At 38.7% G+C, this 72089-nt stretch overlaps 1 pseudogene; it reads left to right on the top strand.

The window, feature by feature from the left end:
- Nucleotides 1–36683: 36683 nt before the first annotated feature.
- Nucleotides 36684–65278, top strand: LOC118590790 (annotated as a pseudogene).
- Nucleotides 65279–72089: the final 6811 nt, after the last annotated feature.

The raw sequence follows: 72089 nt of genomic DNA, 5'->3' as shown, positions 1-72089 counted from the left end.
CCTCAGAAATCCTCACCATTTTCATTCTTTGTGAAAAGAAGAACATTCTTATAAGCTGTTATACTGACTATTATAACAATATATATATTATGTCATGCATATTATACATTATATATATTACATTTAATATATTATAAAAGCTATGGCAGCACTGGCCATTAGCTAATGTATAACGCTTTCTAAAGTTAGAAAAGTATAGGTGTCTAGTTCTTGTTTTCAAATGGGCATTTTCCTTGGAGCCCTCCAGTAGATTGTCCCTCATATCTAACAGGTTAGAGACCTACCATATGCAAGCTTGCTTCCAGGGGGAATGAAATTACTTCAGTGGTTTTTGAGTCATTTGTACCTACTTCTACTTACAGTTATGGGAAATATCACATAAAGCAAGTGGGTATCGAAGTTCTGAGAAATGACACAGTTTCATTTTGATTTTAAACAACAGGTGTGAGTGGTGGCCGTGGTAAAGCTAATTCTGGACAAACGCTTTATGCCACGGCCTGTTTTCTTAGTGAGATCATAAACAGTAATCAGATCTTTGATCTATAAGTTGCTTAGAATGGATATGAGGACCATGCTCATATATGTTCTTATAGGACGATGAGCTGAATTTATTTGGGTAAGAAAATGGCTAGCTTTTAGGTCCAATGAATGGTTCAAATTGATGTTTCAGCTATGATTGATAAATTGTTTAGCAGAAAGGTAGGGTTGCTTAGGATAATAAGAACCGTGACCTAGTGGTCAAACAGAAAATCAGATTTCCTCCAAGTCATGTTTATTTCAGTGTAGTATGGATTGGTTAGAAAACTTAGCATGTCTCGGTCTATGCACAGGGCATTGGTGATACTTTTGGGAAGGCATATGTAGGGACTTCCTTCAAAAATCCAGGCCAGTAAGGACTGCTTTCTTTCCTGAACTTAAGAATTCACAAGTAAACTCTGAAAGATGTATATAACTCAGGAATATATGAAATATTTTTCTTAATTTTCTTAGCATACTGATTTCATTTGATGGCATGGAGTTACTGAAAATTGGATTCGTTTAGAAAAACAGCTTTGATATTTAGAAAATAATCTGGAATCTAGATTAATGTGTTGATGCTGAGATAAAAAGAAAACTGATTAATTGGGTGAGTTATTCAATAAATATTTACAAATGCCTGAATAATCAGAAATTACAACATGCCAGGCTTTATACTAGGTACTGATGATGTGAGCTGCTGTTCCTGAGAGAGCATCCTTCAACTGAAATTTTACTAATTAGATGTAAGTCTCAAATCTAACCTGAGGATGCAAAGATGACTAACATACATTTTCTAGCCTCAAGTTGCTCAATTTCTAAGGCAAAGAGGACAGATTCTCTACTCTCTGTATCTTGTTTATAATTGAATTCTGAAGAATCGTCAGAGTACCCAGAACATAGCTGATACACAAAACTTTTTTGCATAAATGAATATATAAGCAAATAACTGTAGTATTGTGCCATAATGCTACAGTGAAATTATAAAGGAAGTTTTAGCGTAGTGAGCAGATATGAAAGGTTAATCATCTGGGGGAGTGTAGGGAATGTCTCAGAGGACATATTTTAACTGAATCTTGAAGGATGATCAGAATTTTGCCAAGCAGAGGAATAGACTGAAAAAACTTGTGACCTTACATTGAAGTTCTGGTGAATGGAAAATGTTTAAGCAACAGGACCCAGCCATGTTTAATGAGTGGCTGGAGATGACCTCTGAAATATGATGGAATCGTTTGGGGATTATATTCTTCTAAGGAGTTTATCTATTATCTTGCATATAGTGGGAAAATAGCAATGGAATTTAAATGTCTAAACTGTATTATTAGATGTGATTTTCAGAAGGGACAAATGGAAGCCATATGGAAGTTGGGCCAGGGAATGCTAGAGCCCAGGATTTAATTTTTCAGGCACTGTGAGGAACCTAAGGACATAATCTGAGAGGAGACTAAGAACAATGACTTTGGGAATGAAAAGGCACTTTTGGGTAATAAGAAATATTTTATATATAGAATTAATGAGATGATGATTGATTAACTTGTTATGACAATTAAAGGGGGTTGGAAGATCAGGTTTTAACCTCAGGTTTCTAACTAGGGCAACTGAGTGGGTGGTATTGCATGTGGCTAGTGAAGAGGAAACTGTTCTCAGGGGAGATTGTATATACTCATTTGAAAGACTGTAGTACGAGAAAGACAAACATTACTATTCCATTGAAGACTGGGATAAACATTTTGTATAGATGTGTACATAGAGTTGCAAATGTGTATGTTCACATGTGTGTAGGTGATTGTGAAGAACAGTTCAACATCGACATTGTTTCTTAGGAACCCTTCACCTTGGTTTTTAATTAAAAATCATTTTTTTAGATTATAACATGATTATATCATTCCCCTTCCCTTTCTTCCCTCCAAACCCTCCCATATATCTTCCCTGCTGTTTTTCAAATTAATGGCTTCTTTTTTCATGAATTATTGATTGTTGTTACGTGTGTGTATGTGTGTATTCCTAAATACATAAATATAACCAACATAACCTGTTCAGTCTGTATGTATGTCTTCAGGACTGATCATTTGGTATGTGATAACCAATTGGTGTGCTCTTTCCTGGGGAAGATTTATTTCTCTTGCTCTCAGCATTTCTTAATTGCCTGTGGTTATTTTTTTTTTTAAATTTTTACAGTCAATATATTTTGACATATGCTTCTCGACTCCTACCAGATCCTTGTGTGGTGTTGAGGCCTCTTGAGCTTTTCCTCCCACGTATTTGCATATTTATTGGTGTTGTCCTTGTTCTGCTTACATGTAAGCAGTCATATTGGTGAGACTTTATGGTGTAGCTCCTGACTTTGTTTTTTGAAGCAGGGCTATCACTGGTCTGGGGCTCAGTAAATAGGCTAGACTGGCTGGTCAGCAAGGCCCAGGGTTCTGTCTTCCTCTCCTTCCCCACTGCTGAGATCACAAGGCCAAACTACCATGCCTGGCTTCTTTTACATGGGTTCTGTGGGGCAAACTCAAATTCTCATGGTTGTGTGGTAAACTTTACTCATTGACTTATCTCTCAAGCCCTTATGAGGGCAAATGCTTTCCATAAGTGTCTATTGAAGTATAGCATTCCTGACTCCTAAAATCTTGGTGCAATGGACATAAACAAAATTATACTGTTGTGTTATCTGTTGCCACTGTCAGTTAGCAGAATATGACAATATTCACAATCTGCATACCTATCCATCCTCAAAGGAATACAATTTTAAAGTCGAGTGTGGTGGCACAGAGTTTTAATACCAGTACTTGAAAAGCAGAGTTGGTTATAACTCAGTGAGTTCAAGACCAATTTGAATTCCAGACTAGCTATATAGTCATACTCTGTCTCAAAAAAAAAAAAAGGAATAAAATATTTTTTAAATTTTTTATTTATTTTCTTTTTCTTCTACTTCTTCTTCTTCTTCTTCTTCTTCTTCTTCTTTTTATTTTTATTTTTATTTTTATTTTTATATTTGTGTTTCAATTTTACACATCAGGCATGGGTTCCCTTGTCCTCCCACCTCCCGCCCCCACCCCCACCTCCCCCCCCATCCCCTCCCCTCCATTCCCATCTCCTCCAGGGCCAAGACATCCCTGGGGATTCATTTAAACCTGGGAGATTCAGTACAGGCAGGTCCTGTCACCTCCTTCCAGGCTGAGCATGTGTCCCTGTGTAAGCCCAAGGTTCCAAAGAGCCAGCTCATGCACCAAGGACAGGTCCTGGTCCCACAGCCTGGATGCCTCCCAAACAGTTCAAGCTATTCAATTGTCTCACTTATCCAGAGGGCCTGATCCAGCTGGGGGCTCCACAGCCATTGGTTCATAATTCATGTGCTTCCATTTGTTTGGCTATTTGTCCCTGTGCTTTTTGCAATTTTGGTCTCAACAATTCATACTCTTACAGTCTCTCCTCTTTCTCGACAATTGGATACCTGGAGCTCCACCTGGGGCCAGGCTGAGGATCTCTGCATCCATTTCCATCAGTTATTGGATGAGAGTTCCAGCATGACAGTTAGGTTGTTCGGCCATCTGATCACCAGACTAGGTCAGATCAGGCTTTCTCTCGACTATTGCCAGCAGTCTACAGAGGATGTATCATTGTGGATTTCTAGGAACCTCTCAAACACTCTGCCTATTCCTGTTCTCATGTGGTCATCATTTATCATGGTCTGTTATTCCTCATTCTCTCTTTCTGTTCTTGATCCAGCTGGGATCTCCTGCTCCCTTAAGCTTTCTTTCCCTCAAACCTTGCACTTCATTACTCCCACTGTCATCCAGGTTGTTCATGTAGCTCTCATCTATTTTTTTGTCATTGGGTGATCCCTGTGTCTTTCCTAGGGTCCCGTTTTCTAGGTAGCCTCCCTGGAGTTGTGTAGCAGTCTAGTCATCTTTGTTTTACATCTAGTATCATCCTATGAGTGAGTACATACCATGTTTGTCCTTCTGAGTCTGGGTTACCTCACTCAGGATGATTTTTTCTAGATCCATCCATTTGCTTGCAAACCTCATGATGTCATTGTTTTTCTCTGCTGAGTAGTTCTCCATTGTGGATATGTACCATATTTTCTTTATCCATTTTTCAGTTGAAGGGCATCTAGGTTGTTTCTAGGTTATGGGTATTACAAACAATGCTGATATGAACATAGCTGAGCAAATACCCTTGTGGTATTATTGAGCATTTCTTGGGTATATGCCCAAGAGTGCTACAGCTGGGTCTTGGGGGAGATGGATTCCCAATTTTCTAAGGAAGCACCATATTGATTTCCAAAGTGGCTGTACAAGTTTGCATTCCCACCAGCAGTGGAGGAGAGTTCCCCTTGCTCCACATCCTCTCCAGCATAAGCTGTCTTCTGTGTTTTTGATCTTAGCCATTCTGACAGGTGTAAGGTGGTATCTCAGAGTCATTTTGATTTGCATTTCCCGGATAATTAGGGATGTTGAGCAATTCCTCAAATGTCTTTCAGCCATTTGAACTTCCTCTGTTGAGAATTCTCTGTTTAGTTCTATAGCCCATTTCTTAATTGTTCTGTTGAGCATTTTGATGCCTAATTTCTTGAGTTCTTTATATATTCTGGATATCAACCCTCTGTCAGATGTGGGGTTGGTGAAGACCTTTTCCCATTCTGTAGGCTGTCACTTTGTCTTGTTAACCGTGTCCTTTGCTCTACAAAAGCTTCTCAGTTTCAACAGGTCCCATTGATTGATTGTTTCTCTCAGTGTCTATGCTACTGGTGTTATATTTAGAAAGTGATCTCCGGTGCCAATGTGTTCAAGACTACTTCCTACTTTCTCTATTATCAGGTTCAGAGTAACTGGATTTATGTTGAGGTCTTTCATCAACTTGGACTTAAGTTTTGTGCACGGTGACAGATATGGATCTATTTGCGGCATTCTACACATTGACATCTAGTTATGCCAGCACCATTTGTTAAAGATGCTTTCTTTTTTCCATTGTTCAGTTTTGGGTTTTTTGTCAAAAATTGTATGTTCATAGGTGTGCGGGTTAATGTCAGGGTCTTCAATTTGATTGCATTGGTCCACATGTTGGTTTTTATGCCAGTACCAAGCTGTCTTGTATGTCTGCCTGCAGTCTTGGAAAAGGGGAGCCTTCAAATGGCCGGAAACTGGGGCCAAGTTGGGCAGGTCCTCCCAGGATGGCTAGAGCCCAGGGGTGGGACCAAGGGGCAGTTGCCTCTCTGACTATCACCCCAGGCACTCACCTCTGGTCCAGATGGGAGTTCTGGGGCAGCAGGAGTAAAATTTTAATAAAAACATTTTTAAAGTTTTATTGATTCTTTGTAAATTTCACATCATGTATTCTAATCCCATTCATCTATCTGTCTCATCGCATCTGTCCTCGGCCTTTGCAACTTCCCCCACTTAATAAAACATTTGACTGTTTTACTTTATTGCTTGACCAATGAATGGGTTGAGTTTCCCTTCTAACAACCTCAAGCTGCCTTTGACCAGGTTAGATTTGAAACATCAACTTATAGTTCATGTCTGTTAATACCCAGACTTGCTAAATTTGAGACTCAAGAGGCCCCCTGGCTACAGGCAGGAAAAGACTCCATGTCTACTAAAGAATTGAAAACAAGATAGAGCTAATAGGGTTCTCAGATACATTAAATAATGCTTTTAAAATAAGTTGTTGTTGGGTGAAATCTGTTACTTATAAGCATTGATTTTATGTTTCTTACTTGGATAATAACGATAACTAGTATTTATTAGCCACTTACCATGTGCCAGGCAAGAGAGTTTTCTGAGCTTTATAGGTAGTAAATAATTGAAACCTGACTCTTCTTATTATCGCATGAAGCGTCTCCAGCAAGAACGGTGGCATTGTTCCTCAAGCTCAGCTAGGATGTCTCTGAGCTAAGCTTTGAACTTACCTCGGAGTTTTGTTTCTTATATGGATTCTAAAACCTACGGAGTAAGCCACAGGGTGTAGAGCAGTGGTGATCTGTATAACTAGTGATGAATAATAATGTTCCCTGGAAATTGCTCTTGTTCATGGCATAAGCGGCAGAGATTCTGAAGGAATAATTTAATCAAGAGGCAGCATAATGGTACACAAACATATATGTAGGACATTTAACCTCTGCTTATTTATATGTCTTATCTTAAATTCTTAAGCACTTACTACAAATTAGATAATGGCTTTGCTCAGAATCCTGCCTTTTGGAATCTTAGCAAATCAAGCAGAGCAACATAGTGATGGAGGAGATTATAACAATGTGCTGACCATGAAGAGAGGAAGTGCTGTTGCCTGCCCAGGAACCAGGCAGCTCTCTGTAGAACAGATACAGAAATTTTCTTTTGTGGAATTAGCAGACATTTGCATCCACGTTAGGAGATAATTCTCTTAGACTATCAAATCCACAGGGATGGAGAAGCTGGGCTGGCAAAACATGATACATGGGTTTTTGTAAACTATGCTGAAACTCTATTTTAGTTTGTCTACTGGCAGTTTTCTGACTCTTCTGATCCTTAACTGAAGACATTCCAAATAAACTGTGTTTAAGTCATTGCTTGACTATAATTAGATTCAAAGTTTCCTAAAGCAAGACTTCCTCATTAATAAAGTCTTGTCGTTCATTCTCCTCCTTATACTTTCCATCTCCTAGTCTGTGTTTTACTTCAGAAAAATACCTGTTTCAAGATCCAGAAATGTAGTTGTATTTGTGTGTATGTGGTGGTGGCAAGGGTGGTGGTATGCTGTGGGACGTCATTCTGTATGCCGTGAATATGTTGCTCTGATTAGTTGATAAATAAAATGCTGATTGGCCAGTAGCCAGGCAGGAAGTATAGGTGGGTCGAGCAGATGAGGAGAATTCTGGGAACAGGAAGACTGAGTCAGGAGAGACCAGCCAGACACAGAGAAAGCAAGATGTGAAGGTAGAACTGAGAAAAGGTACCAAGCCACATGGCTAAACATAAATAAGAATTATGGGTTAATTTAAGTGTAAGAGCTAGTCAGTAATAAGTCTGAGCTAATGGCTGTGCAGTTATAAATAATATTAAGCCTCTGTGTGATTATTTTATGAAAGGCTGTGGGACTGTGGGTGAGAGATTTGTCCTGACCACTAGCAAGCCGGGACACAAGAAAACTTCAAGCTACAGTGGTGGCAGTGGTGGTGGTATGTGTATAGATTGGCAGGATGCAACCTTAGCTGTGGTTCCTAGGCATTGTTCACTCTGTTTTTTGAGCCAGGGTCTCTCATGGATCTGGAGTTCACCAAGTACAATGGGCCAATTGATGAAGGGATCCACCATCTTTGGATCCTCAGTGTTGAGATGTCAATGGCATGTGTCTATACTCAACCTATCTCTCTCTCTCTTTTTTTTTCCGTGACAGGGTTTCTCTGTGTAGCTTTGTGCCTTTCCTAGAACTCACTCGGTAGCCCAGGCTGGCCTTGAACTCATAGAGATCTGCCTGGCTCTGCCTCCGTGTGCTGGGATTAAAGGCGTGTGCATCATCACAGCCTGGCAATACTCAGCCTCTTTTACATGACTTCTGGGGCTTGAAGTCAAGTCTTCATCCTTGTGAAGCAACCACTTTACTGGCTTACCTATTTCCTTAGCCCCACAAAATTGTTTTAATGATCCAAGAGTTCTGGGTAGTGGTGGCGCATGCCTTTAATCCCAGCACTCGGGAGGCAGAGGCAGGTGGATCTCTGTGAGTTTGAGGCCAGCCTGGTCTCCAAAGCGAGTCCCAGGAAAGTTGCAAAGCTACACAGAGAAACCCTGTCTCGAAAAACAAAAAACAAACAAACAAACAACAAAACAAAACAAAACAAAACAAAACAAAAAGATCCAAGAGTTCACTTTCTACAGTGAAGGAGAGAATTTGAAGTGAACTAGCATGTTTGCATGTAGAAAATTGTAGAATATGGATGAAGGCAAGTGGATCCTGGTAGATAAACCTCAGCTACAGGACCGGTAATGGATGATTTTAAGAATCTGGAAAGGGAACTGGGAGGGCTTCAGTTGAGAGGGGGCCAAAGCAAGAAATCGCCACTGTGATTTTGACAGCAAAACTGGCTTCACACTGAGGGAGTATATATACCTGTGTGGGGTTTAGGAGAGGGTGGAGAAGTAAATGTGAAAACAATTTCTGTCTACATGATTCAGTATTAGCATTTGTGAAAGTATAATCAATTTCCCTTGCACTCCAGAGAACTGCTTCCCCACAAGCATCAGAGTGACCCTTCCATGTCACAGTTCCTTCTTCCTGGGCTCTTGATTAAATCATCCTGATCAAAAGAATGTCCCTTTTGTCTTCCATATCCTAAAGACAGACTTCTAATTTTTCTTGAAGCATACAACACTCTATGAGATGATGTAAAATCCCACTAGGGAATTATTTAAAAAGGATAAAATCTCTGACCTTCTATATAATTTTATGTGGAGACGAAAGAATTTATATAAAAAAAGACTTTGGCTTTAATGTAGTTTTAAATTGAAAAGCTGTTCAGATGGTTTAGAGAAAACACTGTTTTCTCTTTCTCAGGACTGATTACTGCTTGGGATGTTGTGTAGTAGAGTGTGGAATGATGGGTAATTCCCCCAGAAACCAGGCTGCTCCCAGCTGAAACAGACTGCTTCAAGAAGATAGTCACAGCTATAAATCAAAAGTTCTTCCCGTCAGCTTTGTTTCATTTCTTTATTCCCATGTCATTCCATCTTCTCTAACTTGTCTTTAGAAAATAAATTAAATTTTCTTTAACAAAACCTCCTCAAAGTTCTAACCTTCTGAGCATATAAAATCTCATAGTCTTTTTAGTATATACGTAGTGTTATATAACCACTAATCCCACAAATATTTTCATCACTCACAAATGAAACCCCAACCCATAAATCAATCATGTCTCGATATCCTGCTCCTATAGTCCTACCAATCATTAGTCTACTATTCTCTTTAAAAATTGTCCTACTTCAGACACTTTAAATTCAATGAACCCTGTGGCTGTATCTGTTTGTATCAGCATCTTTCACTTAGCATGTAGTCTTCACAGTTATTTCACATTGCGGTGTGATTACTACTTCATTCCTCTCAACAGCTGAGCAGCATTACATTAGCGTGAGATGGCCCATGCTTACATTATCCATTCGTTGTCAGCTTCTGGAGTTATTTCTGCTTTTTTTCCCCAGTATTATACATGATGCTGCTATGAGCATGCCTGTACCAGTATTTCTGTGGAGCTGTATTTTAACTCCCTTGGGTATACACTTAGGGGTGGCATTGCTGGGATCTGAGGGGAATTCTTTAGAAATCCCCCAAATTCTAAATGGCTGGACCATTTCACATCCCCCCAGCCATGTATGAGGATTAGTTTCTTTTCTCTTTCCCCTACCTTGTTCAAAACTTGAAAAAAAAAATAGAGGCAGAGAATAACCGACTGTGGAATGTTTGGCTCTAAGTGGGATATCACGTCTAAGCATCTTACCACATCTGCTCCCCAGGCTCAGGGATCCTCACTAAAGAAGAGGTAGAAAGATTGGGAGACTCAGAGGTAATGGACATCTGCAGCAAAGTAGCACTTACCAGACCTCACAAGGCATTGCCAGAATGAGCTCACTGTAGCTATGCCTGTGTGCACAAGACCCTCACAGGATGGAGTAAGTCCCAGAATGGGCACGAGAGGGAGTCATGACATCCTATAATAGCCAAGGGCCTATTGACCATTGATAGATACTGGAGATGGAGAGTACATTCTTTGCAGGGAAGTATCCTAAAGATGGTCTTCTCATTCACATATAGATGGCTCTAAGTAGACTTAGTAGGTTTAAGAAAAAAAAGGAGAGCAAATGAAGTTGGGAAGGAAAAGTGGGTGTAGAGAGTGAGGCAGAGCTGGAGGGGAGGAATGAGAAGTGGGTTTGATGAAAATACATTACAGTCATGTATGGAATATCTAATAAAATATCAAAATATCATATTGCCTTTGGTTTTTTTTTCATTTTAACTCTATCTCCCATCTCAACATCCTTATATTTTACTGTTATTTTATTCCATTTTCCTTCTTCCAATCACATGAAATTACCTGTTTTAAAAGTTAATTTATCTATTTTTATAATGAGAAAAAAATCATCTTTTCCCAGAATTTCTCATCTGCCAATGGCTAATAATTGGTGTAGAATTGATCTATTGCTGCATGACAAATTATGCCGAAACTTAGCAGCTTAACTGGACAACCATTCATCTAGTTGTCTGTGGGTTCAAGGATGCATACCTCTCTCCCACTCTCTTAAGTCACATCAAAGTATGGACAGTAGCATTGTCTCCACTCAGGCTCCATTGGGACACGTGCTGCTGGGAATCCTGACATGACTGTTAGCAGGTTCAGTTTCTCACTGCTGATGCATGGTGGGCCCCATGTATCACTGGTTGTTGCTAGAGGCTCCTTTATTCCTTACCACGTGGAATTCTCTGTAGGACAGTTAATGATACAGAGAAAATCGTGAGCATGGCATAAGTGATGATATCCTTGTAGTGTCACCATAGAATCAACACTTCATCACTTTCATCATATTCTAAGATGAGCAATACCCAGTCTGAGCCGCACACAAAGGGAAAAGAATATTTGATAGTACAAAGACTGGGAGATGGAGATCTTTGGGTTTGAGATTCAATGTTGCCTCTGACAAAAGTTTTATGAAGCAGGGGAAAGACTTGTGGGCAAATGGAGTCATACTTTTATACATGTAAGTGTTTTGACATAAACTTTTTGGGTTTTGTTTAAATATAATCAGAATATTTCTTACATAAAGTGCATTTTCCAAGGTTTGTGTCACTTGCCAATATAGAAAAAAAAAAAAAAAAAAAAAAAAAAAAAAAAAACCAACCACAACAACAAAAGGAGAAGCAGAAAACTATATTTGGAGAGAATCATGATTTCTGGTCTGTCTGGGAAAAGCCCATATCCTCTTCATGCTTCAATTGCACTGAATGTATAACCCAAGGGTGCTTCCTACCAGGAGCTCACAAACTTCTTTGACATCAATCCATAATAATAATTCATTTTCCATGGACATAGTTTTACTACACAAACACATGGAATTTCTTCGTAGAAAACACAAGTTCCCCAAACTAAAAGGTACTCTTCCAAAATACAAACCTCTCTAAATGGTCCTTGTCATTCTACCCTATTTTGCTAAAAAACAAAACAAAACAAAACAAAACAAAAACTTATCTTACTTAACAATGATAAATTGGCCCAGGCAAGCTTCTTAATTTCTTTCTAATGGATTCCATCCCTAAGTTTGAAAGCATGGAAGGTGCTATGTCTCGTTCCCAAACTGCTCAGTCAATGAGAATTGTTTGCTAAGTCTGTGAAGGTTGATGAAAGGAGAAATGCCATATTTCTCCTTTTCCTTAAACACCATGTGGTCTCATTAAGAGTTTATGTTAGCAAGTATTCCATCTCTCTGATCTTTCCTACATGGATGTACATTGCTTTTTTAGGGAGGGACCAGGGCAGCTATTTCATAAAGCTAATGATTTCATTGGCCAAATAGCCTTTGGCTTTCCCTCAGGCCATGAACTATCTCCAAAGTTCTTAATCCTCAAAAAATGAACTTTCTTTCTTAGTCTACTGGGCTCAAGGGGCCATTGATTCTGTCACATGCATACTGTGCCTGGTCTAGTTGCACTATCATTTACTTGTTCTTCTCTGTGGATGTTGGTGTGATAGACAGTACTCTGAACTCATGGGGAATAGCCACTGAAAAGGAATTTTACCTAGAGTTGGAGGTTTTCTTTTTACTGCCATGGAGAACATGTTAAGGGTTTGACAATGGACAAGGCATGCATTGCTTCTGAAATGGTTTTCCAAGATATAGTGAATTCAAGAGCAATGTGGGATCTGAGACAGCTGCAGGAAAAGCAGATCTCCCTGAAGTATTTTATTTTAGCTAGATATTCATGCAAATTTTGAACTCTGTGATATGTGCTTGTTTTAATAGCTAATCAATGCTTTACATTATTTATGAGTAAAATTACTTTACCTTCCCTCCAGAAGCATAGACTAAAATTCATGTTGGAGAGGATACGCCATGATTTCTGCTGGCTGAAGGAAAAATTATCCTAGGAATTCTGAGGAGCATAAATTTATTTTTGATGCCATATGATAGGTATTAATATATACTTTGGCAGCTGAGGAATAAAGAGCTCCATAAACTCATATAAATTGATCAGTTGCTGCATTGGAACTGAAGATCAGCTCTTTATACATAACAAATGCATACTTTCCATGTCATACTGCCTATAACTTCATGAAATGAGGAAGAGTCCAGACAATTGTGGAATCTTCATTGCAGAAGCACTTCTGGTGTCAATACTCAGCCTCCTGGTGGGAAGATATGGTAAGTGAGGGAATGCAAACACTTGCTCACTGGAGAAGAAATCAAGATACACAAAGATGACTCATTTCTGAAGTAAGCCTTGGGAGAATCTGAAGACACCATTCATAGATTTAGCTTCAGGGATCATGGGGTTTAGGTCATGCTGTAGGAGCTAGGTTTCTGCAAACAAAAGGTGTGGAACAGATGGTGTTATAGCCAAGAACCCTGGGGTTTCTGACTTCTTTGTCATTTGTTTTTTAAACATAAACTGAATGTTTTGTTTGACTTTGGATCTAATTTTATTTTTTCTAAAACCATAATGCATAGAACTGGAGAAAGAGAAACAGACAGGTGGAGAGAGGGATGGACCAAGAGACAGAGAAGGGGAGAGAGAGGGGAACAGAGAAAGACACACATCACATGTTTTTATGCCATCTAGAATTTTTCAGTGCTGTTTGGGATTTTTGAATGTACTGGGATAATTTCCCATTCTATATACAGTTTATAGCCATAATGATATCTAAACCCCATTTATTTTGTTTACAAAATAATTAGTGATCCCAATTTCCTGATATCCAAAGAATGATTTCCATGCATTGTTCTGGCATTCATACAAAAAACAAGCTTTATTTTCTGATAGAGGTTGCCTTTTTTCCAAACACGTTTTCCTAAAGAGATGATGCAAATACCTTTTGTTTCTTCTGTTCTTCTCTGTGTGATTTTTGCCTACATGGCAACAAAAGGCTAGCATGCTGCTAGGCATCAGTTGATATTGTCTTAATGCTGTGTTTTCTTGCATCTCTTGGCTGTTTAGATTGAAGATGTAATGCTGTCAGTGTAATAGCCCTTTATTACCATGAGGACAGAGACAACAAAGAGAGAAGACTGAGCAAGAATAAACAAGGAATATGATCCTTAGTGATATGAAATTGTCATACTCTTGATTGCTAACTTAGGAAATTTTTGTTGTTTATGATATACAAGTCTATTAGTATCTCATTTTGAGTTAAAATGACATTGGGTACCTTTTGTCATTCATATTTCTTTCTTTTAAATCTAGTATATGTCATTATTCTGACATAGAATAACTACCTTTTACTATTAAATTCAAATACATGTCTTTAAAACTTTATAATTTACTAGTCTCTGGTACTGAATATCATAAATTGGACCATTTTTCTGACTTAGACTTTCCCCTCAATATTATCTTAGATCTATCTACTTAAATAAGTAAAACAAACTCCAGACTTGCATGTAAATGTAGGGTTTAGCTGGAGTTTTCCATAACGTGTCTGAGTTTCTTCAGTATCACGTAGCTATATTTACTTCATTTATATAAAATAACTACTGCAGTTCATGTATTTCTATTGATATACTTGTATATCATGATGATAAATATACATTGATATCCATGGAGCATGTATCTGTCCTTCATGTGTTTGCAACACAGGATTCTATATGTGAATCTTCAACAATTCTTTCAATGGACACTTGGTTTGTTGCTAGTTTAGCACTGCTATAAACAATGTTGTTATAAAGAATTGTATATTTTTCCTAGTGTTCCCTGTGCAGAAGATTCTGTAGCCCTCACACTTAGAAATAGAATCATTGGTTAGTAGGAGGCTGTAGGTCTGATTTTCATGGAGAATGCCTAACAGTCTTCCTATGCAGATACTGACTACACGTGCTCCCATTTTGTGTGAGAACTTCATTGTTTCACATTACTTTCCTTTAGTCTTCTATATTGAAATTTTTACAAACAATACATATCATATTTATCCCAGAGAAGGTATTTATTAATTTTCAAAACATCAATCCTTATAGTATTGCATTGTCTTTTAAACAGATAACACAGGATTTTTTTTTTTAACTCATTGAGAACATGATTGGTTTTGTTGATGATTGCTTGTGACTTTAAGAGTACTTAGGACTATCAGAAAAACAAACCCAAAACAAGTAATGTCCCTATTCCTAGGTTAAATGATTACTTTGTGTATTTGATATGATACTCACATTATAAACTATTTACCAGGAAGTTCCAAATAAATAACTAAGATGTGAAGAAAGATGTGAGTTCCATTATCTGATTTGGGGATAGTAAAGAAATTTAATTCTCCCTTTTCTCTGTAATAAAACTATATGGTGACTGCAGAGGACTTTTGAAATGTAAGATGAACGGCTGTGATTTTTATGGAGTGTTGGTATTTAAACAGAAGCAAGGCTCAAGAAAAATAAAGGTCTTTTGCTCTCTGGAGATTGTCTGTTCCTCCTGGAAAATTATCTACTTCTGAAATGTGTGATGCTTCCTCATGTCCTGGTGAACTGTGAGCCTCAGTGGTCTTTAGAGCCCACACAACAGCAAAAAACAATTTGCTTCAAAGAGGCACAGTTCAATTAGGGAGCACAATATTTTGATTGGGAAAATATTTCTCACATGGTGATCTAGTGTACAGATATACAGGCATTTTTTGCTTTTCTAGAGTATTAAATGGGACTTCCAGTGTCTTGTTTTCAAGGGTTTTAAAGCTTCTTTTACTCACATCTACCCTTGTAGACCAGTTTTAATGACTACATTAAAAGTAATGAATTTAAATGAACACAGAAACATACATGTATGTATGCATTTTGTGAACAGAGAGGTTCCCTCAAAAAGCCACACCTGTGTTGCAAAGTCTACAGACTGATTATAATTCAGGATTGTAAGAGTAGGAATTTTGCAAATTGAGAGATGAAATTATTTTGTGCTACATTTGGTTTCTCAATAGCCATTTCTCACCCATTCCTGTACCTGACCGAACTCCTCTTGAATTTTAGATAACACTCTTGTAACTGTATAGCTAAGTTTGACATGCCTAGCTTCCACTATCCCAAAGGCAAAGAATGTTGACAGACAGCATCTTAAAGCTTTAACACAGTTCAGGCTTTGCTATGACCTACCTACCAGATACTACCAAATGTATGTGGTAAATGCACTGGTTATGACAATTTTTATTTTGTTATTACATACATTGTGTATAAATATTAAATATATTAAATATATATGATAAATAATTATACACACATGAATATATATAGTGGTATTATGACACATGGGATGCTGAGAGCCATGGACTATAAAAACTCCAGAACCAGGCATGGGAAACTTCCCTTTGAATTGCTGGTCAGGGACATCCAAGAGACTTCTCAAATAATATAGGCTATTGCTCTTGGCTTTGGTTGCCTCTCAGAACTTGAAGGTAAGATCCTATTGAGGAAGATATGACACACACAGTACTTGGAGAAATCAAGCTGAAGCCAACCTGAAAGCCTCCTCCATGAGGACCATCTCTCATGGTGTCAGAAGATGTTACTCAAGATGACAGGGGAGGCATCAATCAATAGTCCTACCCAGCTGTAAAGCCTAGGAACCACAATAGTAACTGGTCTGGCAAGATAGCCCCAGTGGCACAATAGCAGTGCTTTTATCTTAGGGGTAACTCTCAGCTGTCTAACTGGACTTAAGGTCTGCTTAATAGGAGGGTATTTATGGTATTATAAATCTAGTTAACTATTACTGGTTGGAAGGGATGTAGCTATCAGAGGACACCCTAATACTTTCATTTTTATGAAATAAACACTGTTTCTGTGTTCTAACTACTGATCCTTTTATGCATATGCAAGTGTTACTCTCATCCTTTATCAAAGAAGACCCCTTATGCAATATATGGAGATGAATACAGAGATCTAGAAATGGCCAAAATGCAGAAAATGAGTGACTGTGGGGGACCTCAACTGATGTATCCATAACACAAGCCCTACACTTACAGTGCAGGGACAATCATGGAAGATGGGGTGGAAAGACTGTAAGAGCCAGAGGATCAGGACTGTGAGACATTTTGTGAGACAGTGTCTTCTATACGTGAAAGGGATGCTACACACATGAGATTTCAAAGATAGGTTTACTGAAACAAGACCGGTTGACGTGCCAGTGTGGATGATAAACATTTCACAAGGTTTTACCCCAAGATCTATAGGCAATTAATGGAGAATCAGGTTTCCTCAGAGACAAGTTCCCTGATAGGTTATCCAGTCCCAAGTGATCATTCCTAAATACATACATGTATGAGCAACACTAAATGAACACAGTAGGCTTTGTAAATGCACATATACATGTGTGTGCACATACATAAACACTAGAATCATTAAAGAAGAGTGATTAAGGAACATGGGAAGATTTGGAGGAGGTGAGGAAGGTGTGGAATGTTATAAAAACAGTACTTATGTATTAAGTTAAAATTAAAAACTAAAAGAAAATAAAAATTAAATTAAAAGAAAGGGAAAGGAAGAACACAGTGAATGACAAGTTCATGGTAGTGCAGCGGATATACAGAGAGAACATAGTAGAAAGCCCATTTGCAGGCTTGTAATAGGTACCTGTATGAATTTTGGACCTAGCTTTGGCTCACTTTATTGAGATGGGGTCTAGGTACATAGTCCAGGTTCGATTTGCTCTCAGGATTCTCTTGCCTCAGCTGCAGGAGAGTCAGTATTATACACATACACTGCATAAACAGAAACAGACCTGGTTTCTCTATGTTGTTTTCAAGAACGAGAATCTTATAAAGGAAAAAGTATTTTTTTCACATTAATTTTTAAAGATATTCTTTTCAGAGCCTGTATTTCTTTTTAAGGGGAGAAACCTTGCAACTTTATGTTAAAAATACAGATTGGGTATGCAAATGTGAAGAACTGTTACCTGGGGAACATATTGCAGGTACTTGCTTTTAACCAGATTAAAGGTCTCTAAAACTTACATTTATCTTCATGGAAGCAAAGCACACAGCTCGTCTTTTAAAACAGCTCTCAAGTACTTAGAACCTGACCCCCTGCATGTTCAAAGGCTTTCCATGTTCCCTCCTAATACTGGTCAATATCCTTACATGTTTTACTTTGCCCTGTTTTCTCTTCTACTACTTCTTTTATCTTTGGAGATTATAATTACATAATTTCCCCCTGCCCTTTCCTCCCTCCAAACTCTCCCATATACCTCTCCTTGCCATATACCTCTTTCCAATTCATGACCCCTTTTTCCATTAATTATTGTTATATGCATAGATGTAATACACACACACACACACACACACACACACACACACACACACACACACACACTCTTAGTTACAACCTGCTCAGTATGTATTATGTTCCTTGCATGTATATTTATTTTCAGGGCTCACCATTTGATACTGGATCGCTAGTTTATTTTCTCTTCCGTAAAAATCTCATCAACAGCCAGGCGGTGGTGGCACATGCCTTTAATCCCAGCACTCAGGAGACAGAGCCAGGCGGATCTCTGTGAGTTCAAGGCCAGCCTGGGCTACCAAGTGAGTTCCAGAAAAGGCGCAAAGCTACACAGGGAAACCCTGTCTCGAAAAACCAAAAAAAAAAAAAAAAAAACAAACAACTCATCAAGACTCTTTTTATTTTTTTTTAATCCTCCTTCTTCTTTCTTAGGCCACCACCCAAAGAGAAGGGTGCATTCCCATCCAGTCCTGAAGTGTGTTGCTTAAATTGAGTTACAGTTGGCAAGAGCTGTGCTGCAGAAGCCCTTGTGGGCATTTCATAGGGATTTATTCACTTTAGTTACTCCTGGCTTCCTTTCTGGGTTACCTTAGCATCCCTGTAAATGATACAATGAATGAATTTCACAGGTGGGGCCATCTCTGAGCTCTAAATGCAGACTTCCTTCTCGAATGCAGTCCCAGGCATCCAATCTGTCAATGATTCTATCTAAATAGACTATTTTTAAATTAGCTGCTGCTTTGGGATGTTCTGTATGCTGTGAATGATACAGATTAACAGAAACGGGCTGAGTTTAAGTGTAAGAGCTAGTCAGTGGTAGGCCTGAGCTAATGGCTGAGTAGTTTTAGTTAATATAAGCTGCTGTGCGTTTACTTGCATCTGAGTAGCTGCAGACCAGGTGGGACACAGGAGAACTCCAGCTACAAGCTACAAAGACAATAGACTGTACTATGGAAACAGCAGATACCAAACATCACAAGTCGAGACACAGCATAATCCAGAGCTTCATCTCCAGATGCTGACGTTTGCAACTTGCTCTCTCATGGGTTTTGGGAATTTTTTTTCCAGCAGTATTGGTTAAAAAAATAAAGTTCCCGATTCTCTGTTTTTTTCAGTATGTTATTTCAGTCTGTTTCACTGTTCTCAGGAGGCCTTTGCTCATTGGTATGTACCATGGCACTTGATTTTCCTAACGAAAGAATAGACCTTAAAAGACACTCCGAAGTAGTTTCTGTAAGGTTTAACAGTACAATTTTAGTAGGCATGACCCAAAAGGCCTTTGTAATCATCACATTCTCTGTTTCTGTCCTGTGTATTCATTTTTTATGTCTTGCGTAAGCAGTGGCTTTGTATTGTCTGAAGGAGCAGAATACACGAAGTGTAAAATTAATGAATTAATTTGTTATGAAATGTGTATATATGCTTCCATATGTTTCAAATATCTGCTATTTTGTTTGAAATATCAGATGGCTATTGCAACTAAAGCATGTTATTATTATTATTATTATTATTATTATTATTATTATTATTATTGAGATCTGGCATGAGGAGCGTTAGTTTGCTGCTCAGTTATTTTCTTATTTGCTTGAGCTTTAAAAATCAGAATTAGCTGCTCTCCATGGTTCCTCTACAATAGTCTTTTAAAGGCATTTGTCCATTTCATAATGGTTATCTTCTCCTAGCTTCATTAAACTTATATAACTGTGAATTCACTTTACTGCTTAGTTGAAGTAGAGTAAACCAGAAGTGAAAGCGAAAATATGTCTGTTGACACTACGTTTCCAAAAATTCTCTACTCTTGCCAGGTGTGGTCTGTGCTTTGAATTTCAGATCTTAGGAAACAGAGTTCTGTGCTGCGAAGACAAGTTTCAGTATAGTCTGAATACACAACAAAAAGTGGCAAAGAAAATGAGGCCAGAGGGGTCGTCGACCTAGGGGACAACTTACTGCTATTACTCTGCCAAAGAACCGTAGAAATAAAATGACTCCTAATGACATTGCAATATCTATAGATAAGTGCATCGCTAAACCAGTATTAAAACAGCTTCTTCATGCAATAGATGGGAATCAACACAGAGACCTACAGTCAGACAATGTGAAAGAAATGAGAGACTCGGTCCTAAATGGGATGATAGCATCGAACCCCTCCATCCAAGGCTCAGAGATCTATGCAGAAGAGGAAGGAGCAAGATTATTAGAGCCAGAAGTGGTGAATGACTCCAAGGAACAGGATCTTCCAGACACGATAGGACTGATGCACATATGAATGTGCACAGACTATGACAGTGTGCTCACGACTTGCACAGGTTCAAACAAGACAAAAATCCCAGTACTGCAAAGGGGAAGTGGACACAAAGTCCCACCCCTAGAATAAGAAGCCATTTGCAGTTGATACCTGCTGTGAAAGGGGATGTCAGTTTTCTCCTCCACAGAGTGTCAGGGAGTGTACTGGCCACTGCTGGGCAGGCCATCATGTCTAGGAGTTGTTGACCAACACAAGATAGACTCCATGTTTTGTTTCAATTTGGGTTCTTTTGTTATCTTATTGGTTCTTTGTTTTTATTTTTATTTTGCTTTTATTCTTTTGAGAAACAGAGAGCAAGAGTGAGAAAGAGAGCATGAAATTGGGTGGGTATGGAGGAAAGGATCTGGGAAGAGCTGGAGTGTAGATGTAACCATCTTATTAAATAAGAAACACAGAACCAATTGCAGAGTTAAAAACCACGAGGTCAGAGCAAGAGCAGAAAACCTTACCCTTCACTGCTTCTGCTGTCCTTCCTCTCTGAAAGAGGAGAAGGCTGGGAACAGGAAGGCTGGGAGGAGACACTGCCAGCCGCTGCCATGAGAAGCAACATGTAAAGATACCAGTAAGCCACAAGCCATGTGGCAAAGTATAGACTAACAGAAATGGGCTAAATATAAGAGTAAGAGCTAGACAATGGTAGGCCTGAGCTAATGGCCAAGCAGTTTTAATAATATAAGTGTCTGTATGAATATTTTATACGTGAGTTGTGGGACCGAGGGGGCTTGGTGGAACCTGGAGAGAAGCTCTCCAACTACACTGGAGGAGGGGAAAACATGATCAAAATCTATTTTGTGAAAAAAAGACAAAGCAAGGAAAATTGTTATCACACACACACACACACACACACACACACACACACACACACACACACACGGAAAACCCCCATCCTTTGTTTTGCCCATAGCAGCTGTATATCCCTGACAGTGACCACCTTTTAGTAGAAAATAAAGGATCTCCTTTATGTGGTCTGTCACATATTTCAGAGTTTTATTTATTTATTAGTTATGTGGTCTATAACTTGTTTCAGTGTTATGATTATTATGTATTTGTTATGTGGTCTGTTGCTCATTTTCAGTACTGCTCTCCTAGTACATTTTAAACTTAACATTTCCGTTTTTGAAGAATTTAAAGATGTGGCCTTTCTAATTTGGGCATTTTGTTGCTGATTATAGATCTATTTTATGATGTTTAAAACTATTTTCTGGTTATACTGTTAATGTCTGTCCCTTAGAGAAAATTTTGACTACTAAAGATGGCAGTTTAAAAGGCCCATAATCAGACCACATGCCATTTCCCCATAATTTCTGTAGTGAATGCCCTTCAGTATCTAAAGCTAAGGGTGGTGTCTTAACTCATTCACACAGATGCTTATAACGCAGATTTACATGCGATTCATACTATATCAACTATTCAATAACTTTATTTTCTTTGTGTATGTGCGTGATTGTACTATATGCATGTATGCATACGTGTATGGGTGTCGTTGCATGTCATACCTATTCCTCTCTAGAATCTAGGGACTGATATCAGGATCTTCCCCAATCACTTTTCCCCTTATTGTTTGAACACGAACACAATTTAGCTCACTGATTCCCCCAGTCTGTCTGCCTGGGAAGGCCCCCAGGATCCTCCTGTCTCTACCATACTCCAGAGCTAGGAGCACAGGCTCCTACCACAGAACTTGACATTAACTAGGTACTAGAGATCCTCACTCAGCTCTTTATGCTTACAAAGCAAGCACTTTACCCCCCCCCCCCCCCACAAATCATCATCTCCCCAGATAACATTCTAAGTATCTGACAATGAGATGTTCTGCAGGTTGCCCGTGTTGAGGGTTCGTCTCCTCTCATGGAAGATGCTTAGCAGTCCTCTTATCTTTACTATCATTTCTTGTTTTTGTGGTGTTTGGTTGTTGTTGTTGGTTTTCAATACTCTCTTCCTGGATGGCCTTAAATTCGGGGAGACTAATGCTCCAGCTTTTCAACGACTGTGATTACAGACGAGAGCCATCATACTCCAGTAATGCTACCATCCTACACTTTCAAAGCAAGTCACCAGAATCTGCAAGTCCCTGAAAGTTTTACAGAAAGCCAGGCAAGGGATACACTGCAATATATGGTTTCTTTTATATGAAACACAGAAACATTTAAATGATTTTGTATACTTTCACATGATGGGGTTATTAATAGATGATCATAAAAACTTGAAATTCACTAAAGTATCTTTTTCAGTTTGGATACTTTGGGTTAAACTTGGTTGAGGTTTAGGGCGAGTAGTCTGTGGCATGCTCGTCTTTCAGTTCCCTCAGGAAATGTATGATAGTTATTTTCTGTAGATGTTGCACAAAAGCATCCTGTGGTGACATAATACTAAGATCTACATCCCTTAGTAAGTGACAAGAACATGTAGCAGTTTGTAGGAAAAGCATTTCTTGACATGTGTAATGACAAGAGATCAACTAATTGTCACAGTGCCAGAGCAGTTACAGTGATTGAGAAATTGATGTCAGCCTATCTCACAGAATTGAATTTTAGATGGAAGAACTCACCTCCATTACACATAGAAAGTAGGTCTCTAATTCTAAGCCCAACTTGCTTATAAAAAGACCAGAGACATATGGTGTGATGAGGAAATGTCTTACTGTGGGATTTGAGTTTAAAAAGCACAGAATTAGGTAACAGGAGTTGAAAGGTAATGCTTTCTCTATGACTAACTTGGCATTTTCCACAATCACGCTATAAAGCTGTATTGCTTCTTGTAAAATGAAAGTTATTTTCTAACTGCAACCATACACAGGTGCTAAACTTTTAATCATTATTTAAATATCTGATAAATATAAGGTACCCTTCATTGCTAATGACAAGTTTTATGTTTTCATTATCTAATCTAGACAGGCTAGGAAGACAACTGTTCTGCAACATGATAATTTGAGAGCAGAAATATAGAATAACACTTGGAAAATGTAAACTATCCTGGGTTTGTACTAGCTTGTAGAATGACTCAAAGTGCCACAAAACCCAAAACAATTGAAGGAAACTACATTATAACAAACTATGATTGATTGTTCTGGCTGTCACAAACTGGTTACTTGAATACCTCTCTTTTTCAGTTCTTAGCTGTTTAACATTGAGGCACAAATGGTTTTAGAGGCCTGCAAGAGGGCTTAGCAGGTTAATGCATTTGTCATCAAGCTTGATGAACCAAGTTCAAATATGGGGATCCACATGATGGAAGGACAGAACTGAGTCTGACAAGTTGTCCTCTGAGTTCTACACATGTGCCATGCTGTGTAATGCCTGCACACACACACACACACACACACACACACACACACACACACACAACCACTTACCTATAATAAGTAAATATAATTTAAACATTTCCTACTTTCATAGCTTGTTTCATTAAACATTCCCTGCTATTGTCACATTAACTGTTTGTTTTCTCAATATTTCCTCCAAAAAATCATTATGAAACCAAGAAAAATTAGGAAATGTGATCTTGATAAGGTGTCTTAGCCTGATCCCTGTTGCTCTAACAAACATCTGAAGCAATGCATCAAGAAGATAGGTATAATTAGCTCTGAAGAATCAAGAATGTGAACTTCTTGGCCCTGGTGGTGGCCTAATGGCATGACAATGGTTACCCCCAATGACTTAAAACTTGCTGTGGGACGTCTTTCTGTACGCTCTGAATATGTGTTGCTCTGATTGGTTGATAAATGAAGCTGTTTGGTCAATGATGAGGCAGAATAACATCAGGTGGTACATTCACACTGAAGAGATAGAGGAGGAAAAAGGTCAGAGGAGAGGCTGCGTGTGGCTGCCAGGAGAAGCAAGATGCGAAAGTACTGGTAAACCCTGCAGCCATGTGGCAAGACATAGAATAATAGGAATGGGTTGAATTAAGTTATAAGAGCTAGTCAATAATGTGCTGGATCCATAGACCATATAGTTTGTAACTAACATTAAGCCTCTGAGTGATTATTTTATAATCAGCTGCAGGACAGCAGGGCTGAGTGGGACTGGAGAAACTTATGGTTACAACAACCCTTGCAGGAGACTTGTGTCTTAGAGGTTCCACCCCATAACATCTCTGTATAGAGGGCCAGGCAGGACATAAGACTCTGGGGAGATAAAGTACATCTAAAGCTAGCAAAAACTGGTTTGATTTGATGAGGAAGAAGAGAAAATACTGTTTTTAAAATCTTCTTACATGGAGAATCTATGTGAATAATAGCTCATTTTCTTTCTCATTCTTCGTTTTTTCTTATAAAGTGCTAATAAGAATCTAGTATCTGCATTGTCTAACCTACCAAAAATTTATGGCCATAATCAAGATCTGTTATGATCTGAGTAAGATCAGACTAAATAAGGTAGCACCTACCCAGAAAGACAAATATAGTATGTATTTACTTATGTGCAGATATTAGCTGTTAAGTGAATGGTTACCAAGCTGTAATGCACAGAACCAAACCACAGAGGTTAGGTATATAGTAAGGAACTAGATGGGACAGATAGATCTCCCTAGGAAAGGGAAATAGAATAGATAGTTATAGTTGAGGGGGGCAGGAGGATCCAGTAGAGAAGAAGGAAAAGGGGGTAATGGAGAGACAGATAAAATTAAGGGCTATTTGAGGGGTAGTGTGGAAACTTAATACTTGCTAATATATATGCATATATCACTTTTATATCTATATCTATATGTGCTTGTTAAAATATGTACATATATGAAGGACATCTAAATGAAATCACCAAATAATGAGAGAAAGAGTTTCAACTGGCCATCTCTTGTCACCAAATAAGCTTCTAATACTGGGATTGGGTTAAATCTAATTGAGTTGTTGGCCAACGGAGTCCCATGGGAATCCCCAAACAACCCACACTGTTGCCAAGACAATAGATTGCTCTCCACAAGCTGACAGCAAGGCCTTATTGCTGAAGACAACACCTACACAACTTATTGAACACAGAGAAGTCAAGCTGGTGCCCACATAGAGCCTTCATCCCTAATGACTAGTGTCTTTGGCACAGGAAGGTACTCTGTATGCTACCAAAAGAGAAATGTAGATACCAACCTAGCCACAAGTCCTTTGATCTACAATAGTGTACTACGTGCAAGATATGCTAGTGCAATGGTGGCAAAAAGCTTAGGGGAGTAAACAACCAATATTAGCTTAGACTTAAGGCCCACTTCATGAGATGGAACCCATACCCTACACTGCTTAGGTGACCAAGAACCTTAGTCTAGATATCCCAAGGACCTAGGGTAAAATCAAATACTATGGTTCTAAAACAAACAAACAAACAACAAAGATAAAAACATAGTAACAAAATGACTCCTAATGACACTCTGCTGTACTCATAAATCAGTGCCTTGCTCAGCCATCATCAGAAAAGCTTCCTTCTGTGGCAGATGGGAACAAATGCAGAGACCCACAGCAGACAATGTGAGAGACCTAGGAAAACTCATCCCTAAATGGGCTGTCTTAATAAAGTCCCTCCCCCAGGTTCAGAGAATCCTGCAGAAGAGAAGGCAGAAAGAGTGTCCTTTGCATAGATATTATGGCTTCCAGTTTAGTGTTATAATGGGATTCCTCAGTGTGTGAACAAGTGTATAGCATGAACCCTAATTGGTCTTATAATAAAAACCCAGAGCCAGATATTGGGGTAAATGCTGAAATATTAGAGAGACAAAGGCACAAGCCACAGCCACTTTTCAAGTTGCTAACTCCTCAGCTGAAAGGGGAAGATTCTGTCTCCACAAATCCTCAGATTGAATGCCCAAGTCCTCTGCCAAAAGGGGCACTGAACATCTTTCTCCTCTCATCTTATATTTCTTTCTCTGCCCAGCCATATCACTTCCTATTGCTGGGATTAAAGGCATGTGACTCCCAAGGACTGGAATTGAAGGTGTGAGACATCACTGCCTGTCTCTGTTTCTCTTTTAGAATGTATTAATCTTGTGTAGTCCAGGGTAGCCTTAAATTCACAGAGATCCGTCTGCCTCTGCCTCCTGAGTGCTAGGATTAAAGGTGTATGCCATTACTGTCTGGCCTCTATGGCTAACTCTGTGGCTGGCTCTGCCTTCTGCTCTTCAGACAAGCTTTATTTGTTAGAGTATATACAAAATATTACCACATTTCCCCCTTTTTGTCTAAAATAAAAAAGTTTATAACTAATATAAGAAAAACTATATACAAAAAGTACAATAACTATATATAATATATACAGTTAAGAATTACATTAACAATGTCCATACCATTAACAATTGACAAGTTCAGAGAAAATGCTCCATTATTTATTCTATTTTAGTCAGTCTAAAATGTTGTACCTAACTCACTTTCTATCCTAATTTGCATAAAACTGTCTTTTGATGTCTCTCAATCTTATACACTTTACACAGTGAGTTTCTTTTCTAAATCTGGTAACAAGGAAAGCTATAACTTTAAAGTCTTTAACTCCATCAGAGGCCTGAGAAGGAAATAATATTATCTGGGTAAGCCAGAAGTGCAAGCAAGTGATGTCCAAAAAATGTGAGAAAGGACAGAAACAGCTGGTTGCTTGGACTATCACTCAAGGTTCCTTTGCAATATTGGGGCATCCATCTTCGGCCTTCAGAAGAGCTAGAATAGCTGACAGATTTATCTGTGAAGCAAGATTTCCTGAAGGGCTGTCCTACCTTGTCTTGGCAAAGTTTGGCAGTCCTTTCTTTTGTGTTCTGCTTGTGCTGACGGTAAACTGTCAGCAATCGAAGGCCTTTTTTTCCCCAGTGTGTAACTTTTTCCACAAAGAAATTAAACTCCATATATAGTTTCTTCAATGCCTATCATCCTCTGAAGTTGATTAGTGCTGCCAGAAACAGACATGTCTCATTGTCATAATAAAAAAAGAACCTATGTTATTAAAACATCTTAAATACCATATTGTGTAGATCTCTGAAGTGTTTGAAGATGACCTTTCTGTCTCAAATATATCTCTGTTTGACCTTGAAATCATACTTAATAAACTACAAGTTTGATTGTAATAGGTGACTAGTTACTGACCTGCATTTCCTTATTATCCCAAATAGTTTATAATAATAACTTTCAAGGACTAGCAATTTACATTACATAGTTAAATGAGATGTATAGGTACAATACCTTAAATAAGATTAGAAAGGTATATACAGTATGTTCTAACAAAAATAATCTCAAATTTCTATCAAGATGCAAAGATTCATATCAATGTAAAACATTTAAAACAAGTAGTTGATTTTTAAAAGTAGATTCAATAATATACTCTTTTATCCTATCATATCTATATCTTTTTTTCAGAGTAGATTCAGTAATCTACCTTTTTGTCCTACCATATCTGTATCCCCTTTTTTCTTTTTTCTTCTTTTTTTCCCCAAAAAAACCTTGAATCTAATCTTTGTTTAGTTTTTTTCCTGACCATTACCTATACAACTTGTAACCAATCACCCAAAAAAAATGACAAATACCCACAACCCATTCAAAGACCCCAAACCACATTCCCTACCTCTGAATGTGGGCATCATGTTCTTAAATTTACTTCCTGCTCTCTGGGGGTGATGGCATCTTTAGTGGATCCTGAAAAGAAAAATTGGGTTAATTGTCAAGTCCCAGGAGAGGTAGCTATATCATTTGTCTAGTCTCTGCAAAATGGAAAAAAAGTACAGGGCTTGTATTATCCTGGATAGAGTAGTCTGTAAGGCTAGATCATCTCAGGTATCCACCTTGAAATTGTCCTGAGCAGTTGGTAGTCCCAAGCTGATATTTAGATAGTGTTTGTAAGCCTAGTAGTATTGTCATAGTTCATGTTGAATCATCATTGTAGGGCCCCATCATCCATTTGAAGACTTCAAAAGTTGTTGTTAGGCATGGTTGTGGTTCATTGCAGAAAACTGATAGACTCAAACCCAAAATCATGTACAGAAAGCTGGATGAAGGTTTTTTTCTACAACAAGTTAGTACTCTACAAGTGGGTCTCTATTTCTTCTGCCTTCTCTTGGGCTCTTTTCTTTTCCTTTGTTTTGTCCAATTATGATGTGTTAGTTTATGTCTTATCTTAAAATATTATATTAACTTATTATTATCTCTAAGAAGCATATCTGTTTTTGAATGAAAAGTAGAAAAGGAGTTGATCCAGCTAGAAGGAGATGTTGCAAGGAACTGGGAGCAGTTGAGGGAGGGAAACTGTGATCAGAATCGATTATGTGAGATAAAATTATATTTTCAATAAAAAAGTAAAAAACAATGGCAAAAAAGAATTAACATCTGCATTTTCTAACACACCCAAAATTCAGGATCAGGAGCTGTTATGATTCTAAGTAAAATCTACCTCCCACAAGTTCATGTGTTGAATACTTGATAATACTGGCATTATTTTGTTAGTTCTGCAAACTTTATGAGGTAGGATCTAGTTAGAGGTAGTGCATCACTAAGGGTAAGCCCTTGAGGATGTCTTGGTCCTCTTCCTGCATCTTGTCTGCCATGAATGGAAGAAGCTCTTCTGCTACATGCTCCCATTGCTATGATACTGTACCCAAGAACATGGGACCAGTGTACAATGGATTAATGCCCTAAAACCAGGAGCCAAAATAAATCTTGCCTTTTAAAATATTAACAATCAATTTATTTGTATTTAAAATTTTTATTGAAAATGGATTTTTTTCTCATATAATATAATCTGTTTACAGTTTTCCCTCCCTTTACTCTTCCCAGATTTTCTGCACCTCCCCTCCCAAATCCCTCCCCTCCTAATCTACTTCCTTTCTGTCTTTCACTGGAAAAAAACAGGAGACACCTTCTAAGAGATAACAACCATATAAAATAAAATATGATAAGATAAAACAAAATCATCTCATGGAGGCTAGATCATGATATGTGATGATCCTAATTAGTCTTATCAATAAAAACCAGGAGTCAAATATTGGGGTAAAGGCTGAAAGATCAGAGAAGCAGAGCAGCAGCCACCACAGAGTTCTTACCTCTCTCAATCCTCTGACTGAGGTGTGGGGTAGAGGGGAGATGTGTGTGTAGGGTAGTGTGATCCTGTCTCCACCTGTCTTATATTCCTGTCTCCACCTTCTAGTGCTGGAATTAAAGGCATACACTACAGCTGCCCAGGTCTGTTTCTTGTTTAGACTGGTTAAATCTCATGAGGCCCAGGATGGCCTTGAACTCCTGATCTTCCTGTTTCCTTCTCCCAAGTGCTGGGATTAAAGGTATGTGCAACCACTGCCTGGTTCCTATTGTTAACTAGGGGCTAGTTCTGCCCTCTGATCACCAGGCAGGCTTTATTTGTCAGAACACAAGCAAAATATTATACAACAGGACCAGACAACCTGACAAAAGGAAAAGATCTTCAAGAGAAGGCACAAAAATCAGAGACCCATTCATTCACTCACTTGAGAATCCGATAAAAATACTAAGCTGAAAGCTATATGCAGTGGACCTGATGCAGGTCCTTGTTGGCCCTGTTCTTGCTGCTTCAGTCTCCGTGGGTTTCTATGATCCTACCTCAGCTTATTTAGATGGCCTTGTTCTCCTGATGTGTCTCCATTCAGCTCTTACACTCTTTCTGCCTCCTTTTCCAAGGGGTTTCCTGAGCTCTGAGGGGAGGGATTTGATGAAGACATCCTATTTAGACCTTTGTATTCCTAGGTCTGTTTGTCTGTCTTTCTGTCTTTTGCCCCCCCCCCTCTCTCTCTGTGTGTGTGTGTGTGTGCGTGTGTGTGTGTGTGTGACTGGCTGTGGGTTTCTACATCTGTTCCCATCTGCTGCAAGAGGAAGCTTCTCTGATGATGATGACTGAACAACCCACTAAATCTTGCCTCCTTTATGGTGTTTCTCATGCATTTTGGTCTCAGACATGCACAGGTCCATAATATAGGTCCCTAAGGGAATCATCTAATCTGGAAGAATCTTCACTGAGCGTAGTGTCTCTAAGGAGTCTTCTGAATTTCTTTTTATGACATTTAGCCTTTCACAGCAGTAAGTATATTCTGTATTGAATAAGGAGGGGACATTTTGATAGTCACCTCCACCTCCTTTTGGCTTTCTTATTTACTTTATGTAAGTCATAAATGTAAGTCAAATTAATGATTCATATCAATGGAGTCCATATGCTTGAAATAGCTATGTGATGAAGATGGAATAATTTCATTTACCAGATGCCTCACATTGAGAGTTTGTATGTGATGAGGGACAGGTGTTTTAATAAGCAACGTGACAAAAAAATGGGAGGGTTAATGAAGTGACATCAGACTTAAACTGTTTTCTGTAGAGAAGATACCACTAATGGGAGGTTTTCATGTTAGTTTAGAGCAATGCATAATTGCTTCTGACAACCTTTGGAGTGGGAAAGAGCATAAAAAGATGCTACTTGAGTTTTAGCAAAGGAAGAATAGCATGGCAAAGAGACATTGAAATTAAGAATCAGGTTCTAGACAGTGTCAGGCATGGACTCCTTCTCACGGTGGGCCTCAAATTAGCCCAGTCATTGATTGGCCACTCCTACAAGCTTGAGCCACCATTACCCCAGCGCATTTTGCAGGACAGGTCGAAGGTTTTGTGGTTGGGTTGGTAACTCAGTCCTACCATTGGAAGCCTTGCTGGTTACAGAAGATGGCAAGTTTAGCCTCTGTATCCTTCATTTCTAGGAGTCACCCTCACAGTTTCCAGGAAGTTTCCACAGTACAAGGTTTCCACATTGACCCCCAATGTCTCCCAATTCCAGGTGTCTTTCCCAGTACTCTCTTCCTCTGTCCCTCCTTACCCAACCTGATTCCTACCAGAAGCTGGTTGTCCCAGAGACCTAGGGTAGAATCAAACAGAACTGGCAAAAAAAAAAAGTCAATGAAATGATTCCTAATGGTATTCTACTGTACTCATAGATCAGTGCCTAGCTCAATCATCATCAGAGAGGCCTCCAGCAGCTGATGGGAGCAGATACAGAGACCCACAGGTTAACATTGGGCAGAGCTCAGGGAACCTTTCAGAAGACGGGGAGGAAGGAATGTAGAAGCCAGAAGCCAGAGGGGTCAAGAATATGGCCTGCAGAATAAATTAGGCAAGGTTCATAGGGGCTCACAGAGAATAAAGCAGAAATCATGAAGCCTGCATGGGTCTGCCCTATTTCCTCTGCATATAAGCTGTGGTTGTTTAGCTTGGAGTTCTTGTGGGCCTCCTATCAGTGGGAGTGGGCATGTCTCTGATTCTTTTGCCTGCTCTTGGGACCCTTTTCCTCCTACTGGGTTGCCTCTTCTAGCCATGATATAAGGGTTTGTGCTTAGTTTTATTGCATCTTGGTATGCTTTGCTGGTTGACATCTCTGGCAGGATTGCACTTTCCTGAAGGGAGACAGAGGAGGAGTGGATCTTGGGAAGAGGGGAGGTAGATGGCAGAATTGAAAGGAGTGGAGGAAGGGGAGGCTGCAGTCAAGATGTATTATATGAGAGAAGAATAATTATTTTAAAAAAGGAAAAGTAATAAGGTTCCATTGAGTATGTGATAAACCTATCTGATTTTATCATTGCTTTCTGTTCCTTTTGTTGTCAATTGCCTATTTCTGGGCCTTGTGCAAAACTTCAGAGCCCTATATATTTGTGGTCTATGAGATGCAAAGATATAAGGTATGGAGATAAAACTCACAGAAAGACATGTGAGAATATTCATTGACACGCTGCATTGCAACTTTTCCATCAATGAGAGACCACCTATACAGTGTGGAACCTATAAGATCATGACAGAGCTGAGAAATCCCCATTGTCTAGTAGAGTTGTAGCTATCCTATCATGATGGTTTGAGACACATGACTCACATGTTCCTGGGGAATCTGATATAAACTCACTGTGCTCCAAGTCTCAAATGCACAGTACATGCAATCATTTGCAGTGCACAGCAGCTGATGGAGATCATAACATTTGCTACCTTATGCATTTACTGTACTTACTATTACTTCTGAGTTTATTTCTTCTACTTACAAAATACAAATTTGACTGTGAGACATTGTGCTATGTTTTGCTGCCAGCAGCCTCATGTGTCTCGTGTATACTCTTTATTGCATCAGCATGCTGACTCTAGTGATTGACCCAAATCTCTGGGCTCCAGCAAGCACATTTAGGATGCTTGCAGTACAGCAAGCTCCCTAGCCACGTATGCATCACTGCAAGATACAGGGCAATATCATAGAAATAAGACTCGTGAGTTTGGATGTGAGTGTAAGAAGCTAGGCACACAGAAGCAAGAAAGTTCAAGTTCCTTTCTCTGTAGTCTTTGCAGATCCTTCCATTTCATTTTGGTTTATAGATCTACTGACGTTTTGGAAATCACAGCCAAAAACAATTCATCTGAGCAGCAGCTCAAAGCAGAAGCCTGTTTTCAAACCCACACTTATGTTCTAATTTTTAGTCAAGCAAGAATGGCATATATTGAGTACCGCCAGACAGTGATTTTACTGCGTCCTTAGAACGAAAACAACCTTGTTGAGACTTCATTTTCCTTTGGATCCTTGGTCAACACAATACTGGTCTCAACTTACAGTTGAGATGAAACAAGGAGGCATTCATTTTGAGTTTGCTTCATAAAATTTCTAACGTTTAGTTCAGATCTATAAATGAATCCTACATGCAAAATTTTATATTCCATGAAGGATGAGAAAGAAAAATTTTTTATTATTTTTTTATTATATTTGTGTTTTAATTTTACACATCAGCCATGGGTTCCCCTGTCCTCCCCCTTCCCGCCCCCCCGCCTCCACCTTCCCCCCAGCCCCTCCCCTCCATTTCCATCTCCTCCAGGGCCAAGACTCCCCTGGGGATTCATTTAAACCTAGAAAATGTTAATAAGAAAGCAAGGAGAGACAAAACATGACAGAGTTTTCCTTATGGATATTGCTGTTATGTGTTGTGAGCTGATTTCAGATGAAGATGAAGGAAAGTGCTTCTTGGTTCTCATCTGTCTTCTCAAGCTCTTTAGCTTTCCTGTACTATGGACAGGCAAATGTTTACCCTGGTTGTCTCTGCTCTCCCCTCTAGCCCCAAAGGTGACCTCTTTGTAGGGATTGCCTGGTGGTTAATGACTGGCTAGTTTAAGGGCCTTGGGCTTTGCCTCCGGCCCTTAACCAGCATCTCATTAACTGGCAAGACAAGTTTCCCTTCTGTTTCTTACTTTTTTATATTCTTAATAGAACAGAAGGTACCTTGGCAGAGGCAGACAATGTTACCCTTTCAGCATCTCATTTGTAAATAACCCTGTTATGAGTAATAGGAAGTGATCCAGCTGGTTGTAAAAAGACACACATTTAATGGGCAACTCCTGGTGGACTAATGGTTTTGCTGGAGAAAACATTGCACCTGCAGGACACATTGCTTCTGTGTTTGTTCTGAACATAATGAGGCCGCGTTCAGGCAGAGATGTGCACACGCCTCTCTGGGAGTTATAAACCTTGAAATATACAAAGGGAAAATTTTAAAAAACAAATCTAGCACATTTTTCTCCCTAGAGGCAAGCATTATTCTGTCAGAGCATCATTCTTTCTTACAGTTCAGTAATTTCCAGGTGCAGGGTAGAAGTGCTTTTATACACAGTGTAATACCTCTTTAAAAATTTACAGAGGGCCCATACAATTTATGAATATAGTATGGGAATATGGCCATTGTTACCTTTTATAGTCATTACCTTTCTCTGACACTTGAAGAGTATATTGAATATCACAGCTTATGGCATTTATTTAATCAAAATTCAGTTGCTTTTTAATGGGATATCCTAATGTTTTATGCTTATTTAATGCAACTGAATAAATGTTTCTGGGGCAATTACCACAGTGATGTATTTATTTCATATAAAGCTAATTTCCTTGAAGCCAGGTTCTATGTCTACATTGCTATCTTATTTCCACATCATAGCTCTGTGACTGCTGTCAGCTACTATAACATGGTAGTTAAGGGCACAGGAACAATTGATAAAATGACAATTCAGTGGCTTGCAAAAGTAACAACTTTTCTGTGCTTCAGTTTTTTTTTTTTTCATTTGTAGATTTTGAAAAGTAACAGTATCAAGATCACGTAAGTAGGAAGGAAGCTTCCAGGTGAGAACTGGTTTGATGTCTCCATGACCTGTGATGTTGTGTCTTCAGCAGTACGATCTCACCATCAAGGTCTAGGTAATAAAGCACAATTGCCAATAGCCAGGACTCTACTTAAACCTGTTACTGGGCTTTCAGTTTGGTGGACTTTAAAGAGCTGCTGGCCTTATCTTACGTAGGATAGTTTCATTCTGCATACCTCAGTTTCTCATCCTGGCTCCTTTCTTTCACAATCCAGACAAACAACCCCAAATGACACTTTCTTGGGAAACAAAGGGATTCCTAAAAACAGATTCCATCATCATCATAGACACTATTATAAAGTTGAAATTCATTTATTGGAATGAAATAATGAGCTCCATTGAGAAGTACTCAGTAATTTTAAGTCAAGCATCCCTTGAAGGTTGCACTGGTGACCTCCCTCTCTGAACTGGCCATACCAGTGTACTCAATGAATGCCATTTGATCTGTTACCTACCAGCATTATCGACTCTTCAACTCTGAAATCTCTTTAAGTCTAAGGGGGAAACTAGTTGTTATTTTGAAGTGGGCTTATTCCCATCTTATTTAATTTTGCTTGAGCATTTTGGGAAAGGAAAATAATTTCAAGTGTCTTTTCATGACAATGTAGGTGGTGTTACTCTTTTCTAGAAAAATGAACTGTGATATTAACACTATAGATTCAGCTAAGATCAAGCTGGGGTAAGTGTTTTAAGGACCTGGTCTCCAGGGCTTTTTTAAAAATGTATTTTATAATTTAATTTAATTTTACATATCAGCCACAGATTCCCCTGTCCTCACTCCTCCTGCCCTCCCCCCTGCCCTTCTCCCAGCCCACCCCCCATTCCCATCTAGTGCATGAACTGGCTGTTTGGCACCTGGGGCCTATGCAGGGACATTTTGCTCAGCCCAGGTGAAGGGAGGAGGGGACTGGAGCTGCCTAGACTGAATCTTCCAGGGCTTTTCATGGAGGCACTGTTGCTAGTGTTTCCCTTGGCTCTTCCTGCTCATCATGACCCTTCCCCAAACAATGAATTTTTCACATTTTTCTGGAACTTAAATTTCAGATGCAGTCATAATTATACTCATTATTTTATACTTTTCTTTTCTTCTGTCTCATTAAATCAAATCTTAATTTTAAATTTGTCCAAAGATTCCTGTCTCAGACCCTTATTAGTCTTTTAAGTATGTTTCCTTAATTGTAAAAAAAAAAAAATCCAGTATATTATTGTATAGTTTAAATTTAGGGAAGTCCACATTTTTTAATGGAAATATATATTAATTTTTTCTACTTTTCATAAACAAATAACAGATATAAAGGTACTATTTCAAGATTATCCTGCCAACAGCTTCAGAATTTCAAATTTAGGACTAAAACATGCTGCATTTGAAGGGTTGCCATTATAATCTTAGCTCACATTGTGTGCCTTTGTGCCAAATGATAATTTTACTTCCATTTAAAATACAGTGCTTAAAAACTGCAAGGTAAATTATTTACTCGCAACAGTTATATGTTAGTTATAGATAGCAGTCACGAGCCAAGCTGAAGAAAAGACTGATTCATGGTAAAGGGTGGCTGAAAATATGAAAAGGAATATGCAATGTCTGTGTTTCCAGTTGCTTCCATTTAATTGATTTGTCACTAAAAAAACACAAACAAAACATCCAGCTTTGCCTAATGGACATTAAGATAATAAATTAACTCTTATTGAGTATAGTGTATCATATCCTTTTCAGAGGAAAATGCACAAACTAAGATTCCTAATGTGCTTTAATTAGATCACGTTCTCCATGTTTCTAAGGAGCCCTTTGACATGAAGCCTTCAGAAGTGATGGGAATGGAGCAGAGGCATGGTCCCCAAAGAGAGGGCTCTCTCTAGGTTCTTTTTCACAAAAGTTCAGGGGAACTGGGTAATTGGCCCAAAGCCACATGCTTCTGACTCGTGAAGTTGCTGTGATCACTCCTGGCTTACTCAAACAAACACTCTTCTTTCTCTTCATTGGGACAAACTGAAATTTCCAACAAGACCTCTTTCATCCCTGAGGCTTTGCTGAGGCAAATAGCCAGTTTGCCTGACATGACTGAGCTCTCCTGTCTGAAATCCTCCCAGCTGCTGGATGAAACTCTGAAATAACTGCAAGAAGCAGGGTAAGAAGTGTGAGTGCTGGACCTGTCAGAAGTTAGAGTTTCTTTCTTTCTTTCTTTTTTTTAAACCTCTTCATACTGAATACCTGAACCATTTTGCAAAGAGAACAATGGTTTTCTGCTCACTGGACTGGTGTGGTGGGGATTCCCCCACCATACTTGTCAGATGCCATTTAGTGTTGCCTTGTCTGGGAACACCACAGATGGGTGACGGTGAAATACAGAGGCCGGGACTTTCATTCTACATGAATCACTGTGCTAATTGGGCATCAGGTGGTGTGTTTGCTGAAGGAGACAAACATAAAGCAGTGTCTAGCGAAGCTGTCAGCAAGGTGTGTGTGTGTGTGTGTGTGTGTGTGTGTGTGTGTGTGTGTGTGTGTATACATATACATACACATACACATATATGCTTCAACTTTGACCCTGTATGAAAACAGCAATGACTCTATTTCAAGATACATTAGAAAATTAAGATTTCTGAGCCTAGTGCCTTGTTAAAATTCAATGACTTCAGATGTGATTTTTTTTTTTTTAAAGCCCTTTTTATGGGTGCTCTCTCTCCCCTCAACACACGCTTATTTTCTCCTAGCTATATGGAAAAATAAGTTTAAAGCTCGGGGTAGTCCCTCTTATCTGATCCCAATTATAATATGATGATCTTTACAGTTTGCTTTTGTTTTCCTAATTACAGAAAACAGCAAGCAAGCCTGTTCAAATCTATCTTAATAAATACATCTAACCCAGTGTCACTTCTATATGGACTTGGCCAGTACTTTAATAGATCGCTCAGATGTCCGAGGGCCAGAGATGAATGCTTTGGTCTTGGTAATTATTGTCTGCACTGTCTGAATCTGTTATGTAATTACTTAATATTCTGCTTCATTTTGACTGTTCACACTTGGCCTTGAGCACTTGGCATTTTGCTCGCAGGAAAGAATTAACAAACAAATCCCTTGGTTGATAAATGTAATAGCACATGACGGTGTGAATCCTAATTAGACAATCTCACATCTCTAGTACATGAGGGTCAAGAGCTCCCAGTATCAGAATAGTGTGTTTATCTCATTACTATATGCAGCTTTGGAATTGATTGTTGTAATAATAACCTTTTTTAAAAAATTAGGGTAATTAAAATTTGCAGGGTTTCCTTTTTATGTTGTGTAAATGTTATTTTTTTTAAAAAATAAGTTAATTTAAAATGAATCTTTTGGGGCTTTGTGTAGTGGATAGCCATCCCAGCATTGACCTGGAAATTCCAACCCCTATTGAGGCTTCCGTAATGGTCACGCCCATAAGGCGGGGCACAGGAGGAAGCAGAAGACCCAAGATAGACCGCTTCCTCCTGCGCCCCGCCTTGTGGGCGTGACCATTAGGGAAGCCTCAAAGGGGTTGGAATTTCCAGGCCAATGCTGGGATGGCTATCCACTACAGCTTTGGTTTCCTAAAACCTATGGCTCTTTTAATAAATAGGCAGTTCTGTGGGAAAGGCAGAATGTCAGAGATGTGACATTGTAAAATGATGAAAGTCTTGACATTGTAAAATGATGAAAGTGGGAAATCAGTTTGATATAAACAGCCCTATCCCCTCTGAGGATTATCCTGATAAGGTCTTTCCTTTTTCTGAACTGCAGATTCTCTCTTTCCTTCTCTCCTTTCCTCCCTTCCTTTCTTCCTTCTTTCCTTCTTCCTCTTTTAACAGACACTCATGTTGCCGAGCTAGCCCAGTCTTGCTATGTTGCTTAAAGTGGTCTTGAATTCCCAATTCTCCTGCCTCCACTTCTTGAGTGTTGTGATTACAGTTGTGTGTCACCATGGCTTATTCCTTTTTAATTTAATTTAAATGTTTGAGCTAGCATTCTTCCAAGTACTTGGCTTACAGGTGTGTACCACCACACACAACCTTTCTTTAAAAAAGATTATATATTTTATACGTATGGGTGCTTTGCCTGCACATATGTCTTTGCACCACATGTGGGCCTGACACCCTTGGAAGTGAAAAGAGGCCATAGCATCCCCTAGGGTTGCAGTTACAGATGGCTGTGAGTCACTGCATGAGTGCAGGAGACCAAACGCAGGTCCTCTGGAAAAAAGTACCGGGGCTGTTAACCCTTGTACCTTATCTCTAGCCTGCGTTCCATTTCCAAGCTGTGATTCTTCTACCAATATTTGGAAAATGGGGGCAGAAAATTACCTGGCTGAATGGTTTTCCTGTAGATTTAGCTTGCTGTAAATGAAAGCATCTGTAATCCAGCTTGTGGTCTGCATCTCCCTCTGCTTACCATTAGCCAACAAGTGCCTAACATTTGCTGTATTCAGCTATTTACCCTGCTGCTGTGGAGCAAAACAAAGGAAGTGCGTTTGCCCTGTGTGTAGAGTTGGGCTTTTACCACTGCACAGTGCAGAGTGAGGACTATCTGAGGTGGGGAGCGCTCAGATACATGGGAATTTAAAAGAATTTGAACTCTGAGAAACCAATAAAAACAGAATTTAATTACAGTACAAAAAAATAAAAGAATACCCACGAGACTCTACTTACGTGACTGTGACAGAACAGTTCGATAAGACAGGACGCATCGTCCATCTCTTAGAGAAGAATTCTAAATATGGTTAGCTGTATCTTCGGAAAGTGGGACTTAACTCTTCACCCATGGGTTGTAAGGTGTTGGTTAGTGACTGGCTGTTCTCATTTCATTCTACGGCTGTGGTAAGATACTCGGGCCAAAAACAACATGAGGAGGGAAAGGTTAATTCTATCTTTTCCTAGCAAGTGGCTGTTATTCACAGAAGCCAAGGAAGAAACTCAAGTCAGGAACCCATAGCACTATAGCACGCAGCAGTACCTCCACGTGGGGAACTGCCTTATTCCCATGGAGCCTTGATGGGCGGCTCTGGCTCACTCACAGGCTCCTCATGCTCAGCGAGCTCCTTTAAAGAAAAAAAAAACTTTTTAAAATAAAATGTATTTATTCTAGGTGATCTTCACATCATGTATCTTGATGTCATTCATTCTCTGTCCCTTTGTATCCGCCCTCCGCCCCTGCACCGCCACTCACAACACACACATAAAACAAAGTTCAAGAGAAAAAAGTGAAGACAATAAAATTAGAAAAAAAAAATGCTTAAAAAGGGAAGGAATTAAAATTCTTGTCATGGAAGCTGCAGTGCAATCCAACAAGTCACACCATATACCTCCTTTCCCCATACATGTCTACTTGCAAGAGTTCATAGCAAAGAGGCTTCGGTCTGGTTCAAGGCTCCTAGTCTCCACTGCACATTTGATGCTGGGTCCCCAATAAGACTTCTTGGGCATCCTGCTAGCGCCTTATGTTATGGATATCCTGCAGGTTTGGGTGTGCAGGTCAGGTCTCTTCATGTCCTCCAGCAGATCATAGATGGGCCACTGTTTTTACCCAGTCTCATTGCGGTGGGGTGGATGTTGGGGCAGGTCAAGTCTTAATCCTGGGTCTGGGTCTGGGAATCTATAGGGGTCATCCACCAGATGGGAAATGGGGACCACTCTCTCATGATCACAATTTTGGGGCTGGCTCACTTATACCTGCACTAACGGTGTTGGCTCTATTGTGCTATCCTGGCAAGGTCAGGGATGGCTCTCCCACTCTTATGACCACAGGGCCATCTTTTCCACATGCCTCTGGCATTGATGGGAGGGTGTAGGAGAGCACTTCTCCCCTGACCCTGCAACCACAAGACAGATGGATAATGGGGTCAGTTCTCCCATGCTCACATCTTCAGGGCTGGCTCACTTACAACAGGCTTGGCTATGTTGTGCTGCCCTGGCAAAGCTCGGGGCCTGCTCTCCAGAATGCTGTAGCTGATAAGGGTCAGGAATGGCTCTCTCACTCTTACAAACACAAGGTCATCAGCTAGCTTCTTTACATAGCCCTGGACCAAGGTCCTGACTAAAACCATGTAATGGGTTTAAAGCATTTCCTGTCTTGTGAACACTGGGAGGAACTGGGGGAAACACTTCCCTTATTTTTTTAACTTTCCTTCAGATAAAAATTTATTCCAAACTAAAACATTTATTAAAAATTATTTTTCTATCTTTTTTATTTTTGAGATTATTGTTAAATTAAAGCATTTCTCCTTTCTCTTTCCTCCCTCTAAATCATACCATATTCCTCCTCCAATTCTTCTTCAAATTCATGGTCTCTTTTTTTTCATTAAGTGTTATTGCATGCATATATGTATTGTATATACATATATAATTCTAAATACAACCTATTGGTCCATTGCTTAAATATGTGCAACTAAGAGTTCCTGGTACAGAGGGGAATAAAAGATCAGTATAATAAGTGGAGATTGCTTTCGTGAGGCATATGATTTAGTCCTTGAAGCTGGAAAGGACTTGAGACTTGATTACTGCTTTCCTTAAACCACTTTGTAGTCAGAGGTTTTCCTGTGTCCAGCCTGGCCCACAATCGGGACAAATCTCCCTCAACCACCAGTCCTGCAGCTGCTGGGACCAAAGTGAACACACAGAGGCTTCTATTATTGACAAACTGTATGGCCATTAGCTCAAGCTTTTCACTAGCTAGATCTTATATTAACCTATTTCTGTTAATCTGTAAGTTGCCATGTAGCTGTGGCTTGCCTGTCTACTGGCATGTTGTTCCTGCATTGGCGTCTGGCATCTGCTTGCCGCTACTTTCTCTTCCTATCTGTCTGTTTGGATTTCCTGTCTGCCTCAATGCTGCCTTGCCATAGGTCAAACAGCTTTATTTATCAACCAATAAGAGCAACATATTTTCACAGTATATAGAAAGACATTCCCCTATCATCACTGACATGTATTCCCCAATTACCTTCCCCCACCCTGTTCTATTGACTAAGAAAGAATTCTCATAGACAATGCCTCACCAAATTGTAGTACCAAAGCAAAATAACTGAGTTAAATTCAGAACTCTTGGGATAAGTTTCCTCCAACCATGCCTCCTGGGCATTGTCCAATGTGTAGGATGCATCTTCCTCCACTCTCCTGAGACTCTAGGTACCATTATTGCTCATCCATCCTATAGTACTCTCTGCAAGCAAATTGCTTGCAGTCTGAGCTCCACCTTGTAGTGTGCCTTGCACTTGTGGGACATTTTACAAAATGCATTTCTTCTGAATCAGAACTTTGCGTTCATTTTTTTCAATGTGTTCTTGTTCACTGCTTCTACAGAAGAAATTTGAAAGCAAGTCAGAGGTAGCAAAACCATCTAAGCTTATGTGGCTTTTGGGCCAGATTTTTTTCATGACTTTAGAGGAAAAGTTGATCCTTACTGTGTGCAGCTGCACAGAATCATAGAAAGAAAAAAAAAAAAAACTAGAAAGGCTGCCTCCCCCTTCAGTGAGATTCCATTAACCTTAACACCCAAACCAGGTAGTAATGATGATAGTAATGGTACTACACAAACTAAATTTTCTTAAGTGTAAGCTGTAAAATTACAAAATAAATATTTGCTAATGTAGGATGCAGTTTATTAAAAAGAAGAACTTCATAATTGTGTCTTCCTTTTTAATGGCTCCAGTCTTTACTTACTCTGTATACTGCAATGTAACTCTTGCAGTTCCTTATCCTAGTGCCCTTTTCCTTTTGCCTGTTACAACAGTATAGAACTTGTCACTTTGCACTTATATCCCAATGGAAATATCTCTCTATAAATGATGTTGAGAAGTATAATTAATATTCAAGAAGGCATATGAATAAAAACATATACCCACTTGATAAAATGGTAAAAGGAATGGAAGAACTGAAGAAAAGTACATTCAGTAATATATATTCATAGATAAATAATCATCATGCTTATATGAACTATGCAAAAATCATTGTGTTATAAAACTGAAAATTCTATAAAATATGCAAATAACACTTGTGTGCTCTAAATATTCAACTAACAAGAAATGTTTAGCAATCTGCCGGGTATCATTCTGTATCTGCTTTCTCATTAAAACATGAAAATATAGATGAATGGATGCAGAGGTGAGTAGATATACATGCATACATTTTTAAAAATAGTATTACATGATGCTATTATTCTGAAACTTGCTTTTAAATTTTTATCAACCATGCATTACTAATCTTCTGTATTAGTTTATGCAAACCCTACCTCATTCATTTTTAACTGTTGCATATTTCTTAGTGCAAACACTTGTATGTTATTTAATTCTCATTCGATTTAGGATGTTTTGTTGTTATAAGGATGCTATTTTAAATAGTTCAGTGCACCTAGTCTTCATATTTTTCTATGGATATTAAGAAATGGAATTAGTTGCCTAAACAGTATGTGTATATTGAAATTCTCCGTGCATACATCCAACAACCATTTATGACCATGCTGCTTCAAATGCTTGATGGTAATTTTTACTTTATCACTGAGAAGCTTACCAAGTATTCACTTCTGTGTGAAGGGCAGACTTTGAGGGGGCCTATTGTTACCATGCCTGATGCTCACACCTACATACTTCCTTTTCCTTATATGTGATATAATTTGCGGTTGTTTTTAGTCAATGGATATGGCAAAGAAGTTACTCTGACGGTTTAATTACTGTTACTCAGAGAAAACCTGCTCTTAGGCCCAACTTAGCAAAAGCCCTCACAGGACAAATTAGGTCTTCCTTTAGTTGAGAGACTCTGCTATTGGGACTGATAAAATACAGTCATGTTGGAGAAGTATGTCTGGAAGGAACTCTAAAGAGCCCCCCCAGGAATTGTGAGTGGTTTCTTAGACTTAAGCTGTGACCTCCAGTGGACAGATAGCAAGGAAACAACCACATGAAAGGGAACTTCATTAACACCCCAAGTGAGCACCAGTGAAGCCTGCAGAGGAGACACAGGCAGGCTGGCATCTGAGGTGAGGTCCCAGCTAAGCTGCACTATGCTTGGACTTTTGACCTATAGAAAGAGTGAAGTAGATGTTTTCTTAAGTGACTACACTTGTGATGATTTATTTTTCAATGATAAAAATGTGTATAAGCCAGGTGGTGGTAGCACATACCTTTAATTCCAGCACTCAGGAGGCAGAGCCAGGCAGATCTCTGTGAGTTCAAGGCCAGCCTGGGCTACCAAGTGAGTTCCAGGAAAGGCACAAAGCTACACAGAGAAACCCTGTCTCAAAAAACAAACAAACAAACAAAAAAAGTGTATATCTTCTATAAGTTGTTTCTCTGTTTTATGACCTGTCATTTCTTTGGGGCAGTATTGTCTTTGTTTCTGAGGAGTTCTTAGTCAATGGAAAAAAATAATTATTTGCATTCTGCCTTTCTTTTCTCTTGGTTAATGTGGAATTTTAAAATTGATATATAGTGTGATATAATATATTCCAGCATGTCATCCACATGCTCTGACTCACTTAGGAACTGCTTCTTTGTGAGTATAAACACAGTCACATCTACTTCTCACACTTTCAAAAATTTTATTCATTTAGTTTAAAATATTATCCTACATCTATTTTGCATGCAAGATGAGATAGGGCCACAGCCTTAATTCTTATTAGAAATTCACTTATCTGATAAGAACTTAAACCACTTGCTACTGGTCAAATAGTCCATGAGCCATCCAGGAATAAATTCAGTTTAATCATTTGAACACAGCAATCAAGTGAGATTTTCGATGTCTTTGCTTTGGAGATGAAGACACTGTGGCGTGGTGATGTGAAATGACCATCCCAAAGCCGTATGCTGGTAAGAATGCAGCCAAGTTTTGTACCCAAGAGTTTTGGTTGCAGAGTCTATGCCCTTAAGTACTGTAAAGTCTTACTGCAATATCTTAAAGAAAAGGAAACAGAGGAATGAAGACAGGTGAAGGTTTATCTAAGGAGGGTTTCTTTGTTCTATGATTTGGGGCACAATGAGTAATATTGGCATGTGCTGATAAGAATGGGGAGTGGGGATCCAGATGATGAATTAACTCTTGATTCTTTTTAGTCCTTTACAGTAAGTAACAACAGTTCTGAAGTAGGCAAAATATGGACTTTTGCATTCTACTGGGCAAGAACAGTGCACACAGTAAAAGGAATATTGTATCTTGAACTATGTCCCTCACAATTGCCCAAATCCCCCAAATAGGAGCATCTACTAGGCATTTCAAATATCAGAGATTCAAAATAGCATTTTAGTAATGTTGAAAATAGCATATATCTTTTAAGTAAACTCAAATATGTAATATATTTATATGATTGCTTCCAATAAAAATTATTTCTGACATTAAATATATACTTTATTGTCAATGATCTGACTATTTACATGTGGCATACATATCCATCATAATTCATAAATTTATGTCAAGATAGACTTTACATTTAATTTTATTCATATGCAATTGCAATCTCATTACAATGGTTGTCCCGTATAATTATAGTGAAGTCAAAAGTATCAACTAATGATGCCATAGCCATCATAATCTCATGAACATGCATTATTTGTGTGTCAGGGTATTGCTAATGTAAATAAGCTCACTGCACTGAAATCATATCAAATATATCTCACACAATAATGTACAGGATATATTTAATAATAAACATTCTGCTTCATATATTTACATTAGTTTTATCATTATTTTGGAATGTAATTCTTCTTATTAAAAACTTCATTATAAAACAGTATGCTATGCTACATTATGCTAAAAGGGCCTATTCCATCTCATGCTTTACAAGCTTTGACTTAGTCATGTTCTCTGGTGCTCCATTTAATCTCGCTTGTTCATTGGGTACTAGAAGCAGTAGGTTAATATTATAATGCTTATTGGGCTGTTGGGTTATATGACATTTCCACCCATACTATATAGGTCAGATGTGTAGTAAAATATATCATCCAGATTTTTGTAAACATATTCCATGATTTCTCACAACAATAGGATTGCCAACTGATACATTTCTCAAAATAGATCCCCATAGGTACATGATGGGGATAACTGTATTTCAAACAATGCTAAAAGCATGATTCCTCTGTTTAGATGTGAGAGCAGTTCTTCAAATACTAGGTGTTAGTTTTTTTTTTTTTTTTTTCATATTGATTATACATATGACACTTCCTGGGAAATACTGAGGAAAAGAATGAATAAATAGTGATAGTTCAATGAGAGAAATTTCAAATATTTAGGCTCTTTAAGTATTCTGTTTACTTACCTCTACAATGACAGATGGTACCATTAATGAGGACACTGCCATTAATTTTTATTAACCTTAAGTTTTTAGAGATTTGTGAGTAAACACTTAAACACTATCTGCTATAAAAAGTTAAATTTTCTTGCAAAATGTAAAATCTCAAAGGAATTTTTCAGCTTTGGTATAAATTAAATAAAAAAAATTATTAATTATAGTTACTATGATATATTATATAATCTGGAGAAGATAGTCTCAGAATGGGAAAATTTTAACTTTGGAAGAGGCCTCAGGAATAGCACAGATTTAAGGCACTGGCACCAATAGGCTGAATATGGTATATGTTAATATGGTGTGTGTGTGTGTGTGTGTGTGCGCGTGTGTGTGTGTGTGTGTGTGTGTGTGTGTGTGTGTGAATGTGAAATGAATGTGGATGCCATCAGCCTGGTGATGGTGTAGTGCTCATCATTCTCTATCATGTCATGGGTTCCTCTCTGGGTGCTCATCAGTTTCTTCTTTGTGGTGGTTTGAATCAGATTGGCCCCCATCAGCTCATATACTTGCATGTTTAATCACCAGTTGATGAGCTATCAGGGAAAGATTAGGAGGTGTGGCTTGTTGGAGTAGGTGTGTCATTAGGGCTGGGCTTTGAAGTTTCAAGAACCAAAAGCCTACAGCAGCCCCTCCCCCTTTCCGGCTTCCTTCCCCCTCCCTCCCTCTCTCCCTATCCCTTTTTGCCTGCAGATAAGGGTGTAGCTCTCAGCTACCTCTCCAGCACCATGTATGGAATGCTGCCATGGTAACTGCTGTGATGATAATGGACTCACCTCTGAAACTGTAAGCCAGCTCCCAGTTAAATGTTTTTGTCAGAGTTGCTTGGTCATGGTGTCTCTTCCCAATGACAGAACAGTGACTAAGACAGTCTCATATACCTGCCTGGGCCTTTGAAGATGGATGTCCAGTTCAACTTATCTTCCAATTAAGGTCATCCACCATGAGATGTGTATTTAAGCCTTCTCCAGAACGGTGAGTAGAGAGCCCAGTGACTTTCAAAAGCAGCTTTCCTTGTTAATTCTTTGAGACTAAGCAATAATTTGATTTCCAGTCACTGCCACCCCAGTGGACAAGCTTAATGCCTTCTCCACACACCAAAACTTCAGAGAATTGATAAGATCCATCATGTCCTCCATTTCATCCCAGAGGTTTTCTTCTCAAGGTTAAACACCCTCAATTTCTTTAATGTCCCTCATTTGGCATTCAGCATCCTGATGATCCTCCTTTAAATGAATGTAATACCATTTGTCAATGACCCTTTCAAAATTTGTTTCTGAACAGGAGTGTGGTGATCTACATGTGGTCTGTACAGTCCAGAGTAGAGAGGGGCTATTAACACTCATGTTCTGGGCATTATGAGTCCATTAATGAAATTGAGGGCTGCATTAGCCATTTCTAAGCAGTTAGTAACAAGGCTGGAAATGATGGCTAAAACATGAAGCACAGCTTTACCACTTTCAATGCAAGAAAGACACAGCTTGGAAGTTAGTTAAAGTAATAGAAGTCCATTTTAACATCCAGTAAGATTTTCCTCTTTTCAAAGGACACTGGAAATTGCTTAAGCAACAGTGCATGCAAAGCTCCAATGGATGTATGTTGAGACTAGTCTTTTTTTATTTTTCTACAACATAATGGTCATTAAAAAAATAAATATATCACCTACCTTTGTATATTAAAATTCTACTCTGATGCATAATATAATATTTTTTTATTTAATTTTACTTATATATAATACACACATCCAAGTAGTCTTATTTTCTGATATACAAAACCATCTTTGGAAATCTGTCAAAGGAAGTAGGTATTTTAAGCTGACTCTTGCAAATAAAATAATCTTTTAATGCAAATTGCCTGCTTCACTTCCTTTGTTTGATATTTTTGATATTCTCTGAGTAAATATCTGCGATCAGTGTTTCTATATAAAATCGTGTCTTACTCAGATAGAGCAAAATGTAAATAACTGTTTTAGCTTTAAAACTTTAGACTAGAGACAGGTGTTTCCTGGGCAATGACTGAATTTTCATATCTAGCCTTCTAAGTCTTAGTCCTCTTCCTCCTCTTCTTCTACTTATTTATTTATTCACTCACTTATTCCTTTATTTATTTGCCATTTGTTGAGACAAAGTCTCTCTATGCAGCCCTGGCTGCTCTGGAACTCTCTTTATAGACTAAGCTGGCCTACAACTCACAGAGAAATACCCACCTCAGCTGCCTGAGTGCTGGAATTGAAGTGTGCGCTACCATGCCCAGTTTCTTCTTCTTTCCTGACCCCAAAGGTGACTATACTCTTAGGACTAGAGAGATGGTTCAGTTAACACTACTTGCTGTTCTTGCAGAGTGCCTGGGTTCTGTTCCCGAAGTCCACAGCAGCTTACAATTGTTTTTAAACTCCAGTTTCAGGGAATCTGTCATCTTCATGTGGCCCCCATAGGAACCAAGTCTGCATATAGTGCACATACACAATACAGGACAAACCATCATACACATAACTTAAAATAATAAATAGCTTTTTAAAAGGTGTTCTATAAAGTCAGTGGAGTTTGAGCTATAGGACACTATCTCCAAATAAGGATTCCCAACTTTGGTTGGGAAATACAACATCTGAGATTGTATATTCTCTGGCTCTGAAAGCCTTGCAGCAATGTGAGCCATGGACCCTAGAAAATTCAGACTTAACTATCCTCTCCTTTTCCCTTCTACACCTGCCAGTGTTTTGTCCTTGTATTGGTTTACTCTGTGGTTGTAGGATTTTGCCTTGGTTTTTGCCCATTGATTGTATCTCATCATTCAGCCCAGGGGCTGTGCCATCTCTCCCTCGCTTCTCTAAGTCACCTCTTCCATGTGGTCTTTTCCTGTTTTCTCAGCCTGGGTAATGTTCAGGCTAAGATTCTCAGGGATGGATAATGCTGTGTGCTGCTTCTAAGATTGGGGTGCTTTATCTACTGTTTTCCAGCACATAGGGTAGTTTGGGTCCTTACCTCTCTTGAACACTGTACCTGTCCCTTCTCATGTTCTTCAGTGCCATCTCACCTTGTCTGAGTGTTCTTTTTAATTAACAGTACATTAGTCCTGGTGTACCATTGAATAGAGCCTTAATCATTCTTGCTATCTGTCTCAATCACTCTCAGAGAATATCAAAAGCCTTATAACAAAGAAATTATAACTTTTTCTACAGAATGAGAATTTAATGAAAATTTCAGTAGAAGAAACAATGGCAAAAAAAGCAAAGTTAGAGCCTTTGCCATTTTTTCTGGTTTTTTTTCTTGAGATTTTAGAACCTCACACCACATTCTTTTGATCTAACTCATAGAAACATTCCCCATGGCTGGGCAGTGGTAGCACATACTAACGTGTAGCATGACTTAAAGACTCTTATTAATAAAACAAACTCAGGGCCTGGTATTGAGGTGAATGCTGGAAGATCAGAGAAGCAGAACAAGCCACAGCCACCTCATTTTGCCAAATCCTCAGCACATCCTATTTCCTCAGACTGGAAGCTTCTGAGTCTTATCCAAATGAATCTCAGCTGAACTACTACTCCAAAGCCTAAAAGCTTAACCAGTCAAATGCTTCTAGTTTCTGGTCCTCATGCCTTATATACCTTTCTGCTTTCTGCCATCACTCCCTGGGATTAAAGACGTGAGCCACCATGCCTGGCTGTTTCCAATGTGACCTTGTACTCATAGAGATCCAGAGGGATTTCTGCCTCTGGAATACTAGGATTAAAGCTGTGAATTCCACCATTTTCTTGCCTCTGTATCTAGTGGCTGTTCTGTGCCCTGACCCCAGATAAGTTTATTAGGGTGCACAATATTTTGGGGAACACAATACCACCACATTTCCCCCTTTTTTGCCTAAAATTAAAAAAGCTTATAACTAATACAAGAAAAACTATCCAATAAGTATATACAATATATACAGTATAGAATTACATTAACAATGTCTAGTCCATTAACATTTGACAGATTCAGATTAAAAACTCCATTTTATATATATATATATGTATATACATATACATATATATACGTGTATATACATATACATATACATATGTATATACACACACACACACAATATCCAGTCCAGTAACATCTGATAAACTCAGACAAAAAATTTTTTATTACTTATCCTATGTAAACAAGTAGTTCCTTTTTAAAAGTAGATTCAATAGTCTCCTTTTTAAATCTTATATCCACTAACACTTGGGAGGCAGAATCTCTGTGAGTTTGAGGCCATCCTCATCTATGGAGCGAGATCCAGGACAAGAACCAAAACTACACAGAAACCTTGTGTCGAAAAACCAAAAATAAAATAAAAATAAAAATGCAATATTCCCTATGACTTCAGCATCATTACTGGAAGCCCTACCAATAGTCTGGCTTTCCTAGCTTAAAACATCACCTTCAGTGGCACCTGCTTCCCACTGGACTCCAGGGTTCTCTGCATATGGACTTGATCCTGGACAGCAGAGGAAAGGATGCTTTAGTCATTGGACACTTCAACCATGCACAGTGCACTGTTTAAGTGAATATTATAAGTGTGTGTTGATGAAATGAATCAATAAATTCTTGAACAAAGTAGTTATAAAGTCAGGGATGATAAGTGAAGCTGGAGTGAGATTGCATCTTGGGAATAGTCACTGAAAGTTATGATCAGGAGGCACTTTATAGAATTGCCATTTAAATTCAAATAGTACTTGCCCTTTTCATGTATGGCAAATATAAATAAATAAACAATCATTATAAATTATACATTTTCTAATTGCAATGTGCACCTGTTTATATTAATAATGTTCTTGGAGTCTTAAAATAACATTTAACATTTGAACGCTACTTCATCCATTATCACTTGAAAAGACATTAAGTTTCCAAAGCAATTTAGATTGTGTCTAAGATTTTATTTTGGCAATTATATCATAGAATTAAATAATAATTTATCTACATATTAGATAAATCACATTTATTAAATCATTATATAAAACTGTTTCAATAGACTTGGCATATTATACAAATGTGTACACACACACACACACACACACACAAGTTAGCTATTGGTATTTGTATTCCAGAATACAAGATGTTCTGAGAGTGTCCATATTGTGTTTGAAGAATGCTAACTAACAAGTTGGCATCGTGTCTTGCCCTTTCCTTTAAGAGTCATGAATGTGAACATTGCTAGAGATAGCACCAGAAATTATGTCCATAAAAATAAATTCTGATGTGGCCAGAAGCACAGCTTTATGAGGGTCTTTGATTTGTTTCCCAGAGGCCAAGTTCAATCCTGGTGGCTTTCTGTTGGAATGTTTTAATTTTCTTTAGAAATCCCTACTTCCTCCAAGTGTCTTGCTCATCCTATCTCCCAGCAAATAAAACTCCAAGCAATAAAGTTTGTTAGTGAGGCATACTCTGTAAAAATGTGATGATTTATTATTTCAGTGACCTTAATGATAGTTTTAGTCTAGTAAATTTTTTATTACAGTAAATTATTTATTACAAGAGAGGCATGTAAGTCAACAAGGAATGTGGAAATAATAGTGAAGGAATTTATGTTTTGATTTTATTTTTGAGAATTTTCTCTCTGAGTATTGGTCTCCCCTGCCTTGTGCTTCTAACACAACCCTTCCATTATATGAGGTAAATATTCAAAATAACATGAGTTTGTAAAGGGGCAGAATTTCCACTCAGTTTCCAGGGGCTTCATGAGAGGACTTCTTGACATTCTTTATGTTTGTTCTGGAGCCAAGCAACTCTCCAGCTTATGGCCAGATGCCCCTTTCAGTTGCCACTGACCAGAAAATATCATGATGCTTGATTACCAAAGATAAAAAAAAATTAAAAATTAAAAGAAAAACAGCTCATAAAGTCTTTCAGTAGATTACCAAGAATATGTCTAGAGACCCTGGGACACAGGAATCATAAAGATAAAATATTCCTTCCCCTTACTTATCTAGTCATTTAGAGCACAGACTGAGAAACCAAAATTCATCAATATGGAGTAAATGATGAATTATTTAGGAATATAGAAATGTATATTGTTACTTTCTACTGTACAATAAGAGCACAAGATTTTGATATCAGATATTATATTATCTTGTAGTCACATTTGAATGTTTTCATGCATGTAACAAATAACTTTGTAATCAAATGCTTTTATTTATTCTTTTATTTAGTAGTTGGTTATTGCTAGTTAATGTAAATAGTAAGTTACCAGAAAGTTTCAATTAACTAGGTTTGTCAGAGACCATAGCAAATAAAATGGTTAACTGTAAAACATGTCAATAGTAGGCAAATTCCTACCCTTTAAAAAAGAAATGTTATTTTTCAGATATCCATAATTAGTTTTTAGGGACCAATGCGCATTATTTTTCTGCTACTTTATGACTCAATTTTTTTCTTGCATATCAATAGAAGGAAAAAAATGATGTTTTGTAGGAACACATTGCCTGGAATCCAGCAACCATTCAATACATATTTATAGAATTAATAAGTGGGTGGCTAAATAAATGTATTTCTTATTTTAGTGAAGCACATTTTTATGGCTTTAAAAAACAGTACATGATTTGCCCACGTTGGTAGATCCCACTTACCTGCACATGTCTTTTTATCTTTCCTGTTACTTTCACAAGGAAAGCTAATTGGTTGGCATCAAAGTCTGACATGCCAAACATTTCTCTTCAAGCATTTTGAGCTTTCACCCACTCTGCCATTTCATCCATTGCTCTTTAATCTCAGCATGTAGTCTCCTCTGGTGGTTTGCTGTGCTTGTTTTATTTGGATACTTTCATTTTACATATCATAAGCCATCAAACAGTTTTCTGAAGGAAAAAAAAAAAAAAAGGTCCTGGTTGTTACAATGAATAGTTCTATAGAACACTCTCACTTTGAGTATGTGAGACAGCCCGAACTCTCCTTCCTTGTATACTATCAGGTTTCCACTCACTTGTACTGTCTTGATTGAGGAGATATTAGTGAAGTTTGATATTTCATGTTAAGTGTGTTCTGTCTGTCCAGAATTTTGTGGGTAGACACCATTGTTTTGTTTTTGCTTGTTTGTTTTTGTTTCTTTTATTGGAAATAAATTTTATTCACACAATAAATTCTAATAACAATCTTCCCTACTTCTCCCAGTTCCTCCTCATCTCCCCTCTTTCTGTTTCTCCTTAGAAAACCAGCAGGCATTTAAAGAATACTAACAAAGTAAAATAAAATACACTAAGATAAATAAAAAACCAGACAAATCAGAATAGGACAAAAGAACCAACCAAGAAAAAGAGCCAAAGAAAAAGCACAAGAAATGCTTATAGAGGCAGAGACACACATGTTCACATACATAGGAATCCCATAAGACACCAAACTGAAAGCCATAAAATATTTGCAAAGGACCTGTAAGGTACATGAACAAACAAACAAATGCCCTGACTTAGCATTATGAGACAAAGACCCTCTAAAGATGCTACTGAGTCCATTTCCTGTTGGCCATCTACTGTGTAGAATGAGGCCTACCCTTTAGAGTGGTTTGTTTCCCCAGTGAGACTCCCTTGGAGAAAATTTTTATTTGCATATGGCTGTCAATTCAAGATAGCTTCTGGGTTAGGGATGAGAACATGTGCTCACGTCTCCTTTCAGCTCTAAGATCCCATCTGGTATAGATCCCTCTAGTCCCTGAACATGCTGCCTCAGTCTCTGGTGAGTTCATATGTGTGCCAGCCCTGTTGTGTTTACAAGCCTTGATTCCATGGTGTCCTCCATCCCCTCTGGCTCTTTCACACTTTCTGTCTCCTTCTCTGCAGAGTTCACTGAGCCCTAAGTGAAGTGGTTTTATGGAGACACCTTGTTTAAGGCTGAGTGTTCCCAAAGTCTCTCACTCTGCATATTGTCCAGCTGTAGGTCTCTGTATTTGTCCCATCTGCTGTAGGAGGAAGCTTCTCTGATGATAACTGAGCAAGACACTGAACAATGAGTATAGCAGAGTGTCATTAGAAGTTATTTCATGGCTGCATTTTGTTTTTGTTTTTGATTTTTGGAACAGTAGTATTTGGTTTACTCCTAGGTCCCTGGGCTATCTAGTCTCAGGTTCTTGATCACCAAGCAGTGTTGGGTATGGGTTCCATCTCATGGAGTGGGCCTTATGCCAAACCAGATGTTGGTTGGTTGCTCCCACCAATATTGTGTCATTCGAGCTCCATTGTACCTTGCAGGCAGCTCACTCTTGTAGATCAAAGGGTTTATGACTGGGTTGGTGTTTACCTTTCTTCTTTTCTAGCATGCAGAGTACATTCCAGAACCATTCAAATATGATTCAGTAGAACTGAAGGCTCTGGGTAGGTACTAGCTTGATTCTCTGTGTTCAATGAGTTATAGAGGTATTGTCTTCAGCAGCAGAGCCTCACCATCAGTTAAGAGGGAGCCACCTAACTGGCTTGGCAACAGCCTGGGTTGTTTGGGGGTACTCATGGGAACCCTTTGGCTGACAACTCAATTAGATGTAACCCACTCTGGGTACTGGAAGCTTCATTTGGTGATGGGAGATGTCCAGTTAGGGCTCTCTCTACCCTGCTATTTGGTGGTTTTATTTAGATCACCCCAGAATGTATATGTATTATGGGAAGCTTCTACTGTCTTAGGTTTTCATATGGCCCCTCAGATGGCTCTTAGTATTAACTGTGCTTCCCTGTATTCCCTCCACCCCTACTTCTTCCCTCTCCCTCCCTGTTTGATCTCCCATGGCAGACATAACTTGGTTTTTGCAACCCTGGCTTTCCCCATGCTGTTGCAGGCAAAGTTAAAAGAGCTCATTCTCTTTAGCCATTAGACAAACACAACTTAAAACCATAGCAAGATACCACAAAATAGAACAAAATGAAAGCCTTATTATGTATACAGTGTTCTTCCTGCATGTGTCCTCACATGCCAGAAGAGGGCGACAGATCTCATTATAGATGGTTATGAGTCACCATGTGGTTGCTGGGAATTGAACTCAGAACCTCAGGAAGAGCAACCAGTGCTCTTAACCTCTGAGCCATCTCTCCAGCCCTCTATTTCACTAGAATTACTCTAAATATCTGGAGTTTACTTTTTTCATGTTTCCCAGAAACTTCTCAAGATGGCTTTCCAGTTGTGGTCACTGGGTGATAGACCACAAAAGCATAAATGAAGACCCACGTGGTTGATTTCAGAATTTGGAGCATTTTCAAAGAAGAAAAGAATCTTTATATGTCTAGATTTCTTCTTCAACATAAAAGGGTAGACACATGGGTGAGCTGCTGAGAAAGGATCAATTCCTTTTTTACTTCAATTTATTGGATAATATAAAGTGATAAGCAACTGAGAAAGAATTTCCATAGATTCTAACAGACTAGCCATGCAATACTGGATGCCATCAGAGGCAGAAATGGAAGAACAAGGAATGTGGTAAGCCCTGCATGGAACTTGGCAACAATTCCCTAAGAGTGACCCTCAGTAATATGAAGCCTTCCTGTATTACACAAGTTGTCTCACAAAAAAACCTAAATATTGAGAAATACAATAAGCTAAATTTTAAATATATAATGTTTTTTCTTCTTCTTCTAAAGAATAAAATACATTTCATTTTGTATCCAGATCACTGTGAAATGGAGATTTAGTGAGAAGTGGGGAACATTTTACTATGCTGCTGAGAACAGAGCTTTCGGGTTTTGTTTTTGGTTTTCAGGATTTTTTTCTTTGTCTATTTTATTGTGTTAGGATTTCTTCTGTGTTTATTAATTCTTTGTCAACATCAAATTGTGTGCTGCTTATGGAATGTTACTCAGGAGCCCATTTTACCATCAGCACTCTTAGGGGCAGTCCAGATAGGCTACCCCAAGACCACCTGCCTTATCTGGAAACGTTTTGCTCTCTTGAGCATTGCATGGATGCGAATTACAACATAATTCTGTTGTAATCATATGTTTAGATAGTGAGACAGTCAACCTTGATACTAATGGAGGGATCTAACTACTGAAAGTTATAAAGTCATGCCCTCAGATATTTTTCTTGTTAAGATTGTTCAATGTTAGAATTTTCTAGGTTTTGATTAATAAAAACATATATAGATCAGAAAAATCATACATTTGCATAATCTAACAATTTAACACAGAGACATTTGGTTCCTCTTAAGGGATAACACAATGGTAGTTGGAAAGAAACCAGCCTCACCCTCCTACTTTATTTAGATGTTCTCTACTCTGATGTATTTTCATTGAAAAGCCTAAAATCAATGGTGGGAAAACCATAGAGCTTAAAACATGCTACTTACATGTCTCAAGTCTCTTAGAGTCCATCTTTAAGCCTCTCATCATCTCTTCTCAAAGTCAACAACTCTGCTGACACCTACTGAGTGTTTATTATAAGCCATGTTGTAACAGCTGTCCTTTCTCCTTCCATCTGTACATACAATACATGGTAGATGCAATCGATGTATTTATTTTATGTATGAGCACACTGATGAACAAATAACATTAACTGGCTTGTCTATGTTATTCAGCTTCTAAATTCTGTGGTTGGAATTTGAGTGCCTTGGGTATCATTCTAGTCTTGCACTCTGAACTCACTTGGAATCAGATTGTTTTCAAATGAAACGGGAAAATGAGAGAAAAAGCAAGCTAATCAATAGTACCAAGCAATGACAAGATGATGTACGTTAGAAGTGAGACCTGAGAAGTTTGACACCACTATGGTGCTGTATCTCAGAGCTCTGTGTGTGAGGTTGGGGTAGGCTGTAGAATGTGGCTATTCCACAGATTGTAAAATTTTAGGACTTAGTTTGAAAGACAGATTCCAAATTGATGAACTCTTTTCTCCACTGAGAGAGGAAGCCACGTCCTCTTTCCCTGCCTTTAATGCTAAATTCTGTTCTGAAAACATGAGGTGTAAATTCAGATTACTGTAAAGTACAGGAGGCTGAATTAATCAAGTTAAGACTGCCTGGCACCTGCAACCTCTAACTAGAAAACAAACCACACAAATCCAGTTAATTCTGTAACCATGTCTGTCTTTCAACTAAGTCCTAAAATTTTACAATCTATCATGGTCTTTGATAAAGTATAACTCCTTTGATATTTCATTAAATAATGATTAAGTAACTATAAAATGGGGAAAATTTACCTGAATTTATTAATATAAAATTAAATTGGTTAAATTAATATAAAGTATTTCTATATTTCATGATTGGTTTTTATTATAAATCCTAGATAATTTCATTACACTCTTATTGTAAAATTACTAAAAATTATTTTTTCCAAAAAAAAAACAAAAAATGAAAGCCTAATCAGGGTTACCAAAGACATAGATAGGCAAGACTCTTTACGACCTGATAATGGACATGTAGAATGATACGATCTCACAATAAAACAGTTTAGAGTTTTCTTTTTTCATTTTTCTTTATTAAGAAAATTTCTACTCACTCTACATGCTATCCACAGACCCCCCTCCCTCCTCCCATCCCTAGCCCTCCTTCCCAAGACACCCCGCATCCCAGTATCCCCACATCCCCCAAATCGAGGTCTCCCATGGGGAGTCAGCAGAGCCCAGAACACTGAGCCTAGGCAGGTCCAAGTCCCTTCCCACTGCATCAAGGCTGTGCAAGGTGTCACACTACAGGCACAGGATCCCAGAAGCCTGCCCATAGACCAGGGACAGATCACAATCCCCCTGCCTGGGTGCCCCCCAAACGGTTCAAGCCAAACAACTGTCTTCCGTATCCAGAGGGCCTAGTCCAGTCCCATGGGGGCTAAGAGCTGAACATCTATTTAGCTTAAGTTCCAGCCATTCCACCCCTAAGCATGTTTCTTTGAAAAATAATATATCCATTCAAAGATTTATATATAAATGCTCATTATAGCTTCATTCATAATAACTCAAGACTGGTAACCACCTAAAAGTCTATCCAAAAATCAACATAAAACCTGATACTTCCATTCAATTTAATACTATTTGATATTAAATCAGATGAGTGCTGGGTAAGCTCTACAATGTAAATGAATTCCCAAATAACTATATTACATTAAATAAGCAGCTCAAAATAGAGTAAAAATGACAATTAACCCATATAAAATTATTGAAAAGGAAAAAAGCACATCAATGGTCAGCTACAAGTCACCAAGGATGTAAGAAGAGGTTGGGGGAGCACTATGTGCAGGCATAGGGGAGGTTTGGGGAGTATTGAGTGGGTGTGCATTATCTTGAAAATAATGATGGTTTCTATTGCATTCCATATGTCCAAACATTTTGACACATTGAACTATATACTCTTTGCTACTGGCCTATTATACTACTGTTCAACAGTTAACATATATTTGTGATATATATATATATATATATATATATATATATATATATATATATATGTGTGTGTGTATGCTATACATATATACATATATATGTTACATATATACTAACAGTCAAACAGTAGTATAATATATATGAATGCTGTGGATATCGCTCTGTGTAAATAAAGTTCTGATTGGCCAGTGGCCAGGCAGGAAGTATAGGTGGGACAAGAGAGAAGAGAATTCTGGGAAGTAGAAGGCTGGAGGGAGACACCGCCAGCCGCCGCCATGAGAAGCAACATGTAAAGACACTGGTAAGCCACACGCCATATGGCAAAGTATAGATTAACAGAAACGGGTTAATTTAAGATAGAAGAAGTAGATAACAAGCAGCCTGCCATGGCCATACAGTTTATAAGCAATGTAAGTTTCTGTGTGCTTTCTTGGTTGGGTCTGAGCGACTGTGGGACTGGCGGGTAAGAGAGATTTGTCCTGACTGTGGGCCAGGCAGGAATACTCTAACTACGTATGTACATATATATAATTTTACTTTCATATAGCTTTTAGCCATGATAATTATGATAATTGCCTGTCATATGGGGAATAGATATTTTTATATTGACATATTATTATTAAAATAATAATTACTATTAAAAACATATCACTAAAATGTTACTAGTACATACAACAGTGTATGAGAGGAGGGCAAAAAAAAAGATGTAGACAAAGGAAAAAATGAAAACATGACTCCATTTCAGCAAGTATTAGAATGCTTCTCCAGAGAAACATGGCTGAGAGTTGGGAAGAGGTAATAGGAATACTGCATAGAACCTCTGGTAGACATCTGGGCATGGTGGCTCATGCCTTTAATCCAAGCACTCAGGAGGCAATGGCAGGAAGATCTCTGTGAATTCAAGGCCAGCCTCATCTACAAAGTAGGTTCCAGAACAGCCAAGGATATACAGAGAAACCCTGTCTCAAAAACCAAGGGGAAAAGAAAAGAACCTCTGATGGGAAGCATCTATGAAGAACTGAAAAATTGTGACATTTTTTAATGTGAAAAAATTAATCTAACTTGTAGCTTGCATTTTCACCTCTTCCACTTAGAAACATCTACTTTGAAAAGCAAAAGAAAAGTTACATGAGCCAAATTTTGCCTTAAGTGCTTTTTTCCCAAGAGCAATACTCTGAATATTTGAGGAAATGCTTGCATATTGGAAGTGAATGTTTTGAAAGCAGAATTAGCATTTTGTCAAAGTTGAAATGGACTCATTTTCTTGAAGTTTGCTTTGAGAAAATTAAGTTCTTAGTTGTAATCACTTGTGAGTGAAGCTGATAAAACCACTCTGTTTGTATTACCAATTGCCCAGAGTGGAGAAAATATTACGCTAGCATGTAGAAGATTGGGACTCATAGCCAACTTCTGTAATTTTGGTGGGTCTCACATAATCCTCTATTGAGTAACTCAATCAGCTTTCTTAGCTCTTCTTCTACTCAATAATTAAGTGCTCTGTTTCTCAAGTAGAGGCATTTAGGCACTTTCAGGCCATTTAAGTTTTTTCCTTGTAGATAGAAGCCCCCAAAATTTTACATATATAAGTTAAATAATGAAAAGGAAACTATTTCATTTATAGGTAATATAAGTATACTAACTATTGCTATTATCCTATTTATCTTGTATTTCCTTAAATTTTTTTGTATTATTCTTTTAGAGCTGGGATCTAACTCAGGGCCTTTGTGCATAATAGGCAACCTCTCCACCACTGATTAACATATTTGGCTACCATCCATATTCTTAACCATTTTTTTTTCCACAAGTTCTTATGATAAATCTTATTTCAATGTCAAATGTGCCTTATGACATGAAAGTGGCTCATTTCCCTTTCTCAAAGGTCTTTTAAGCATTCAAGTATCAGTTTATTTGGAATTTGAAGTATTTTTTTTTATCATGGTCCCCCTAAGAATGTCATATGTACAATTTTGTGAGGCTTCTCTATGTTAGAAGGGTTTAAATAAAGTTGTGACAAACAAAACAATGAGAAATGTGGAAATAGCCTGTGGGAAGTGTTAGGAGGAGAGATTCAGGAAACCTACTGCTTGATCTTATATAAAACTGAGGGCAGATGTCCAGTTTCTTATACTGTGGCCTTTCCCCTGAGATGGAATGTCATACAATTGTCCTAAAACTCAAAACAAAGGAAGCAGTTAACCAAGAGAGCTATTAGGAACTAATTTGACATTATGTATCAAGGACATTAAAAAGTCTCCCCTTCAGTGGCATAAATTCACTTAAGAAGTCTTCCACTACAAAACAGCTATCAGTACTGGAGAGATGGCTGAGCAGTGTAGAGCATTTGTTCTTGCAGAGGACCTGTGTGGTGATATTTTATTTGTGATGAAATGTGATGTTTTATTTGTTTGTTAATAAATAAATTTGCCTGAGATCAGAGGTCAAATAGCCATTAAGCAGAAGTCTGGCAGTGGTAGCACACACCCTTAATCCTATCACATGGCAGGCAGAGTCTCTGTGTGGTCAAGGACACAGCCAAGCGTGGTGACACAAGCCTTTAATCTCAGTACCAACCATAGAGACCTGGAGGTCTGTATAGACAGGCAGTGATGAGGAAGTCATGTGGATGGGCTTAGAGACAATGAGAAGGCAGAACAGAAAGGCAATAAAAACACAAGTCAAGCAGGAAGAAATGCTCTCTGGGGAAGCGAAGGCGGGGAGGTGGTAAGATAAAGTAGTCATGGCTCTCTGATCTCTTTGGCTTTGTGCTTATTTACTAAGACTGTTTGGAATTTCTTCAACAAACTTGGGTTCAGTTTCCATGACTTATGTGGGAAGGCTCACAACCACCTATGACTCCAGCTCCAAAAGGATCGAACACCCCCATACATGTATCATACATTCACACAGACACATATGTGTACAGAAAAATAATTGGAGGCAGTTAATCAAAAGAGATGCCTCTAAAGACTATGAAGTACTTTTCTTTCTGGGGAAAATTTAGCATCTCTAAATGCAATTCTACCACCATTAGTTATTTCTGTTTCTCATACATTTACTTTTCTTCTTTGTGCTGAACTTTTCTTTTTAACCCACATTGTTCCTTCCCATTACAACTACTGCTTTTATTTCACTATCCATATATTTATATTTTTATTTAGCATTAATATTCAAAGATTTTAAATTTATTTCTTGTGAATGAATTTAACAACAAACGTGGAACTGTTAACTGACAGGTAACACAATGCAAAATGATGGCTTTAGACCTAAGTCAATCTATAATAGCCTCTTTAGATCCTTTTCACTTTCATTTGCAAACTCTCATACTAACAAATTGCAGACCACATTACTCTATTGTACCTTTTCATCTCATCTGCATACCCCTCATTTTCATCAGTCCACATTATCCTATGCAAATAGCTCATTTTCTGCTTTTTAAAAATAAAATATATCACTTCTGGGTCTGTGTGTTTGCTTAATTTCCCACCATTTCCATTACTACATATTATTTTTTAACAAACCATCTTGAAAATGAATATCATTGTTTTCCTCCAATTTGGTCGGTTGCCTGGGTTTGGCTGGGTGGTTTTCAAATATGGTAACAGATAGGTGATGTTTAGCTAGGTTAGGCATCTCTCTATGTGTGGTTAGCATCCTCACAGCATGTAGTTTTCTTACATCATGGTAGAATTCTACAAAGCCAAGAAGGTTAATTTGCCCAATGAAGAGTGGCCAGGCTGCCTATGAGCAGTCAAATAAAGAGTCAGGAAAACACACGGCACCAGTTCTGCCTCGTTCTATTCAACAGGAGGAGTCTACACAATATGTGTTGATATGGTTCTTCAGTCCACTTTGGAAAGCAGCTGCCACAACTCCCAAGTCCTTTAGAAGCTTATGCAATTACTCTCCATTCCTTGAAGCCTCCATTTTTTATACCCTGATAATACTTTTAAATTTACTTTCAAATCCAAATTAATATGTTTCTATCTACTCTAATAATTTTTAAGATAACCCGAAGAACTCTGTGAATGACTCAACCTAAGCTAACTCTTTGAATTTAACTCTAATTATTTTTATTTCTTCATTCACCCACATATCCAAAACCTATAGCTATATGTTAAGAAACTATGAAACATAACACATAAACACACAAAAAGCAATAAAACATGAAACCACATTACACATAAAATAAAAAACTTTACTTCATTACTTTCTCCTTTTACCAATCTGTCCTTGTGTTTTGCAACACAAATAAACTAAACCTCCTCTTTGAATACAGGAAACTAGATTCTAAGATACTTCAGATCTCTCTTCTGGTTGCTTCCTTGTGTATTCCTCCTTTTTCTTCTTTTCCCTTGCTTCTCAATCTCCCTTCTCCTTCTTTTCTTCTTTTCCTCTCCCTCCTGTTGCTCTCCCTCTCTTTTTATTTTTGAAGCAGATTCTTGCTATGTAGCCAAGAACCTAATTGATGATTATCTAGCATTAGCCAGCCTTCTGAGTGCTGGAATTGCAGGCATGTGGTACCTCACCCAGATATGATTTTCTCTTTCTAACCTGGATTCCGAAGTCTGACATTTTGATAATTCTGTCAGTCTTAGTTATTGCTATGCTCTTCTGTGCACATGTGCTGCCCACCATGTAAAATACTTTGGATTGACTCAACAGTTCTGAGTCTTTATTATTTCCTAAATGAACGTCATTGAAAAATGTTGCATCAAGAAGACTCCAGTCACCTTTAACATGCTGTCCCTGATGTATCCCTGTTTGTGTAGACTATTCTGAGCTTATTATGGAATTCAAACTTACTTATGGAACAGTAAAAACTTACAGCTACTGTTTCAGCACAAATTCATTTATTTTTTCCTATATTTACAGTCACTGTAAGAGGAAACCTTTGTTGTTTTCTAATTTATTTTGACCATATTCTCCTGTAAGAAAGAAACACTACTATATTTTCTGTGACTTTATTTTCTCCTAGGTTTCTTCCTATTCCTCTTTATTGTTCTTCTCAATTTTTATTGTGGGCTTATTTTTCCTACCCATTCCTTAAGCATTCACATGTTCTTTGTTGACCCCATCATCTTTCAATTACTTTTGCTTTGAAGGTTACTTCAATGACATTCATGGTTTCAGTATCCATTTTATGCTTGCTTTTTAACCAAAAATTCTGCCCCAAATATAAGAGTCACAGTCTAGCCACTTCTTGGAAATATTATTTTGAGTTCCACATGTTTCACAATTATTTCACCTAAAAATTTATTTGTCAATTGAATTCTCTCTATATATGAGTGGCACAAAAGTCTTGACATTGACAGAATCTTGAAATAGGAGTCATTTTGGCTGCTTCTTATTATTCATTTCTATATTTAGTTATTCCCAGAGCCTCATCTTGATAGAAGTAAATTTTGTTTTACCTCTGTTATATCCATTTCTCCTGGTATCATTTGTAATTTCATCAACTGATAATAGTTTGTGTTTTCTATACAAAAACGTTTCCAAATAAATAGGCCCTTCTAAATACCATAGGAGTGGGTATCGGATGTGGCACTTGAAAGGTAGATGAGCCCTAGGAGGAGGACTTCTCACAAGTGGACTTGGTAGACTACAGTGGACTTGGAGAGGACTCTGGGGGCAGTGCCCTGGAGAAGGAGGAAGATGAAGAAAATGAGGAGGATGGGGAGCCTATGAGTCAGAGTCAGGATGTGTAGAGATTCCCAGTCTCTCAGGGAAAAGGACTGACCCCAGAAGATTAATTTCAGCACCACAGTGATCCAAGTAGTCAGCACCTACTCCAATGAGGACTATGACCAATGCAATAAGGATATAGATCCCATGGCATCCTTTGTGGAATATGTACTAGAGAAACATGTGGAGAGGTTGGAGCTGTTTTCTGTAGAGCTGGAGGAAGACTCTGAAAGCCTGGGCATCAGCATCATTGACATGGGGGCTGGAGCCGACATGGGCCTGGAGAAGCTAGTCATCTACTTCAAGTCCATGACCAAGGGTAGCACAGCCCATCAGGATGGCAGGAGCCAGTAAATGATCTACTGGTTGAGGTGGATGGAACAAGCCTGGTGGGAGTGGCCCAGAGCTTTATAGCCTCTGTCCTCAGGAACACCAAGGGCTGAGTGTGGTGGTATTATGTTCTGCAAAGTGTTGTGCACCCTAATAAACTTATCTGGGATCAGAGAACAGAACAGCCACTAGCTATAGAGGCCAGAAAATGGTGGCACACACGCCTTTAATCCTATCACTTGGGAGGCAGAGATCCATTTGGATCTCTGTGAATTTAAAGCCACACTGGAAACAGCCAGGCATGGTGACTCATGCCTTTAATTCCATGAAGTGAGCCTTTAATCCCAGGAAGTGATGGCAGAAAGCAGGAAAGGATATAAGGCGTGAGGACCAGGAAGCCTAGTTAAGCTTTTAGGCTTTTGAGCAGCAGTTCAGCTGAGACTCATTCAGATGAAGACACAGAGGCTTCCAGTCTGAGGAAACAGGATCAGCTGTGGAATTGGAGAGGTGAGGTGGCTATGGCTTGTTCTACGTCTCTGATCTTCCAGCATTCACTCCAATACCTGGCCTCAAGTTTGATTTTATTAATAAGACCATTAAGATTCATGCTACAGCTGAGTGCGGTTCACAATTGGCCAGGAGTGGCCTGGAGAATGGAGTGAAGTAGCCCAGCTAATTTGCAGACCTTGGAGCAGGAGAGATAGCAACGGGAGATGATGGAGCAGAGATATGCCCAATATGGAGAAGATGAGGAGGAGACAGGAGAGTATGCCATTGATAAAGATGAAGAACTTAGCCCCATGTTCACAGGAGATGAGATGGCCATTGAGGTCTTTCAAATAGCAGAGGATGAGGATGCACTGTCACCTGTGGTGATGAAGCCAGAGCTGGTGCACAAGTTCAAGGAGCTCCAGATCAAACATGCTGTTACTGAAGTGTGGAAATCCAGCAGCTGAAGCAGGAGAAAGGGTGCTGGCAGGTGAAGATGGCTTAGCTGGAGCAGAGTGTGGAGGAGAATAAGGGGCAGATGGAGAAGCTGGAGGGCTACTGAGGTGAGGCCTAGTGTCTGAGCTAGGCTGTGTATCAGCACCTGTAGGAGACTCAGGCCCAGTATCAGGCCTTGGAACACAAGTACAGCAAGGCCAAAAATCTCATCAAGGATTACCAGCAAAAGGAGATCAAGTTCTTGAAAAAAAAAAGTGACTGCCCAGTGTCAGGTAACTAGAAGAGTTGGAGTTAATTAGGCAGGAGGAAATGGACAAGTTTCTGGACAAGATCTCAGAACTAGAAGGAAACCTGAAAACACTGAGAAATCCCAATTCTACTTAACAGGAATCACTCCTTGACTGGAAAATAATAATCCCCTCCCATTATCCTCAACCCCTGTTCTCAATCCCTACCCTGGCCCTACCAGCCTCAATATCTGCTATGCCTGCTTCCCATCCCAGGAGGGATAGAGTTGACCTGTGAGCCAGAGGCTGGACCTGGTCCTATACTGGTTTCTCATGTATCCTTGGTTGAGGCGTGGGGATGTGGGGATGGGGGGGAGCTGGAGTAGGGAACAGGATGAGTCCCAAACACCTGGAATCCACTCCCTCTTTCCTAGGATGGGCAATGGCTCTCAATTTCTCCTTGTGCCTCCCCTCTCCCCGGTGCCAAATAGCCATAGTCTCCTCCTGGACCTGTCCTGCAGCCACTCAGGGGTTCAGGTTTCCTTGGTTTAATCTTTTGGAGACCAAGGCTGCTTGCTGTCATCCTGCTTTCTAAGTGAAATCAACTCAGTCCCTCCACTTTTACCTCAACTTAGGACTTGTATCAAGGGAGGTGAGGCCATTCTCAGGTACCTTCCCCTTTCAAAATTCATCTCATTTTAACACTTCCACAAACCCTGACCCAAGCCTATGCCATGTGGCAAACGGACGTTACATGTTATGATCCTTTTGGCAATCTTAGATATGTTCATGTGATAATAGATACCTGTTCCTCCTTTGTTTATGCCCTTAACCTTTATGGGGAGAAAGCCGTCAGTGCTATCAAGGCCTTTAAGTCAACCATAATAATTATGAGGGTACCCTGGACACTTAAGACTGGCAATGGCCCTGCCTAGCCTCTTAACATTTTAATGACCTTCTGGGGTCCTGGAAGAGTCTCATACAACTGGAATCCCTTACAATCTGCAGGGACAAGCCATTGTGGAGAGCACCAACAGAGATCTTAAGGAGTTGTTCGCCAAGACTATCTTGTCAGAGGCTAGGGGAGATCCTCACCTGGCATCCTTTTCCATATGAACTATCTCAGTTTTCATAACAAAGGGTTCAGCCTGGCCTACAAGCACTGGGCATCTCTGCCAAGGAAGATGCCCCTGCCCCTGGTTAGATGGAGAGATCCTATCTCCCTACAATGGCAGCTGTCAGCCCCCTTGCTGATCCTTGGGAAAGGGTATGCTTGCGTTTTTCCTCAGAGTGCCACTATGCCAATATTGGTCCCAGCAAGAGATATACTCCTGGCTACAGACCATCCTGCTTCCACCAAGGAGAAAATGACCCAGGATGCATAATGTATATACTCCTCTTTCTTGCTCTCATTGCCCCTCTAAAGAATGAAGACTCGTGGACCATAGCTTTTCCTCATTTTGTATGATGCATTTTGTGATATGGAACATTAGTTTAGCAGGCTGCCAGCTAGCTGAATATATTATGGGCCCATGGTCAGCTAAGTTTCTATAATTTTCATTACAGCTAACACACCAAATTTCCCAATGAACTCATACAAGGGCAGAGGTTATGGCCTTTGACTATTTTTTGAAGAGATTTGGCATAATATAAAAAGACTGTTTGATTCCTCCTGGATTATCACTTATATTTTGATTGGCAGGGTAGTGGTTTTAATCTTTCTCTTTTTTAAGTGTCTCCTACAGCACATCCTGCAAAAATGGGTGGCCACTAAGGTGACTATACAGGGGTTAATGGTTCTTTGATATCCAACTCATAGCCCTCCACAGGAGGCTATGCATGCCTGACTTTCTGAAATTCAAAAAGCCTGATCCACCCAACCTGGGGTGACTCCCCAGGGAAGGACATTCTTCAAGGGCTGATAGTCAAAGTCCACAAAGAGCTTGTTTGGTAAGCCAACCTAAGACAGGCACAGTCCAGTTACTGAGCCCCCTGAGGCCAGGTCAACAAGGAGGGAGCAAAGAACTCAGACTCCCACTGAGCATCCATGCAATAAAATAAAAAGGATGGATAATCTGCTGTAGGACAGGCCCATAGGGTAGAGGAAATTGGCTCAAACCAGTTGCCAAGGCATGCACATAGCATATTTCCTTTTGAGCCAACCTGGAGTCTGCCTGAGGGCCTAACAACAGGCTCTGGCAGAGGTCCTAATGGTGCCTAGCTAATGAGGGGTGACCACACAATGTCACCAGATAGCTGTCAGAGCTCCTGGTCATGCCCAGCCAATGAGGGACAAACATTCAATGTCACCAAGTATGTCTAAATTCTTCTGTCTGTGTCTGAGTATTTTTCTTATTTTCACTAGTAAGTCTTTATAAGAATTGTATGTTATCAGTCAAATTTTTCTTATTTTCAATAATAAGCCTTTCCAAGGCTTGTGTCTTTTTTTGTTTGTTTTGTTTTTTGTTTTTGGAGACAGGGTTTCTCTGTGTAGCTTTGCGCCTTTCCTGGAACTCACTTTGGAGACCAGGCTGGCCTAGAACTCACAGAGATCTGCCTGCCTCTGCCTCTCAAGTGCTGGGATTAAAGGTGTGCACCACCAACACCCGGCAAGGCTTGTGTCTTATCAGTAAAATTTTCATATTTGGCACAGTTATCAAGCCATAAATATAAAATATATATTAACAAACTGATAGCAATTACAATCTGCATTATGTCAATCTCAGCTAATTTGGTTATCCCTTCATTTAATTTTTTTCCATGTTCAAGCCATCCCTAGTAGCACTATGCAGAGTCCCAACTCCTTGCATTGTGATATTTTCCATTCTTAACATAGGAAAGATTTTTCTTTTTAATATTACTTAACTCTCTCCTTGAGAATTTCCTAGGTGTCTTACCAGATCTGCTGACTTCACAGTTTGTTTGCTATAGTGACAGCAGCAGCAAGTTCAAAGCCCCTTCCACAATTCCGGAGCATGAGCCTGTCCTCAAGGAGTTCCTTTGATGGCATCTTAACCTGGAGCAGAGCCTCATGAATGTGGCATCACTGGCTGGTGTGGCTTCTTCGTTTGTGTGGTTATTCCCCACACTAGAAGGCCAGATTTTTCCCCCCATCTGTTTAGCAGATGCACCTGAATCTACTAATATTTTTTTCTACTGCTTTCAGCTCTGTGGCCCAGCAGTTTGGTCCCCACCTCTCAGGCGGCAGCCTCATGGGGTTTCTGGTCCAGCTGGCAGAGAGCTGCTGCCACCAAATGTGCTTTTTAACTAAGTATCTATCCGTCAATTTACTAAGATTTGGGAGTTAGATGCTGGTGTGAAAACCCTATACTTCAGTGGGGCTGTGAAGCAACCACCTGACTTTCTTTTTTGGCCAGAGACCCAGCAAGAGCGCATCACTCCAGCTTTCCCAAACTCAAAGTCCCACAAAACTCCAAGACTATCTTCCTTCCTGTGTGTCTCTGTATCCATCTTCCTGGCTGCTCCATACTCTCTATGGCTAATTCCTATTAATAGTTGCTAGCTTCACCCCTTGATCCAAGGTCAATTTTATTAACATAATCTTGGGTTTCACAGTGAGGATCTTGGGAAAAGGGAACCCACATTTACTGGTGCACCCATTATGAAAATCAGTGTTAAAGCTTCTAAAAATATTTTAAGGTAAAACTATCATATGACCCAGTAATACTTCATCTGCAAGGACTCCATTCCTGACAATAGAGATACTGCATGTCCATATTCATGTGGACTAGTTAAAGCAGCATTTTTATTTGACTAAAGGACATTTTGGGCCTTCAGCCATTTGCCATAATTGGCATCTGTTTTGTGGGGTTCCATGCCATCTAAAAGCATACTATACACACACTAGATTTACTGATGGAGTGTGGTAGTTGGAATGTAATTGACCCCCATAATAGAGGGAGTGGCACCATTAGGAGGTGTGGCCTTGTGGAATAGGTTTAGTCTTGTTGGAGGAAGTGTGTCACTGTGAAGGTATTCTTTGAGGTCTAATATATGATCAAGATACCATCCAGTGTTTGTGGGTGTAAGGGTCTTATCAAATAAGAAACACAGAACCAAATGCAGAGTAAAAAGCCCAAGAGGTCAGAGCAGTAGTTAAGAGCTGATACTAAAAAACCTTTCTTACCCTTTGCTGCCACTGTCGTCCTTCCCCACAGAAAGAGACCTACTTCCTGTGTATCTGTCTTTTTATTGACTTTCTGTTCTGCCTTCTCATTGGTTGTAAACCCATATGACCTTCTCGTCAGTACTTGTCTATACAGACCTCCAGGTCTTCTATGGTTGGTATTGAGATTAAAGGCATGGGTCTCCATGCTGGCTGTATCCTTGAACACACAGAAATCTGCCTGTCATGTGATCTGGATTAAAGGTATGCACCACCACCACCCGGCTTCTGCTATGAATTGCTATTAGCTCTGACCCCCAGGCAACTTTATTTATTAACATACAAATAAAATCACATTTCAGTAAAAATAAAATATCACCATAATTGTTAGAGATCACTTTCTGTTGCCTGCAAGATGTAGGACACTCAGATAGTTCTCCAGCACCATGTCTGCCTGCACTCTGTCATGTCTCATCATAATGATAATGGACTAAACCTGTGAACTGTAAGTGAGTCACCCTGATTAAATATTTTTCCGCATAAGAGTTGCCGTGATTATCATGTGTCTTCCCATCTTTAGAAACTCTAGCTAAGACATGGAGGAAGGACACTTCAAGCGCGACAGAGCTCTTATGCTTCGGTATGTCTCATTTTTCAGTGTCTGTCCCTGTATTGCCATTTATATTGTGAATATATCTTAACATAACTATGTGTTTTCAAAATAATTTTTTCTTTTATTTCTCAAAGTTTTGTTATTTTGTGGTTTAAAATTACAGAATTACAGCATGGATAATTCTTAAACATAGTTTATAAGAAGGTTGAACTGTCTAATAAGAATGTAATTTTTTTTCACCAAGAATTAGAAGACCAGAATATGTTAGTCTAAGAAACTCTTTTGAAATCATCTTTTAATTCATTTGAGGGCTAAGTTACATGGTGAAGTTTGAGAGGAGAGTGAGTGTGCTATCTGTAATTCCCCCTCTTGAGTTAAAACTCCCAGATCAATAATCTGATATGTTATTAAAATTCTACTAGAACAGCCTCTCATGGGTTGCATGTGTATGTCTGTTGTATCCCTTTCCAAACAATATTTTCTAGAGTTGCCTTTTGTAACTATATTTACTTAGATGTGAAAACATATTCATATTTACAAGGTTGAATGCTCAGATCTTAAAATAATTAATGTTAGAAAATGCCATTTGGTAGGGAGTAAATGTTTTTTAAAGCTCTCTTGGTTGAATATGGCCATTTTTAAAACCAAGCAAATATAAAGCAAGTATTAATTTGTTAATTCATGATACCTGGGAAAACAGATCATAGAAATAATTCAAATATAGAGATATATCAGACTGCAGCATTAAACAGACTAATATTTATTAGAATTTTGCCCCATATACTTTACCTCAATATGGCTTTTAGTTAGATTCCTGTAGAAAATGAATGTCTACCATTGACAGATAGGGCTAGTTCTCTGCCTTTTTTCCTCGATATTTATTCCCTGATGATGAGGATTTGTGTAGGATGAGCAAACATTCTTTTAACATAAAGAAATAGGTATATAAAGGTGTTAGGGTTTGAATAAGAAATATCATACCATGCGCTTTGTATTTGAATATATGGTCCCTAGTATGGTGGCATACCTTTAGGGGTAGAGCCTTGCTGGAGGAAGTAGGGCACTGGGGGTGGGCTTCAAGGAACTGATTTCCTCTACTTCTAGTGTTCTCTTTCTCTTCTTCCTGTGTGTGAATAGAAATATGATCAGCTAGACGCTTCCTATTCCTATTGTTGCATCCATACTTCCCCTGGCATCATGGACTATTCCCCTGGAACTGTAAGCCAATATAAATCCTTTCCTCCCCATCTTGCTTTTGGTCATAGTGTTTACCACAGGAATAGAAAAGCAAAGAGCACCAGAGGAAATGATTATGACTATCTTAATGATGATTTCTATATTTTGGAAATTTACTGTTGACTATTATGATGGTTCCTTTCCTGAGTACCCCAATTCTTCACTATCATTTGAGTAAGCAAAGGGATACACCTGTTTTATGCTGAAATGACCTAGACTGAGGAAGATAGGAGAGCCATAGCATAGTGAGACTTCAGTTTAGGAGATGAAAGCCAAAATCTGTAGTATGTAAGCTAAGGTAGGCAATGAGTAGTTGAAAGGCTACAAAAATAATTATCCCAATGAATACATGGAAAGTTAGGTTTGTTTTCCTTTTATTAAAACCCTCTTCAACTGGCTTATGGCTTTTCTTGGTCATTGTCACATTTGGGATATCTAAAGGCATGCTATATATAGAACTGAGATAAAACAAACCAGAAAGGACAATGGTGTCATGTATGTGCAGGCATTCCTCAACAAGTCTTCAGTGGCAGAGGAACGATAGATTACAGGATGGGGAATTTAAACTACAGTTACCTTAAGGAGAAGGAAGCAACTGGATGATAATTTAAAGTGTAAAAACATGTGTCAAACATCATTGTCACCACCATCATCACTAATGATAATGCTGTAAATGCATAGGATATAGTCTAGTTTTAAAATCGTTTTGCTATAGTATCTTCTTATTTACCTATTGAAAATTCAAATATAGAATATAGTTGAAAATTTCTTGTTTCATAAGGAACAAGTCTAATAATAAAATAGAACACCTCAACTCAATCACTTAGGAAAATTTGAGTGACAAAAGACTATGTAATGATGATGATACGTTATTATAAATAATGTATAGTTAGTATAAATTACTGAGTTTTCTATCTCCTCTCTTCTCTCTTTCCCTCTATTTCTTCTCTTTCTCCCTTTCTCTCCCCTTCCTCTTCATAGAATCTTACTATG

This window comes from Onychomys torridus, chromosome 9, assembly GCF_903995425.1.
Source record: "Onychomys torridus chromosome 9, mOncTor1.1, whole genome shotgun sequence".
NCBI lineage: Eukaryota > Metazoa > Chordata > Mammalia > Rodentia > Cricetidae > Onychomys > Onychomys torridus.
Note: the sequence above shows the minus strand (reverse complement) of the source record. Positions and strands in the feature narration are given on the sequence as shown.